Below are 72,089 nucleotides of genomic sequence, written 5' to 3' on the forward strand. Positions count from 1 at the left end.
TCATAATTAAGAGTTAACACTTGGAATCTTATTTGGCTATAATATGACATTCATGGGTCCACCATTTATCACTTCTGATTCATTTGGACCTCTTGCTAAAAATGCACGAGTGTATCGATACTCACCCTTGAGTATCGATACCATGGGTTAAAATAGGTTAAACGTGAGGGGTAATATCAATATTGTTGGACTAGAATTGATACTCCCAGGCTAATGTATTAATACTTGCTAGGTTATCGGTACCAAATTTTTTTTTTTATGTTTTAAAAATTACCTCAGTATCGATACCCCTATGGGAAGTATCGATACTCTACCCTTGGTATTGATACTCCCATGAGTATCGATACCAAAATGGCCTACTATAATCGACCAAGTATGCTCGGTATCGATACCACCCTATGAGTATTGATATCAAGCTATCAATATCGATACCCTTTGGATGGGTATCAATACTTCCCTTCTCAATAGGGTTGATGAACAATATATGTACTTTTTTTTAGTACCGATACTCGGGCCCAAAAATACCTTATTTAGACACGAATTTGGCTCATTAAACTACTTTAATATCCCTATTGAGGTTCCCAAGTTTTCTTAAAGTCTTATGTAAGTTATAAGGGGCTATAATAAGTCTTTAAGCATGCTAATAACACAATTTACATGAATCTACCATAAAAGCTTATTCATGATCAACAACTCAAATTTTCTAGCTAGATGCATTCTCATGACTCACAAATGGTATGAAAGAATTTTAAATGCATTACCTTGACATCCTAGCTGTTGTAAACTCTCCAAGGTCACCCAAGGTGCAATTTCTCATTCCTATTGACTTTAGAGCCTTCTCCCACTTCTTGCACTAATTAAGGGCAAAGTAAATGTGATACTAATCCATTAAAATGCTTAGGAAGGTGTTAAAAGGTTTCCTAAAACCTAAATCCCTCTAAAAACGAGTCAGAACTATTAAATCCTTAAACCTCACTAAACTCATTCATGGTTACAATGGTTTAAACCTTGTGTTTGGGGGCTTAAATTGAAGCTTAGGATGAAAGGATTACAACTCTTACCTTAGAATTTCGGAAATAAGTTTGCAAACTATAAAACTTCAACCTTTGTCTAGCTTGCTAAGGAAGAAGATAAAATCTTTTGGGAGAAGAAGAGACAAAGAAAATAAAGAAAAAGAGAAGGTGCAGGACGCGATATCGCCAAACCATTAAAGGTTTTAGATTTTATTTTGAACATGGTCTAATTTCTCTTTTAGTCCTTTACTTTCATGCCTTGGTTAAAAACACCTATTGTTTTATCACATAATGGGCCCAATCTCAAGCTCAAATCAAACTCTAAAAGGATTTGTCCAACTATCTCAGGTTAACCCAGAACTCCTAACCCATGATTTGGGGCGTTACACTGAGAGACTCTTACCTTGGAGAACTCAGAGTTTGTCTCACTAGAGTAAAGGAATCCACCGTTGTCAAAGGTGAGGCCATTGTTTTCTAGATTTAGGCATAGAGTTTTCGTTGGGGATTATTTAAAGGGGTTTGGTTTAGATCTGTTTAAGGTTTAAAGATCATAGAGAATGGGTTTTCCATTAGTTTTTGATGTTTCTAGAATTTTTAAGTCTTAGAAATAAAAAAAGGGGTTTAAGATTCGTAAAAAGTGTTTTAGGGTTTCTAAAAAATAGTGTTTAGGTTTCGTTGCCTCGCCGTGACCACCAATGAGAAAGTTGGTTCATCTTCATGGCGGAGAGAGGGATAGTTAAGAGAAACAAAAGTTTCTCTATTTGGAAAAAATAGAGAATTGGGCAAATAAAAGAAAAATGGCCATTTTGATCTGTTTTTGGGTTTTTATACTCGGGTTTGAACGACACCATTGGTTAACCCCATTCTCAGTAATTAGTACTTTGTAACATTCTGATTTGGTCATTGAATGAAGGTTACGATTATTTCAATTTTGAGCTTTAGATTTTAATGTGTTTACATTTTAGTCATTATACACGCTTTTATGTGTTTTGACCGAATGTATGATATGGTCCTTAAATTTTAGGTTCGATATCTTTTAGTCCTCAACTCATTATACCCTAGAAAATATAATATTCGTGTTTAGGATCCCGCTAGGCTTACTGAATATTTATTCTAGTCACTTTTCTAGTTTAGTTACCAAATGAAATAAAATGAACTTATTGCCGATAGGTCCATATAGTTCCACCTTAGTTATGATTTAGTCTATTAATTCTATTTACTTAGTATCCATGTTTTTTTTTATTTTTTAAGTATTAATATGATCCATGTGTTTTAAATATTTCATTAAAATGGTAAAGAACCATTAAAACTTGATAATAATAATAATAGTTAATTTTTATATATACTTGTATGAATTTTCAAGAACACATTTTGTAGAATGACGTGAAAAGTGAAATCTGTAGAGTTATCACGATTCAATATGGCATTCGAACGAAAACGAACTTGAAAATAATCGAGAATACTTTGATGAAAAATGAAATAATGATTAAATCATTAATAATGACAATATGTTGTTTTTTAACATGCTGTTTATTTTAATTTATATTAGATTAATGTTTAGTCTGAGGTTCCAAATAAACAATAAAGGAATATTCTTGTATAAGGAAGCGGTAGATGGGAAGCCTTCCAATTAGAGGACGTGTGAATCCTGTGATGTTGAGTTAATCAATCGATGAATCGACCAAGAGGGGGGTGAATTGGCAATAAAATTTTGGTGGAAGCTTTTACAGAAAATTGAAAATATTTGTACAACGATTTAGAGTGGTTCGACTTTCTCAACCAAAGTCTACGTCCACTACCTTAGCTATCCACACTAAGGATTTTCCAACAAATTCACTAATTTGTTCTTTCGTTTGAGACAAAGAGTAACCTTACAACTCCCTCAAGAATTATACCCCAAATTCTTGAGCACACTCTCTCCCAAAGAGAAATACACAAATTTTGCAAACTTGCAAGAAACCTCACAAGGTAGATTGTTTGCACAATTTAGAACAAAGAAAGAACACTCAAAGATAAATACAATAGAGCACAAATGGTTTTCTTGAAAGAAAAATGAATATTGAATGAAAAATAGGCTTGAAATGCTCAAACAATAAGTTTAAGGCTTTCTATTTGATTCTCTATTTTCTTGTTGTTTCTTCTTGTTGATCAATGGCTTCTAAGCTTGTTTAAATACTCATTGGATCATTTCTGAATGTTGGGGATCATTAGTGGAGTTAATAGAGTCGTTAGTATATGAAAACAATTGATAAAATCAGTTGGGAGCGTGTGTGCATCGATGCATAGTCAAGGTACATCGATGCATCAAGTGTAAAATTCAAATATTTTGACCGTTAGAACACTTAGTGTGTCGGTGCACTAAGGGTGTATCGATGCATAAAATGCATTCGATGTTTTAAACAAGCCTAGAGTGCATCTATGCATGGTCTTTGTATCGATGCATAAAATGCATTCGATGTTTCCATAAAATCCTGAGTGCATCGATGCATGGAAGTTCATCGATGCATAAAATGCATTCAAAATGGGGTGTGCATCGATGCATCAATGAGTGCATCGGTGCATCCCTTCACAAATTTTATTTTTGGCTCGTTTTTTGTTCGAAATACTTTGTGAAAATTGTTTCAAAAAATATTTTAAGTATAAAACATAATTTTACACTTTAGTAAGGATTGAAATTAAACTTTGAAATACTTGGAGTAATATTTTGATATTCAAATTATTGTATTGAATATACTTAGAAAATCATTTGTAAAATCTTAAAATCATTTAACTTACTTTGTTATATCGAAACATCAAAATGTTTTCAACAATCTCCCCCTTTTTTTATATAACAAAACATTTGAGTAAATTTTAGATTTTCTATGAAAATTATTTTTGAAATCAATTTTATTACTCCCACTTACTATAATACATCTTACTTCTCCCCCCTTTTTGTTAAATCAAAAAGACCCTATAAAACGTTTTTAAAGAAGATTTTTGAAAAATATAGCCAATTGATTTTTGTAAAGATAGCGTAAGTTGCTAAGATCACAATCAAGAGAAAGGTTAGCCATTAGTTTCATTCAATATTCATAAACAAATGTGAAATGAAAAAATTGGTCATAATGCAACTAATATGTAAATGATGCAAAAATTAATAAACATTAAGCTCAAAATTCAAACCAAACCAAATATATAACAAGTAAGTTCAAATATCATCAAACATCCAACAAACAAATTCAACCATCGAAATCAATCCAAAACATTTAAAATGTTTTAACAATAAGTTTGAAGTTCAATTCAAGCAAACTAAAGCAAGATAGGTCTAGTTATCCATAGGAGGATCGGGAGGAGGAGGATAATGTGCTTGCACTTCAAGTGTGAGAGCATCCATACGTTCACGCATCTCCCATTGAAACTTAATCAGTTGAGACTCCATGGAAGCAAACCTTAGATCAAATGACTCCATAAATGATCGAAAATATAGAGGCATTTGTTCCTCTTGCTGTGTCGGTTACGGTGCCAGAGAATCATCATCGGGTACGACATCGTCAATTTCTTGCATAAGCTATTGAAGCTCTAGATCGTCGTCAGCTGCCGGTGCCGGAGGAGGTGGAGCTCGTGAAGAGCTAACTCCCGGAGTTTGCTCATTGGGATGATAAACCCATTGACCCATTTCCTAATCCTTTTTCCATCCCGCTTTCTTTAAGGAGGTGAAATTGATTTGGTTTTGGAGAGGGATAGAATATCAAGAGATACCCTAAGACTGAGTTTAATAAACAATTTACTAAGGAGACAACCATAAACCAAGGTTTCTATATTCTTGGAATAAATAGTGTTTATGGTATCTACTAACTCACTAAAGATGATCTTTGGCAGATTAATCTTTCTATTATGTTGGATACAATGTATCCACCATATATCTATTTTCCTAAGGGAGGAGTACCTACCTCCGGATGGTTGAAACCACCAAGAGTCGATCGTGATGAGATGGTAAGGTACTAACGCTATCCTTAGACTTATAGGGTAATGCCACAGTCTCCTTTTCATTATATAAACCTAAGTTATCTAGTCCAAAATGGGTAGCGAATTTGTCGGAGTCACGAAAAATGAATTGACCTAAAAGATAGGATTGAATTCCTATGGTTTCGGTTCGGCGCTCGTTTTGGACACATACCGCATTGGAATAAAAGATGTGGTCTAATTGTTTATAAACAATATATTTGAGTTTAAAGATATTATCAAACTTCCAGGATTTAAGAGTGGGAAGATATTGAAAATCCATATTTTCCATAGCTTGGATCGAAGAAAACACTCTTCCCGATTTTGTATGACTCAAAACAAGTATGGTACCTATGGTAGAGATCTTGTCTACGACTAGGTACATTGAAACAAGAGTTCAAATAGTCATATTTGGGTCATTTGGATTTGGATTAGGTGGAGGAATAGGAGGTCGGTTTTGACTCGAGCGACTAGACGATGTCCTAGGTCGTTTGGGATTAGACAAGGTTTAAGAATCGAAAGGGATATAACCTTGAAAATTTGGAATTTGTGAGAATGAGATTTGTTGCACGATTTTAATGATAGAGGCATGATTAGGAGTTGAAGAGCAGTTGAATTTCGACTTTAAAAAGTTATTTTTGAAGAAATATAAGATTAGGGTGAGAGAAGGACGAACGATGTATGGTTGAGAGTGTTTGGGGTTTTGAAAGAATGAATAAAATAAGGATTTAAACCCAAAATCCCGACGGGTGAATCGATGCACTGCTGAGTGCATCGATGAAAATTCAAGGAGTGCATCGGTGCACCTTCATGGTTTATCGATGCACATTCATAGGGATGCATCGATGCACCTTATAGTGTATTGATGCATTATGCACAAAAATGTCAAAAATCCGTTTTAAACAATTAAAATGCTAAATTATTTAGCTCTAGTGGTATTGGAAACTCATATATTGAAAATTAATCATGTTCAATCAATCAATTTTATCCTTAAACTACATTTGAACATATAATTAATTTTCACCAAAGATCATAAACTCCCCCTAACTATTAGTATAGAATGAATTCAAAAATGTTATTTTATAAGCATTTTCAAATCTAATTTGAAAAGTGCTAAAATTATTTTAAACACTAAGTGAAGATAGGTTAGTTAAACCTAATTCTCTCCTAAGTGTCCAAAATCTTTCTTTGTCTAAAGGTTTTGTAAAGATATCCGCTAATTGGTGCAAAGTATCAAAAAATTCTAGAACTACATCTTCCTTAGCGACATGATCTCTAATGAAATGATGTCTAATTTCAATGTGCTTAGTTCTAGAGTATTGGATGGGATTTTTAGTGAGACAAATAGCACTAGTATTGTCACACTTGATAGGTATGGTACTAACCTCAATTCCATAATTTAAAAGTTATTGTTTCATCTATAAAACTTGTGCACAACAACTACCGGCTGAAATGTATTCCGCTTCAGTGGTAGATAATGCAACATAATTTTGTTTCTTTGAAAACCATGAAATCAGCATATTTCCTAGGAATTGGTAAGTACCGGAGGTGCTTTTCCTATCTATTTTGCATCCTCCATATCCGCATCAGAGAAGGCATGCAAGTAAAGCTAGAGTCTCTAAGGTACCATAATCCTAAACTAAGAGTGTTCTTAAGGTATCTAAAGATCCTCTTAAGGGCTAGTAAATGTGATTCCTTAGGGCATGATTGAAATCTAGCACATAAGCAAACACTAAACATAATGTCCGGTCTACTTGCGGTTAGATAAAGCAAAGAGCCAATCATTGACCTATACAATTTAACATCCACACATTTACCTCCTTTTTCTTGGAGTGACATGAGGTTTCCCATTTTCTAGTCCAAACTTCTTGAGCATATCTTTGACGTACTTAACTTGATTGATGAAGATGACATCTTTTCTTTGCTTAATTTGGAGTCCCAAGAAAAATGAGAACTCCCCCATCATGCTCATCTCAAATTCACTTTGCATTAGCTTAGAAAATTCTTGGCAAAGAGCATCATTAGTGGAGCCAAATATTATATCATCAATATAAATTTGAACTACTAATAAATCTTTACCTTTATGCTTTAAAAACAATGTAGTGTCAACCTTCCCTTTTGAAAAACCTTTTTCAATTAAAAAGTTTGACAGTCTTTATACCAAGCTCTAGGAGCTTGTTTTAAACCATAAAGTGCTTTTGTCAATTTAAAAACATGATCTGGAAATTTTGAATCTTCAAAACCAGGAGGTTGTTCCACATACACTTATTCTTTTATAAAACCATTTAAAAATGCACTTTTAACATCCATTTGATATAGTTTGAATTCATTGAAACATGCAAATGCTAATAACATTCTAATTGCTTCCATCCTAGCTACGGGAGCGTATGTTTCATCATAGTCTATGCCTTCTTCTTGAGTATACCCTTGAGAAACAAGTCTAGCCTTGTTCCTCACTATGTTACCACTTTCATCAAGCTTATTCCTAAATACCCATCTAGCACCTACAATAGATTTATTACTAGCCTTTCAACTAATGTTCATACTCTACTTCTCTCAAATTGATTTAATTCTTCTTGCATAGCCATTATCCAATTTTCATCATTTAATGCTTCTTTAATATTCTTAGGCTCTATGCATAAAATAAATGCAACATAATTATATATATTTCTAAGAGAAGATCGAATTGTTACCCCTTTGGATGGATCATCTATAATTTCACCATCCTTGACATAGTTGTACTCTCTTGGGAAAGATACTTCCCTTTCTTCAATGGTTGGATTCTCGAGGGATCGTAAGTTTCCTCATCTTTCATTTCTTCATTTGATGATGGTTCTCCAAAGTCATGTCTAACGTCATTTTAATTTACAATACCTACATCATCATTTACACAAGAATCTTCCTTGGAAGAGGATTATCATCGAAAACAACATGTATAGACTCTTCTATTACTAAATTTTTTATTAAATACCCGATAAGCCTTAGAATTTAAGGAATAACCAAGAAAAATTCCTTCATCACTTTTAGCATCAAATTTGCCAAGATTATCTTTACCGTTGTTTAAAACAAAACATTTAAATCCAAAAGGATGAAAATAGCTAATGTTAGGCTTTTTATTTTTGAAAATTTCATATGGAGTTTTCTTTAAAATTGGCCTAATCATTACTCGATTTATAACATAACAAACGATATTTGTGGCTTCCGCCCAAAAATATTTTGGCAAATTGTTTTCACAAAGCATAGTTCTAGCCATTTCTTCTAAAGTTTGATTTTTCCTCTCAACAACTCCATTTTTTTGAGAGGTTCTAGGTGTTGAAAAATTGTGACTAAAACCATTATAATTACAAAAATTGGTAAATCCAAGATTTTCAAATTCAGTGCCATGATCACTCCTAACACCAGTGATGGAGTAACCTTTTTCATTTTGGATTACTTTTGAAAACGTGATGAAATTTTCTAATGCTTCATCTTTAGTACTTAAGAATAGAACCCAAGTATATCTAGAATAGTCATCTACCAAGACAAATGCATATTTTTTCCACCCAAGCTAGTTGTTCTAGATGGCCCAAAAAGATCTATATGAATCAATTGTAATACTCTACTAGTGGATACATTATTAATGGATTTAAAAGAAACTCACTTTTGTTTTCCTTTAGCACATGCATCACAGATTTTATCATTATCAAATTTTAGTTTAGGCAACCCTCTTACTAAGTCTCCTTGAATTAACCGTTGCAAAACACTCATACTAGTATGTCCTAGTCTCCTATGCCATAACCAAATATCATGCTCATCCTTAGCTACTAGGCATAAATTAGTCATATCTATAGAATCTAAATGCACCATGTACATGTTTCCTATTCTATGACCAACAAGCATAATCAAAATAGATGCAATGTCAATTAATTTTGCAAACACTTAATTTAAAAATAAACATTGTATCTTTTGTCAAATTCATCTAATCGTATTGTGCTTTAATACATTCACATACAAAACATTATCCAATGTCGATTATAGAAATTAAGAGCATATGCATAAAATTTTTGAAAATGTTATGCATTAATTTAGAAAGATATCATGAATAATTTGAATTATACGTATAAACATTAAACATTTAAGGTCAAAATTTGTAAAATCAAAGTATTTGAAAAATTGATATCAATTGTTAGAAAGATATCATTTATATTTAAAAACAAGTTTTGACCAAGAATTATTATGATGAACTAAGGTTATAAAAACATTATTGAAAATTTAATTTGTTCATCATAAAACATTTTTCAACATACATGAGATAAATCATAATTATTTAAGATTAAAAAAACTCATGCATGGATATACAAAATGAGCAATCAAATAATTATAACATTAGATTTAGAGATTACCCATTCCTTCTTCATGTGTGGCTAGAGCATTTGAATATATTTACTTTCATCACAATTTGCTCCCACACACCTACAAGAGACATTTAAGTAGATTTTGGTATCCAAATTTCTTTGGATCCTTTAGTGTTAGTTTCAATGCCCCTTGTTCCCTTGGGAATCCATACTTGTCTAATTTTAAATAGTTTTCCTTTCTTTAAAAGACAAGTATCCTTATGACCATGATAATGACAATGTGAGCATATTGTCATTATTGAACTAGATGAATTATTTAAAATGATCTCTTTTTCTTTTGTTAAACATTCAAGCTTAACTTTCAAATCAAAATTTTCTTTTTCAATACTTTCAAATTTCATTTTTGAAAGCTCTAAATCCTTCTTCAAGATTTCATTTTGATTTTCAAAATCCATTTTCGTTTCTAGAAGAAGTTTGTTTAATTTGAAAATTTCTTTTCAAAGTTTTCATATTTTATTTTTGAAAGCATTAACTCATTTCTCAACATTTCATTTTGATTTTCCAAGTTTGTTTTAGATTTCAAAAGAAGATCATTTTTAGCTATAAATTTAGAAATCAATTTATTGTATTTGGAGTTCATGGTCTCAACCTCCGAAAATAATTCATCATAAGCATCTTGTAACTCATTAAAGGATTTTTAATTTAATCTATTTGAGTTAGAAGATACCTTTGGCTCTGTGAGAGTTAATAGAGACATCACCTTTATTGGTTCTTCTTCTTCTTGTCTCTATAGATCTCCTCAAGCTTATCCCACATCTCCTTGGCACTTGAACAAGAAGAAACTCCTTTATATACATTAGGATCAATTGCACAACACAACATGAGCATAGCCTTTGTGTTTTGTTGAGCTTTCTTCCGTTCTTGATTACTTCACTTCTTTGCCTTCTTCGTAGGAGAGGAATATCCTTTCTCGATTATCATCCAAGCTTCCATATCAAATGCTTGGATAAATAACATCATAAACCTCTTCCAACGACGATAATTTGTTCCATTGAAGTGTGGAGGCACGATAATTGGTCTAGATTCTTCCATAGAGAATGAACTTGAAGTGAACTCATCTTTATCGATTTAACTCTTTCCAAATCGACTCAAGAGGTGGTTAAACCTTCAAATAAGTGAGGCTCTGATACTAATTTTTGAGTTAATCGATCGACGAATCGGCCAATAGGGGGTGAATTGGCAATAAAAAATTTGGTGGAAGCTTTTGCAGAAAATTGAAAATATTTGCACAGCGATTTAGAGTGGTTTGAATTTCTCAACCAAAGTCTACGTCCACTACCTTACTATCCACACTAAGGATTTTCCAACAAATTCACTAATTTGTTCTTTCTTTTGAGGACAAAGAGTAACCTTACAACTCCCTCAAGAATTATACCCCAAATTCTTGAGCACACTCTCTCCAAAGAGAAATACACAAATTTCGCAAACTTACAAGAAAACCTCACAAGGTAGATTGTTTGCACAATTCTAGAACAAAGAAAGAACACTCAAAGATAAATACAATAGAGCACAAATGGTGTTCTTGAAAGCAAAATGAATATTGAATAAAAAATAGGCTTGAAATGCTCAAACAATAAGTTTAAGGCTTTCTCTTTAATTCTCTCTTTTCTTTGTTTCTTGTTGTTTCTTCTTGTTGATCAGTGGCTTCTAAGCTTGTTTAAATACTTCTTGGATCATTTTGAATGTTGGGGATCATTAGTGGAGTTAATAGAGCCGTTAGTGTGTGAAAACAATTGATAAAATCAGTTGGGAGCGTGTGTGCATCGATGCATAGTCAAGGTGCATCGATGCATCAAGTGTAAAATTCAAATATTTCGACCGTTGGAACACTTAGTGCATCGATGCATAAAATGCATTCGATGTTTTAAACAAGCCTGGAGTGCATCGATGCATGGTTTGTGCATCGAGTGCATAAAATGCATTCGATGTTTCCATGAAATCCTGAGTGCATCGATGCATGGAAGTGCATCGATGCATAAATGCATTCGAAATGGGGTGTGCATCGTGCATCCCTTCACAAATTTATTTTTTGGCTCGTTTTTTGTTCGAAATACTTTGTGAAATTGTTTCAAAAAATATTTTAAGTATAAACACATTTTTACACTTTAGTAAGGATTGAAATTAAACTTTGAAAAACTTGGAGTAATATTTTGATATTCGAATAATTGTATCGAATATACTTAGAAAATCATTTGTAAAATCTTAAAATTCATTTAACTTACTTTGTTATATCGAAACATCAAAATGTTTTCAACATGTGATCTCTTCTCAAAATAGAGAATATTCCTTATAGTTCGAAATGGATTAATTAATAAGCAATAAAATGAGATTCAAGATAATTTTTTATTTTAGAATTCTTTTAATTTTTATTGCCACGACAATGTAAAAGTGATTAGGTATCATTATTGGGCGTTGTGGAGGGGCTTCTCATTTCCCATGCGTAATCGAATCCCGATCTCTTAAAAATGAATTTCTAGTAAACATAGACCAACTTCTGTCTTTAAAATGATATTTCTTAAAATTGTTTTAAAAGATGTTTTTTAGCATGCAACCTACCTAACCCAAAATTCGATGGTGACTCCAAATTAAATGATTCTAAATAAATAATTTTTTCCCTAAACTAAAAAATCATTTTCATTTTAAAAACGTTACGACAATACCTAAACTTTTTATGTGATTTTTATTTTAATAATTTATTTAACTAAAGATGTTAGTAGTTTTTAATTTAATTAAAATAAAATAATGAAAATCACTTAGCAAGATATTAATTTTGAATTGAATTCAAAGTTGTTTCTATTTTTTTATGCAACATATCATGTCTATAGTTCTAATGAGATCCTTACTATAATAAATAATTTTATTTAACTAAATTGTTGTGGTTATTTTTCTAATTAAATAAAACTATTTATATCTCTATATATCTATATATATTAAAGTTTTGTTGTGAAATATTTTATGTATCCAAAGTATACTTAACTAGTAATCATATTTTCACATATAATCAAATAATTTAGGCACATAAAAATGTTCAAACAAAAAAAATTTAAAATTTTCACAAAAAAATTATGCACATAAAATGTTAAGGATTCTAACCTTTTTTATGAAAAAAAAGCTTTGAATTGATATATTTGGTACTGGTTTTCTTAATATTTACCAAACTAGAACTGAGTAAACATTACACGCGGAAATAAACATAAGGTAGTCCAGGGAAGATAGGTTTAGTACAATTTTGTCTTGAGAAGTTGCATAATTTCATTAAATAAAATCCGTACACTCACAAGCGGAAAATAACTGTTCAAATACATGATATACATTAAAAAAACCATGATTGCCAGATGTTTGTGAAATTGACTGATGTATATAACAAAAAAGAGTTTTAGTTTTAGTAACTTTTTCATTAAGTACTATTTATCGTGATTTATGAATATAATAAGTGTTATTGTAATTGTTGTAAATATTATTATCATATAATAATGATTTTAAATGATATTGTTATTAATTATATAACGGTCACTATTCCGATTATCTCGATAACTGACTGTCCAAATGTTGTGGTAGGACCAGCAAGGATATTACAGCCCAAGGAGGTGTGTCCAATTTTTGTTAATAGTACGCAGTGCCTGGCTGTCTTGCATGTGAAGAGGTTTGTGCCTTTCCCTTCTCTCTTTCTTTTTTCTCAGTTACAACCCACCCAACTGGCACTTTTTGATTCATTCACACTCTGAGGGAAGACGACGACGAAATCAGTCTAGGGTTTGGATCTGTGATTCTCTCAAGTCTTTTCCCACAATTCCTTTCCCTCCCTTTCTTATGTCTTACATGATCCAATACCCTCCTATTACATGGACACATATAACCTCTGTTACTATTACCAGTCCTTTTTAGGGTTCTCCTTTTACCAATTGGGGTTGCGGGGCTTACATAAGTTGATAATACAGGGTTACAAGAGAGTAGTGTCTTAGTTATTAACAACACATACGTTCTGTATATATAATTGTTTGAACTAAAAATTTATAAAGAGAACAATACTTCTTTTAAAATTGATTCTGATTATACGATCTAATAACATTAATATTATGTTATCATTTTAAAGGTTCGATAAATGATGAAGTTGCCATTTTAGACCTACTAATAACATTATTAAAGTAGAAGAATCAAAATATGTAGAAGTATTAAACCATAGTTTCAAAATAGTAGACACTAGAGTCATAATTAGACCACCCTACTTCTCTTCTCGATAAAAGGGAGCTCTAGGTAGAGGTGGGTAGGAAACACATTGAGTGTAGGGTTTTCTTTTGAAAAAAGAAAGTAAGATGAATTTCATAGCCTCTGAGTGTAGGAGTGGGAGTGAGTCCGGTTGGACTAATTACTTAGAACAATCTTTTCTATCTGCCAATCCATCAAAGAAAAAGAATGTTAAAAAGAGTGGGTTTAGAGAGAATAGAAGTAAAGAAAAGGTTGTTGATGAAGAAGATCTTTCCATGGTTTCTGATGCATCTTCAGGGCCTCCACATTTCTATGAAGATAATGGTAGTAACCAATTATATCATGAATATATGGTGCCCCAAGGTGTCACATTGAATAAAAATGGCGGTGGTAAAAGACACAGAAAACTGCAGATACATGAAGACGATGATACTGCAAGCTCTCCTTTCATCAATCACTTCAAGGTAATCCCTTAATGTTACAAATATCTTTCCTCAATAATCATGTTGTTTTCAATGATCTTACATTAAGTGTTCTTGATGATTTTTCCCAGAACAACAAGAAGAATCATGCTCCAGTTGGTTTATATGCAACACACTTTGAGGTACTTTGTTCAAAATCTTAGATTATATGTTGATCAAATTTTCAAGACCATTTTGGGTTTTTTGCAGACATCTTCTCCCCCTGCAAACCAGCTACAAACCCGGGAGGATCAGATTTACAGGTGGTTTTAAGTAAACAAAAAACCAAAGAAAATTTGGAGTTGGAAAATGAAATTAAAAGAAATGGAAGAGAATGATCTTTTTTTCTTTTTCATATATTTTAAATTTTTTATTTCATTTCCAGTCTTCCATTGTACTGGTGGCCATTGCAAAAACTTGGAAATAAATCTCTCCTTTTAATTTCTGTTCTGTCTTTGTTTTTTATTTATGGAACCCCATGCTCTGCTCTTTATATCTATCTGCAGTTCATCACTACTTCAATTCAACTAAATACAAAAATAGTTCAACATATATATACATGTATAATATTAACTGTTACAAAACAGTGTGGAACGTACTATATTTTATCCCACATTAAGTACTTAAAGCTTCAGCCTTAAAGCAAAAACTAAAACTGAGAAATGAGTATTTTATCAGAAAGCTACAAATTGGCATATAATTGGCTTTAGATAGCAAATGTTTCCTATGCAATGTAATAGATAAGATGTGAACATAGATTTAGATAGCAATCCGTAATTAAAATAACTGTTATATAATGATAAAAACATTGTCTGAAATTATTATTGTAAAATCTCAATACCTATAATAATCGTAATACACCCACTACCATCACAATTACAATAAACATAACACGATTGAAAACACTGTTGATTGTTGCATGCATGTGCAGGGATTTTTATTTTAATCTTCTGTTTGGTAAAATTTTGAACACAAAACCGGCCGACAACATTTATTGGTCTGAACAACGAGGTTGCTTAAAACATTCATCTTTTCAACAAAACAGGACAAATAGAGGTGTCATAATCTAGGTGGGTGTTGGATTTTCCATTTTCCACTAGTATTGTAATTCCAAACTCTATGATCAAATCATTGCTAAAATCTTAAGATGATTTGAACCAAATTATAATTCATATTTTATTAGGAAGCTAGTTTTTTTTTTTCTTGTATGAATCAAATCATGGGGAAAAAAATCTTGGTCATGAATGATGACAACCATGTCTCAAAGTGTCCAGACAAGGGTCCATATCCACCCTTGATAAGTTCCATTTCTCACATAACAAGTTTTAGCCCCCTAAATATGCATATGAGGCACAAAGGTGATGGGAAGTGTTAAATTGGTGATGGGCGTTCATTCTCTAACCTCTCACAGATGATGATGCTAAGTACATGACAAAAGTTAATGTTGATATATATATATATATATATATATTCTATCTTCATAAAGAGAAGGGGTTCGTGAAGAAAGGGTCCAAACACTTCTTTGGTATTAATTGAAAGATTTTATATAACTCTTAGTGATGTGAGGCGTAAGGATATTATGAGTACTCGTAGGTTAACAGACCTTGTAGATACAGTTGGCTGCCAATAGATTTAGTTTTGATAGGTCACGTGGACCTAACAAAGATCGTATTAAGAGGTTGTTGCTTACTAAGGAGTGTCAGCCTTTGAAATCATTCTTACAGAGATACTCGTAAGAGGTTTTAACAATGATGGTATCTCCAAAGGCCTTGTGTTGTGGAGATTAATCTTGCGGAGGAGCTTTGAAAGGGGTACAACAATATATATATATTACAAAAATATCAAATAAATTTCTAATACTTTTTAGTCTGATTAAATAAGGATATGACGTTTTTGAATATACTCAAAATGAGCGTCCTTGTTTAAAAACGTTTTCAAAAGATTAGACATGCTTGAACAAATTCGAAAATTTTATACCTTTATTTGAAATTTTATATCCTAAATTCCCCTCTTTGTGCATCATCCCAATTACCTTTTATTTTGCTTTTGAAAAACAACCTCTTGGAAGATCCTGTCTGTGATTTTCCTAACCCTAAAGAGCATGCCCCATTATATTGAATAATTTGATATTGTTTTTGGGATTATATTAATGCCACTTTGCCCTATCCAACCATGTCTGCTTTGTAGCTGTCATCGAAGTCGATGTCATCCACAATTATATGTCCCTTCCCATTTCATTTCTTTATTCATCAAACTATTCCATACTAAGATTTTATAATTTAAAAAGAGTCCATAAGATAAGAAAGCAAACTTTAGGGGAATTTAGGATGTCAAAAGTTATGATCTAATCTAAGACCCACATGTCCTATTTCCATTTATTTTATCATTCTTCAACATTTGGGAGTTCTTGATTTTAGTCAAATGCAGAAAAGATAGAGACAAATCAACCAAATATCATATTATATTAAGATTAGTTTTCAATAGTGAAAGATTTTGCCTACCGTCAATAAATTAATAATGAAATCGACATAAAGTTTTCAAATTAAATTAAATTAATTTTAATAATATATTAATATTTAATTTATTCAAAATATATGTTGATAGTTTGAATAAAAAGATGGTTGTCTTAGATGGTTCACTTTTTTTAGACTAGGCAGAAATATACAATCAGTGTGACTTAGTGATTTACAAAAAAGAGAAAAAAAGAACTACAAAAGATAATGAACAATGGGTACCTTGAAGAAGATCTCCTCTCTCAATCTTGCTTGTGCAGGAATACATGTCTCTAACACCAAGCATTAGGGTGATTGGTGTTAGTTCTAAACTAATAATAATTGATAGGCTGGTAGATGGGTCTATCAGATTGTCAGATAATAATTTAACTGGTGATGAGATCGACAACAATCATATTGAGGAACTATAGTCAAATGGAGGAAATAACGATATTATCTTCAAGTAAATCTTTGGACATCTTAAAAAATTCTGAAGGCGACGAATTTTTTCTACAAAGAAATGACAACAGAAACATGTGAAAGAAAAATTGCATATTTATTGATTTATGAAGAGATATAATAATATGTAAAATGATACACTATTATATAGGGTTATGATCTACTTACACCTAATGTAAAATTAAGAGTTTTACATTTTTAGGACCATTGGATTGAAGGAAATCAAAGGCTACGTTTAACTCCTTATTTTTTTAGTGAATATCTTCTCATTTCCTACTATTAATTTCAGCCTTTGATTTCTCTCATCAATGATCCTAGAAGGTGTAAAACTCTTAGCTTTACATTGTGTGTAAACGGATACAACCCCTATTAAATACACACACACACACATATACACATACATATGTATGAGAGAAATTAATGACTAAGATTAACAGTAAAACTGAGAAGATATTAACTCAAAAAAAGGAGTTAATCTCAGCCTTTGATTTCCCTAAATACAATAGTCCTAAAATGGTGTAAAACTTTTAGATTTACACTGGTGTAAATGAATCCTAACTAACTAACTATATATTGACAAGCATCAAATTTTTGAAATAAAAATAATTTATAATTCTCCAATAAATAAATAAAGTAGTATAGAGAAGTAGGATCGATCCACGTGGACTAAGGAAGTTTGATAATGTTGTTTCTCGGATTGAATCAACTGCAAGACAATAAAAGGGAATTTAAAATTAATGAAAATAAATAAATATTAAATAAAAATAATAATGAGAAAATAAATAATGTACAAGAATTCAATAAAGATGATATAGCCTAAGGTTTTGCTCAGCCTCAATTTCGACTGATAATCGAAATAACATTTTTCCTTTCGTAATGTATGTCGGTTACAGTCAATAGGGCCCAACCCCTGCAACTAACTCTTCTCTCCGATTAATAGAAATTTCCAAGTCTATCTCCGAAATCCGATCATTGTTGGTCTAGCCACGTCTATCGCCGTTAGATCCAAAATAACTTTAAATTCTAGAAAAAGCTTGACTCAAGTTACAGCGTCTCACTGAGAATCAAACTCAATCTTGATTCCCCTTAATGTGTTGCTGCTAAGTTTGTTCACAAGAAGTCGAATTATGACCAATTGATCCGACTTTTAAACTTCAAGCAAAACAATATTCAAATTAACGTGCACCTTCAGAGTTGAAGATGTAATAACTTTTAAGAGAATGATTGATTGTCACTTCCAGTTTCTAGAGAATCAAGAATACGATATGAAGATCAAGATTCAATTCTCAAGAATGGAATTGAGTTTCGCAAAACCTTTGGCTAAGTAGAAGTTTAGCCAAGCATGGATTAGATCATGCTTAACATTGTGAAAAGAAAGTAATGAAACAAAATAATGAAAGAAAGATGAATATGGAGATGAAAGAAAATTATAACTTCAATAAATAACCAAGATAAATAAATTACAATATGAGTTTCCTAAAATTACTAATTCCTAAAATAATCAAACTAAAAATCATAATAAGAGTTCTAAAAAAAAATAATTATTAAATAAAATTATAATAGAATAATCAAACTAAAAATCATAAATTAAAAGTTTTATCACAAAAGATAAATATTTAAGTTTTTTTGTTGAATTTTTCTTCATTTTTGGATAACCTTATCCCAAGTAAATTCCAAATTAAATATTCAAGGAAGTTATGCTTGTATTCTATAAGATTCTGAATGTGTAATACCCCAAATTTTGAATAGTGACTAAAATATAATTTTTGAAAGTTTAGTGGCTAAAGTATAAATTGGGAAAAGTTTAGGGACCTAAGTGGTAATTTTCCAAAAAATATTTCATAAATGGATAGTTTACTCTTGAAAGTGGGGTTTCATGGAAAACATATTTTTAATCCGGGATTTGTGTTAATAGTTATAAAGAAATAAAGTTCAGTATTGAAATCAGATAGTCGGATCGAATCATAATTTTAAGAAAATTTGAAGGATATTAGAAAATGATTGGGAATATTATTTTCATAATTTATATCAGATAAATTTAGCTTAGATCAACGTAATTTTTCATATTTGATTGAACAGTGGAATTTTAGTGACTAAAATGTAATTTTTGAAAATTGCATAGCCAAAATAGAAAGTCAAAGCCAAGTTGATTCATCTTTGACTAAGAAATATTTTAAAGGAAGATAATGCAATGAAATTTGGTAATTATCAAGGCTCGGTAAAAATAGAATTTCTTAAGAATTGAATTTTAAATTCAATTTAATTAGTCAAATGCCAAGTGTATTAATTAATAAATACTAGAATTATCAATAGATGAAGAATATTTTTCAGCTATATTCCTCCTCATGGCCGAAAATACCAAGCTTATTAAGGTAAGATTTTATTTTTGATTTTTGAAGCCGTATACTTTATTTTTGGATTAAGCTATTAGATATAAAATCAATGTAACATCCCAAAAACTAAGTAGTGACCAAATTGTAAGATTCTGGAATTTTGGGTTTAATTTTGAAAACTTTAGAAAGTTTAGGGATTTATTTGGAAAAAAATTGAGTATGATTTATTAGTAAATATTAGAAGTTGAAAGGGCATTATGGTTATTTAACAAGTAAATGAATTCAAAATTCATGTATGGTGTGTTATTATCTACGTGGATGTGAGGAGAAGGAAATATCATACAACTCTGGATTTTCTTCATCTTTCCCTTTCTTCTTCCTGTGAACTCCATAGCAAGGTAAGAATTTTCTAATGGATTGTTCCTTGCATTTTAGTAATGTTTTAGATTCTTGAGGTGTTAAGAAAGATTAATGAAAGCTTAAAGTGGTTTAAAGCTAAAAGATAGACAAGTTATGAGTGATTTAGTAAATGGAGTTTTTAAGTAAATTTGTGGGAAATGAGTTAGGAATTTTGAAGATATATTTGACTTGTCATAATTTGAGATAAGAAGTATCAAGTGTTAGAAATGAATTTAGAACATGTTAAAAGTTTAGTAAAATTCTTAATGCAAGAGTTATGGTAAGATATTAAGATGATGATGTGTCATGGTGTTAAAAGATAGTTTAAGTATGTATAGTTGAGTTTAATTCATGAAGGGATTTAAATAGAGTGAGTTTAAGTGAAGTATTGTTAAATTTTGGGTTTAAGAAATATATTCTGGGTTAGTAGTATCAGTACTGGTTGAGTGAGTACCGATACTACAAGGAAAATTATGGGTTAATTATGCGTAGGGTATCGATACTGCATGAACAATATCAATACCATAATGAAGAAAAGGGATAAATCTTCATGAGGTATCGATACTGAAGTGATAGTATCAATACCAGGGGTATCGATACCAATAAGGAGGTATCGATACCATTCTTGCAAGGAAATTATAGAATCAAGAATGGGTATCGATACTGTGGAAGGGTATCGATATTACCAGCATATAGGTATCGGTACTACCCTTGTAGTACTGATACTACTTAAGTTGGAAATTAGAAATTTATGCTTTATTTAGTTTGCATTGGCAAGAATTTTCTAGTAATTCGAATTTCTATATTCATTGGATTGTATATTCGTGTAGATATCGATCGAAAGAAAAGTTCGGACAGGCTGTCAGAGTAAGATTTACGAGAGAGAGAGATAACAATTTGTATTGGCAAGTGAGACCAAGGTGAGTACATGATATTAAGTATAAGTTATTTATGGAATTAAGGCTTGCGATGAGTCTAATTCCGATATTAGATTACATGAGTATGTGAATATAGGCATGTAGTGATATAATGTTTAGGTGAATATGAATATATGTATATGTCTAGATGTTAATGCATCTTTATACTTGATTTATATGAATGCATGCAAGTGTGATAAACTATATGACTATAATCTATGTGATAATAAATTATATGATTACATGATCATAAGAGATAAGGCTTGTGACAAGAGATATGTGATTTCATGAAAGTGATCTATATGAATATATGCTATGAAAAGACATAAGAACAAGATATAAGTTATGTGACATGTGAATGTGAATCATATGAAAATGTTCTACGTGTAAGGGAACTACATGCTTATATGAATATGTGAAATGACATAAATGATAATGTCCATGTTATGTGTTATGAGAGCTAGGGGTATAATTGGCATGCCAAGAGTTGAGTGTTCTACGTGGTCCTTCAGGATATATATGTAATCCTTTGGAACATATATGCAGTTCTTCAGGACACATATTTGGTCATTTGGAATATATATGTGATCCTTAAGGAGTGGTCCTTCGGGACATCTATGTGGTCCTTCGGGACATATATGTGGTCATTCGGGACATTTCTACATGGTCATTCGGGATAAATTCTATGTACCCTAGTGGGAATTTATACGAGCTATGGTGACATCATATGTGCACAACCTCAATATACTCACATATCTTTAGTTTTCAGAAGTATACATGGGCTAATAAAGAAAGATAAAAACAAGTGCATTGTATATAAGGTACATGCTTTGTGATTTAAAAAGTATTATCAGAATTATGTGATGTTGCGTGCATTGTTAGTTTTAAGAGTATATGATTATATGAATTAATGATAAGAATGTTAATAATGATAATAATGATATGTGTTATATAAGTCTTGTGTTGTATGAAATGTACATGCATTTGTTAAGTAGTTTAGTTTCAATTATTTGTTTACATGTCTCACTAAGTCTATGACTTAGCATGTGCGTGTTTAACACTTAGGATCCGAGAAGTTCCAAAGAGAATATAGGCAACGGAGACAGCGTAACTTCTGTAAATATCAGATTAGAAGAATTAACAATAGGTTTCCCTGTTGTATTATATAGTGTTGGCATGTATTTAAAGAATTAAATCGTATAAGCTCTGAACAGTTTTTGTAAACTTTTTGAGTTAATATATGTAAATTATTCAGTATGTTTAAATTTAATCTAGATTTTTCCTCTATTTTATATAAGAAATGATTTGAAAGGTTGATGTAACATCTCAGACTCATATTCGGGTCGGATACGGGTTGGGGTGTTATATTTAATGGTATCAAAGCTAAGGTTTAGTCGATTCTAGGCTTAAATCGAAGTCAAAAGTATTTTAAAAAAGTATACATGCCAACAAAAAGTGAAAGTTTTTAATCTGATAGAGTCATGAGTATATTGTCTTCTAATAAAGCTATATGGTTATGTCTTAGATGTCTGATCGTGAGAGTTCCCAAAGTGATAGGAGAAGTAATATACCTAAAGGTAGTAGCAATTCACCTGCCCTGGCCAGGCAGGGTGAAGAGCGAACACCTCTGGTAGTACCAGTACAAGATCAAGGGTTGTTTTTCATGACGTTAAACACTATTTTGTCGTGTTTTCAACCTCCTGCTCCCTCAACTTCTATAGTGAATATAGCTAAGGAATTGAAAGGTTTAGGAACACCCGAGTTCATGGGTGAAACTGAGGAAGGTCCTGTTACTGCGTACCTATGTTAAACGACATTAAGATAATGTTAGATGGACTCCACTGCTCTGAAATGGAGAAATTAGATGGAATAGTTTCACTGTTACGTGGTCAAGCTAGAGTATGGTGGACAAATGTCACCATGAGATTGAGAAGTGATCAAGTGACATGGTCATTCTTCTTAGAAGAACTCAAGAACAAGTACATTGGTGATCAGTTTATTAGGCAAATGAAGCAATAATTTCTGAATTTGAAATAAGAGGATTATACAGTGTATTAATATAATGTGAGTTTGACAAGTAGTTTTGTTGCTGAGCTTGTTCCGACTAAAAAGATGTATGTGATTGGTTCGTAGAAGGATTGAGCCCTAGACTAAAAGAGTTATTGCTAGCTTTGAATCTGTCATCGTTTCAAGAGGTGGTCAATTGAGCTAAAGCTCTAGAGAGAGCTCAGAATGAAAGATTTAAAGAGAAGAAAATTTATAAGTCTAAAAAATCTAAGCATATAAGGAACTCTATCTAGTTCCACTTGTACAATTTATAGCGAATTTTCAAAGTTGACTGACAGAAGCTGTTTTGGGTAGAATCTGCTACCCTGTTTTCTAACCTATCACCAATTAAAAATTCATAACTTTTTTTATACCCATCTAAATCGGTTTATGTTTGTTCTAAACAAAACTAGACTAATATACAAATCCAATGATATAAGATTCATTCTTCAATTATTTTTTTATAATTTCTGGTGATTTGTTCAGAACATAATTTCTAGGCAGATTTCACCAACTTGCATCCTTAACTTATTTACTAAATTAATACATAATATAAATTTTCATTGGTGCAAACAGAAAATTTTTCAGTATATAAATTAATACGGAATAATATTTGTTTGAAGGTAGTGCAAACTGCAAGAATATGGAATTTCGATAAATTGTGTATTGAAAGTAGTGGAAGGCAAAGGATTTAAATCTAAAGCTTAGTGAGACTTATATTTGATTAAAAAAATAAAGTGTTAAAGTGATTACAATTTATTTATTTGATTATTATAATTGAGGATGACTTGCGATAAGTCAACCTCATTTTATTTTCCAGTATGATTTATAATTTTTCAGCATTGAATATTTCTATTAAATTTTTCATCAAGTTTTATGAATGATTTTGGGTATGAACTGCCAAAGTATGATATTTATGATGATGAATTATAAATGTTTATAGTTATCAGATGATTTTCGGTTATCAGATATTTACAGATATCAGATGATTACATTTATTATATATTTACAGATATCAGATGATTACAGTTATCAAATATTTTTAGATATAAGATGTTTTACATTTATCAGACACAGATTAATAATTGATTCTATGATGATACATATAAGCCCATTGTATGTTGCATTAAGAGTCATAGGTACATTTAGCATGCCATTTAGTGAGTACTTTTCAGTTATCAGTTTAGATTTGGTACATTTGTATACTAATGTTCAGCACCGTTGGTGCTCAAGTTATGATTGCACTGAAGTGCATCATATCAAATTTTCAGTTATGATTCGGCACTGTGTTGTGACTAGTGCGCACCTTAAACTCACATACCTTATATTCTCTTACATATACATTAGGTTATAACAATAAATTTGAAAGTTATGACAATATATGAAAGAAATGAACATATAATTGAAAAGAAAGTTTTGAAATATGCTTGAATGAAAAGAACAAAAGTTATTTATGATATTCGATGTTGACTTACATGATTTTTGATAAAATCATGAGATGGTGATTTTTAGGTTTTCAAAAGGAAAAACGGCTTGACTAGCCCAGTTTGAAGTTTAATGTTTTTAGTTAAATTATAATTTATTTCTTATATTTTATGAAATTTATGGTTTTATATCACTTTAGTTATATTTCTGCCTCACTGAGTTTTACTTAGTGCGTGATGATTTTCATGTGTAGGTTCGAATAAAGTAGAGGACGTAAAGTGAGGAGCTTGTCAACATCTTATGAAAATTAAACTTACCGACGGTTTCAGAAAGATATCCTAACTTTGACTTATTAGTGGCATGTACATTATATAAGCTAGGTTGCTTTATTAGATTCATTTTTTAAAAGGGCCTATATTAATAACTAGGATTATTTTCTTTAATTTTGGCTAATTTTTAGTATTAATCATATTTATGAATGAATAGTAAGAATATTATATTTTAAATGTTTTAAAAATTAAGTAGTATTTAGGCAGTGATATATATATATATATATCGTTATGATCAGCTTTGAACTGCCTACCTACAGACTAAAATTGGATTTTTTTTCAGTGATTAATATTATTTTATGATTTTATACGAATAAGATAAAAGTTAAAAAAGTGAGTTTAAAAAGAAACGAGGTTTTAAATCTTTATGTATAGTAAATGTTTATCTAATTGATGTGACATTTGTGGCTTGTATTATGAGATATATATATGGACTATGGGTGTTATAGAATGGACTGTCGAAATCTATTAGTTTTTAGGCTAATTAATCCAATGAAGTTCTTGTCCAAAAATAAACTCAAAATAAAGATAAATCAATAATATCCAAGCGATAAATGAGAGGTAAATAATAATAAAAATATGTAATATTAAACACTCATCAAATTCTTCCTCACTTATTCAATGTTTGTCCTCAAGCATACATCAATTCCAATTTCCATCATTCATTAAAAAATCACTTGAAAGTTTATGTAAAATTCCAAATACATATATGGATTGAAGAAGTTAGACATGATAATCAAACAAAAGTGACAAGATAATCGAATAAACAACAATTAACCAAATGAATAAGAGGTAGATATGCTGAGCTTTTGTTATTTGTTTGTGAGACGAATTCAAACCAAGTTTAGTTTCCTCATTATAAGCGATTGGCGGAGTATGAGTTTTATTTTTTTTCAAGTGGTTATTTTTCCTCTCATTTTTTTATTTTTTCTTCTTTTTTAGTTTCTTTTCCTTTTTCTTGAAATTTCTTCCTTTTTGTGTTTCTCTATATTTTTTTAACTCCGTAGTCTCGACTCATCATCGAATCTTTAAACTAGAAAAGAGATGAAAACCCAAGCACGTCACCCGGTTCTCTAATCCGATCACATTCAAACGATCTGCCACTCACAATCGTCTCACAAAGTTACACACTTGACATAACATCAATCACTAGCAAAACAATCACAATCTCATATTTAAGCAACGATAACAATTATACCACAAGATTAAAAGCTTTCATCAAATTATTTTATCAACTCAAATCAACTATTCATGCATAACAAGATCAAATCAAGCTTGAAAACAAGAGATCATGACAAAACTAACAAGTCAACCAAGGCAATCAATAGTCATAAGAATCGAGGTATCCCATAAAACCAACATTAATAAATAAGGTGAAATTCTCACTCTTCCTGTCTCACTAAAAGAGTATTGTACTAATACGTAATAAATAAAGTAAATGAGAAGGGATATGAATACTCCTCATGGCTAGCGTCGATGGGTTGTTCGGTTGTATAAGAACATTGACCATTATTCGAATCAATGTCGTGTCCATAATTTTGATATCGATCAGAAAATACCTGGTGTACCTAAAAATTATAAAAAATAAATACCAAAAATAAAATAAATAAAATAAAATGTGTTGCCTCCCATTAGAGTTCCTTTGTTTAACATTGTTAGCTCGACGACATGATTCAGACTACAGGTACTTCTAGAGTGATTTCTTCGATCACACAAGCTTGATGATTCTCATAGAAAGGCTTCAACCAATGACCACTAACCTTGAAACAAGTTCCCGAATCATCTTGAATTTCAACTGTGCCATGTAGAAAAACTTGAGTCATGAAAAAAGGTACTAGCCACTTCATTCTTAATTTTCCTGCAAAATTTTTCAGCTTTTAATTAAAAAGCGACACTTTTTTCCCAATAGAAAAAGATTTAAAAGAAATTCATCGGTCATGGAATTCTTTTCTTATCTTGATAGATCTGAACACTATAATAGGCATTCCTTTGTATTTCTTCAAACTCTTGAATATGAAGTTTTCAAGTTTCGTCAACTTTATCCATCTCCATGCTGCATTCTTTAATTGCCCAGTAAGCTTTGTATTGTAATTCAACCGAAAATGAAACATTTTATCGAAGACTAAGCAATATGGGGACATGTCGATAGGACCTTTATAAGTGGTGCGATATGCCCATAAGACATCGTTTAATTTCAAGCTCCAATCATTTCAATTCAGTTTTATAATTTTATCAAGGATTGGATTGATTTCTCGATTCAAAACTTCCGCTTGTCCATTCGTTTACAGATGGTAAGCCATAACAATTCTTTGAGTTATGCCATATTTCTTCATGAGTGCTTCAATAATTCGGTTACCAAAATGTGTCCCACAATCATTGATTATGTCCCTCAGTGTGCCAAACCTAGAAAAAATAAAACCTAGAAAAAATAAAATCTTTTAGAAAATCGACAGTGATTTAGCATCATTATTACGAGTAGCCCTAGCTTCTACCCATTTAGACACATAATCAACAATGAGAACAATGTAACAATTCCCAATAGATGAAATGAAAAGTTCATATAATCAATTCCCCACACATAAAAAATTTCACAAACATGAATTGAGTTAAGGGGCATTTCATTTCTTCGGCTTAAATTACCTACAATTGACACTTTTCACAAAATTTACAAAAAAATATGTGTCACGAAAAATAGTCAGCCAGAAAAATCCACATTCCAATACCTTATGTGCAGTTCGCATTGGACTAAAATGGCCTCAACAGGAATAAGAATGAAAAAGTTAAATATAGAATTTACCTCACTTTTTGCTACACATCATCGAATTACCTAATCGACAATATTTCCATAGGTATGGATCACCCCATATATAGAATCGAAGTTCATGTTTAATTTGACTTACCTCGAAACGTGATAAATTTGAAGGTAATATTCTCGTGGCCAAGTAATTTACCATATCTACATACCATGGGAGTACTCCTTAGGCCAAATACAAATAATCTTTAGGGAATTCATCTTTTATCGTCACATCATATTCCATGATGGGTAATCGGCTAAGGTGATCAATAACTAAATTCTCGCAAGCCTTCTAGTCTTTAATTTCCAAATTAACTCTTAAAGAAGCAAAGTCCATCGAATTAAGCGTGGTTTTGCCTCCTTATTACTAAGGAAATATTTCAAAGTTGCATGATTAGAAAAACAATAATTTTAGTTCACAGAAGATAAGAGTGAAATTTTTCTAAAGCAAAAACAATAGCAAAAAGTTCTTTTTTCTAAAGGCGATGACGTGCAGTTCTTTTTTGATATTTTGTCCCAACGCAACTCTTATGCTCCCATCACTCGCATCATACATGATTTCGAAGGGGTAATCTCAGTTAGGTGGTTGAACTATGGGAGCTAACATAAACCTTTCTTTAAGAAAATTGAAGGCCTTTTTGCATTCTGGATCAAAGTCAAATATCTTATCATTTCTTTAATAAATTACAAAGAGGTTGTACTACTTTAGAAAAATACTTGATAAACCTCCAGTAGAAACCTACATGAGCAAGAAATAGACAAATCTCCCTCACAATTGTGGGTATGAATGTAAGAGAATAATGTTAGTTTTAGCTTTATCAACTACAATCCCATTAGAAGAAATGACATGGCCTAAAATTAATCCTTTATCAACCATAAAATGACATTTTTAATCATTTAAAATAGGACTGAATTTAAGGCATCGTTTCAGGATTTTCTTCAAATTTGACAAACACTAACCAAAATAATTATTGTAAACTATGAACCATCCATAAAACTTTGACCCCTTTTTCGATATAGTAAAAAAATATACTTACCATGCACCTTTAGAAAGTTATTTATGCATTACAAAGACTGAATGAAATCCGATGATAAGCAAAAGTGCCAAATGGACAAGTAAATGTGGTATTTTCTTAATCTTCTAGTGCCACAGGGATTTGAAAGAAACCTGAAAAGCCATCAAGACAACAATAGTGAGACTTTCCGGCTAAACGTTTAATCATTTGGTCAATAAATTGAAGTGAAAAATGATATTCTATAGTTAAAGAGTTCAACTTCCTGTAACCGATACAAACTCTCCGTCCATTTTAAACACGTGTGGGGACTAACTTGCCTTCTAAATTCTCAACTAATGTAACCCCAATTTTCTTAGAGATCACATGGACTGGACTTACCTAATTACTATCAGAAATAAGATAAATCATATTAGCGTTGAGAAACTTTTGGATCTCTTTTATAACCACCTCTATCATGAGAGAGTTTAGGCGCCTCTGACCTTCACGAGAAGGCTTTGTATTTTCTTCGATTTGATTTTATACATGCAAGTTGAAGGAATGATTCCTTTGATGTTAGCGATTATCTATATGATCACTTTTTTATACTATTTTAGGACTCGAAGAAAACCATCCTCTTCCTCTATAGAAAGTTTGTTTGAGATGATAACCGAAAAAGTTGCTCTTTATCCAAAAAATGCATGCATTAAATGATCTGATAATTATTTTAGCTCAATTTCTGGTGCTTGCAAAATAGAAGGCAACATCTTAGTTTTTGAGGGATTAAAACACAAATTAGAATAAAAAATGAAATATTTTTCAACTCCCTTATTTTATCATCGACTTCTTCTAAGTCCCTGCACAATTCATCACAAAAATTAGTCTCTATAAATTCATTGATGATAGGTTCTAAAACATCAACAAAACTAATATTACCCATTGAGTCGAGATATTTTATCGCATTATAAACATCAAATTTGACAACTTCACCATCAAATTTCATTATCTAAATCTCACTTCTAACGTCGATTTTAGTGTGAGTTGTGCTTAATAATGGTATATCGAGTAAGATTTTCAGATGAAGTACTTGAACAATCATTTTCCATGCCAATGAAATAAAAAATCTATAGGAAATACCAAGTCATTTACCTTAACCGATATATTCTCAAGGATTCATTCAGAATAAACTAGGGATCTATCGACGAGCTGAATTGTCACACATATTTCTTTCAAAGGCTCAACACCAAGCAAGTTGTAAATTGAAAGTGGCAAAACTTTAATTGATGCACTTAAATCACACATAACACATTTTATACCCACTTTACATATTTTTCAAGGAATAGCAAACAAACCTTGATTCTTGTACTTAAGTGGAATTTTACATCGAATGACGAAAGAAACATTTTCACATAAGTTTACCTTTTCATTCCTAGTAAGCTTTATTTTGTTCGTGCAAAGATCCTTAAAAAATTTGACATATCGTGGAACTTTGTTTATAACATCAAGGAGGGGTATATTAATCTTGACCTTCCGAAAAACATCAAATATATCTTTCTCCTTGGCTTGTTTGTTGCGTTTAACTAGTCTCGATGGAAAATGAGGTGGAACGATAAAGAGCGATGGTGCATAAGATAATGCAGGGGATGACGTAGGAGATGACACTGACATTTTTTAATCTTTCTTGTTCTCTCGGGTTCTTGTGTCAACTATTTAGGGTGGCTTAGTCTTAATGATATTTCCACTTCAAAGAGTCATAGAACTGGCGTTTTTCATCAGATTAGGTTCTGTCTGTAATGGTAACTTCCCTTGAGACTCTAATCACCCCACAGTTTGAGCCAATTGACTCATCTGTTTTCCCAACTCTTGTAAGTGTACTTCAGTTTGGTTCTGAAAATTTGCTCCACAATCGATTCTAATGATGAATTTTGTGGTTGGTTACTGAGATAGAGGTGGTCTCAGTTGATATGTTTGATTCAGTCTTAGATTATGTCCATATTTAAAATTCAGATGATCTCTCCACCTCGGATTATAGGTGTTGGCTTGAGTATCATGAGGTCTCTAAAGAGGTCCCGCAAAATTTCCCACAACATCCACATGAGCCGTAGTATCTTCTTGAAGTATTGACAATAGTCTTTGTGATGATCCGACATTGTGTAGATTCTACATAACCTTGTTGGTCCTGTTTTACATGCAATGAAAGATTAGACCACAATTGTTATCTTATCAATTTTATCCTCTATAAAAGGAACATTTATCTTGTGAACCCATCGTGAGGGTTCATTGGATGGACGAAACTGTTAAGAGTTGGCAGCCATAGTAGAAATCAGATTTCTAGCCATGATGAGAGTCATGTTGACGAGAACTCGTCCGCTTATTGTGTCAATCATCTTCATCTCCATAGGAAGTAAGCTTTCATAGAAGTACTTGAGAAGAGTTTTTACAATTAATTTGTTTGCGGGCAGCTAGTGAGAGGTTCTTGAACCGTTCCCAATAATCATATAGTGACTCGTTATCTTTATGATGAACTCCTAAGATGCTTCTCTTTAATTCACTTACTTTCTCCGTAGGAAAGAACCTGCTAGAATAATATCAGTCCACATAGTAAAAGAATTTGGTGGTAAATAAAATAACCAATCCTTAGCCAAATTGGCTAAGAAAAATGAGAAAACGTGAAGTTTAATATGTCCTCAAATGTACTTTGTGGTTTCATGCTAGATTAAACAATGTGAAATTCAGTGAGATGCTTATGCAAATTTTCACTTGGTAATCCGTGGAAGGTAGGGAGAAGAGTAATTAACCCCGTCTTGAGCTCAAATAGTGTTTCTCCTTGAGGGAATACGATGAATAACAGTGTTGATTTGGCAGATGCCATAGCTAATTCTCGGTTTATCTATTGATTCATTGGAATTGGTTCTTTGAATTCTTCATCAAAGTCAGAGAAGGTTTTTGTGTCGAAGGGTATCTCTGGATTAAGTTTGGATTATTATGATTGTTGTTATTGTCTCCTTTCTCATAGTGTATGTGTGAATATTCTTTGGGCTAGTGCTTCGATCTCAGGTATCTAATCTGCTAGCTCGCTTGGATTTTTCCTAGTAATAAATAAAAACAAGAAACAATATTAGTAAATTTGCCGAAGTCACAGATAACGACGCCAATTTGACAAGCGTCGAATTTGCCAAAAAAATAATTTCTAATTCTCAAATAAATAAATAAAGTACTATTGAGAAGTAGGGTCGATCTACAGGGACTAAGTAAGTTTGATAATGTTGTTTCCCGGATTGAATCATCTGCAAGAAAATAAAAAAGGGTATTTAAAATTAATAAAAATAAATGAATAAAATAAATAATATTGAATAAAAAATAATAATGCGAAAATAAATAAAATAGAAAGATTCAATAAAGATGATATAGCCTTAGGTTTCGCTTAGCCTCAATTACCATCGATCATTGAAATAAAATTTTTCTTTCATGATGTATGTCAGTTACAGTCAATAGGGCCCAACCCCTGTAACTAACTCTTCTCTCCAGTTAGTCCAAATTTCTATGCCTATCTTTGAAATCTGATCTTTGTTGGTCTAGCCACGTCTATCGCCATTAGATCCAAAATAGCTTTAAATTCTGAAAATCCCAACTCGAGTTATAGCGTCTCACCGAGAATCGAACTCAATCTTAATTTCCCTTAACGAACAACCACTAAGTTTGTTCATAGGAATTTGAATTACGACAACCGATCTGACTTCCAAACTTCAAGCAAAACAATCTTCAAATTAACGTGCACCTTTTGGTTGAATATGTAATAACTTTTAAGAGAATGATTGATTTCCACTCCAGTTTTTAGAGAATCAAGAATACGATCTAAAGGTATGAAGATCAAGATTCAATTCTCATGAATGAAATTGAGTTTCGCAAAAATCTTTGGCTAAGTAGAAGTTTAGCCAAGCATGGATTGGATCATGCTTAGCATTGTGAATAGAAAATAATGAAAGAAAATAAAGAAAGAATGAAAGATGGAGATGGAGATGAAAGAAAAGTAGAACTTCAATAAATAACCAAGGAAAATAAATTACAATTTGAGTTTCAACTGTTGAACCTAAGGGGTATTTATAACCCGCTAGTTTTAAGAAAATAAAATAAATAATTCCTAAAATAATCAAACTAAATATCCTAATAAGAGTTCCAATAAAAATAACTAATTCTTAAATAAAATAATAATAGAATAATCAAACTAAAAATACTAAATTAAAAAGATTTATCACAAAAAGATAAATATTTAAGTCTTCTAGTTGAATTCATCTTCATCTTCGGGATAACCTTGTCCCAGGTAAATTCCAAATTAAATATTCTAGGAAGTTATGCTTGTCTTCTATAAAATACTGAATGGACCGTCGAAATCTACTAGTTTTTAGGCTAATTAATCTAATGAAGTTCCTATTCAAAATAGACTTAAAATAAAGATAAATCAATAATATCCAATTGATAAATGAGAGGTAAATAATAATAAAAATATGTAATATTAAACTCTCATTATATATATATATATGATATAATTACATTGTGTAATTTTTTTAATTTTATGAAGATTTAAGATCTTTGGATGAATTGAAATGAATGACTGAGATTAATAATAGCAAATGAGAAGATATTCATCGGAAAAATAATGAGTTAATCTCAGCATCTAGTTTCACCTATCTAACTATTCTAAATTTGTGTAAAACCAAAAGAGTTTTACACAATATAAGTAAAATTATAACCATTAGATTGAAATAAATAAATGAATTACATTTAATTAAAATTTATAATTCATAAATAAAGATTTTTAACTCACGATAAAGCAATATCTATTTTTACCTCAATCTCAAATCCTGAATCCTAAACTCCAAAATCTCAAACCATAAAACATATATCCTAAACCTCAAACTACAAAGCCTAAACCATAAACCTCAGTCCTTAAATTATAAACCCTAAATTTCTAAATCTTAAATTCTAAACCCTAAAATTTAAACTTCAAATCTTAAATCTTAACCTTAAAAAAGAAAAATATATTTTTTACTATGAATTAAAAAATATTTATTTATGGATTATATATTTTTAATTTATAAAATTTGGGTTGTAACCTATATATAAATGATGGTAATGGTAAAAAGTCTTTGGCTTGTTGGGTTCCATCATATTGGATAAGGGATGTAAGAAGGAGGTATGGGGAAATAAAACATCAATTGTTGTTCCAACAACCACCAAAACCTTCAATCCTTCTGTTAAATTCCAATTGGCGGAATGCAGCTGTTGTTTGTGTTGGCTTTCTAATAAATTATCTGATTTCTGTTCATGTCTCCATTCCTGTCTTTTCATCAACACTTGTGTCTCCTATTCATTACCGATACTAAAATGAGATAATAAATATTCTCTCATCACTTTTGAAATGGCAATTACAATAAATAATTTAATAAAAGCTTCATATTTTTAAATTAGTAATTGATCAGTAAAAATAAATAATTGAATAAACACATATGAATATGAATGGTAAGTGGTTAAGTGGTTGTGCGTGCAAATTTTCTTCATGTCTCAAGTCTGAGTCCTCTAGTTTCTATCCTCATTTTCTTTCATTTTTTGAAAGTCTCGGTCTAAAGTAGCCTTAAATTGATAGAATCAAAATGATAAAAGGTGTCGTGTTATTATATAAATTTATTTGATCTTTATGTCAATAATTCTAAAGTTGGTGACTTGATTAATAAAACTTTTAATTCAATAATTAAAATAGAATTGAGTCAATAATTTAGTGATCTTGGGAGTAGTTTATCCTAGTTCAGAAGAATAAATCGTACTATTACATAATCAAAAGCAAATCCTTACTATTTTTTCTAACGAAAAAACTAATTTTATTTAAAATAGAAAATATATAAATTACAATACAAATTAATAATAAGAATCGTAAATTAAGGATATAATGAGAACAATTTCATATAATCATTCAAACAAAAACTAGCAACTTAAGATCATAAGGATCATACGAGGTAACATTAAAAATCTAACTAAGAAGCTTGAACAAAGATAGACACAGATAAATCTGATCGCATCGGCAAACAAACTACAAAACGAAATCAAGTTATTGAAAGACCACCGATAAAATCACAAACTAGACTCGAGTGATGTGAAAAGCTATCCACGAATACAAAACGGATATTCAAATCAACTCAGAGGGTCCAAATTAGGGAAAATCAATAAGATATCAGATAAACATCATCTTGATCAACCGTGACGATGTCAAATCAACCCTTAGTAAATGATAATAAAAAAAGCGACCAAACGACCGAAAAATATGTCAAAAGATAAAAGAAACATGTCACAAAGGCAAATGAAAGTGTGCCACAGAAGCATATGAAAACATATCATATAACTAGACTTATTGAAAAAAACAATAAGAAATAGAAATACGATATAAATAAGGAGAAAGACAATAAAATATATCGGTACTGACAACCAACATTAAAATTGATATCACCGTCGATCAACAAATACGAAAAAGACAAGAGATGAACTATGCACCAATAAGAAAACAAAGTCTTACTATTAAATGTAAACATTTACACCGTCTCATCTTTTCCTTTCCTTGACGCCATCTTTCAACCAAATGATCCGATTTCATTCATAGTTTATTTCATTTGACCAATCAAAAACATCTTGATCTGAACATTTCCCCAATAAATGTAATTATCTAAATCCTAAATAAATCCTTTACCTCATGCTTTAGGAAGGTATACGGATTTATCCCAAACTACCCTAACAACCAGTTGTGTTTACACCATGAAATAGCAATCACATAGAGGAATACTGCCCCAGCGGTACTACCGCCGATCGTCCAATGAAACTCTGGCATCCCTGCTTTATCATCGTCGAATAGTTCGATATGAATGTTCATGCCAAATATACCTGAGACCACGACAAAAGCACTGATCACAAGAGTCGCTGTCTATAGCATCACTCCCATTCGTAGAAGAAGGTTCTGTTTGTCATCCAGCATTATGTTTATGTAGTCCTCTGTGTCATCCACATATTCCCTCAGCTTCCATCAAAGAGAAAATATTCAATAATCTACACTTAGGTTCGAGTTCGAGTACTAAATATATATAATCTACACTTATATTCGAGTTCGAGTAAACAATGATGACACAAAAGGAGATAGTAATCATGTTGTAGATACAAGTGACATAGCGTGGAGAGCTTGTTGAGTGTACCATCAGATTGTACAAAGTAAGCTTCCAAGAGCATTTCTAACTCCTGTACATTAAGGTTTTTGCCGATAAAACTATGACCGGAACTCGATCGACTTCCATGGCTGTCTCTGCCAGTAGCAGCATCAAATGAATGGTCGAGGGGTTTGTCGGAATCTTGGGTGTAATCACCTTCGTGGCAGGGTGTCAAAGGGGCTTCAGCAGGTGTGCTGACATAAATACAGAAGATATTATAAGCAAATAATAAATGTGAAATCATTAATGAAAATTGTGGAAAGAAAAAGTTTGGTGCCTGTCATCATTGTCTGGTTCAACAACTTCGTCTTCTTCTTCTTGTTCATCTAATTCATCTCTTTCATTCAGAGAAGCAGTTGAAGAGTTCTCGATTTGTTGCTTCTCTGTTAAATACATATCAGCCATATCATCACCATCGTCTAGCAAGTGTTCTAACTCATCCCTAACCTGAAGATAAAGGCCAAATATTTCACTTGAATAGAATTTGAGGTTTAAATCACTCTACTCATTTGATTTTTTTATTAAAAAAATCCTATTTCACTCTTAACACCATTAGTATTGTAAATCACTCTACTCATTTGATTTTTTTATTAAAAAAATCCTATTTCATCTATGTTTACACGGTCAATTTGATAAAAAAATTGTAAATATATGAGACTAAAAATTACTTTTTTTATATATAGCTGTTAGGTCAGCACTTAACGAGTGTATGAAAATGGTTGTTTTCCAGGCTAAGGCGGAGATATAGTAAGTGCTCCGGGAACGGTGGTCCAAAGGTCTACCATCGCCTGAGGGAAGCTCAAGTTCGTGTAGTCATTATATAAGATAGCGTTCGCACCGAGAAAGCAACACAAATGCACTACCAAATTCGTTGAAAGTACCAAGATTGGGTTTGTGTTCAGTTAGAGTGAAAAGAGTAGTTATCGAAAGCCCACGAGGTCTAAATTGAACAAAAATTAACGAAAGGACCGAGATTTTTATATAAAAAATAGTACAAGGATTCAATATCAAAAAATTAAAAAAAATGAAGATTAAAATTTTAAATTTTGAAATATTATAGACTCTTGGCATATTTAAACCCAAACATTATCATCAATACACCATTGAATCATACTATTTTTTGGGATCAAATCATTATAAATTAACAAAATAAGTATTATTTTTTTTGAAAACACATAGGTATCAACTATTAGATTAAAGACAAAATGCAAATAAATACCCCTAACGTTTGACCGTATATGCAAATTTGTTTCTATTGTTTTTTTTGAAACATATGACCCCACAACGTTTTATTTTGATTCAAAAGTCACCCCCACAATTACGACTTTAATTTGGCAAAATTGGTGATTTGGAATTAATTTAGATTAAATATAAAAGGAGTAGCAATCGACCTTTGGGTTAGGTAGGTCGAATACCTAAAAACGTTTTTTAAAACAATTTTAAGAAAAATCGTTTTTAAGATAAAAGTGGTATGCGTACCAAAGATTCGATTTAAAACGGGTTTAGGAGTCGATTACGCGTGAGGAATGATTAACACCCCCACAGCGCCCAAAATTGGTACTGTGTTGCTTACACGTTGTCGTAATGGTGGAAATGATGAATCGAATATAAAGTTAAATTATGATCCATTTATTAAAATTGAATTAATTTGCTTTGAATTAATTATTGTTAGGGAAAATTCCTTAACTCGAAAAGAAACCTCGAAATAAGCAATCATCCGTAGGAAAAATTATTTCAACTATTTCTTATCAATAAAAGAATTTTCCATCATTAATAAATATACGAATCGAATATAAATGAAAATCGACGATTTGCATTCACATACAATGAAATAAATTGTGAATTAAAATAGCACACATTGTATCAGTAAAATAAATTAATTAGTAAAATAAAATTGATTTATTTCAAGTTCGTATTTGTTCTAATGACGTAATGGATTGTACCACTTCGATCAAGTGATACTTTCCACGCCCGTTCTACAAATTCGCATTCTCGAAACTATTCAAATAACATTAATATTTAAGGAAATATAATAGATACAAATGCGATGGGAAATAATAAACAAAATATTTACAACCTAAAACATAGCATTTATAACATGTTAAATATACACATTCGTAAAGGATTAAAACAACAACAAATAATTTAAGGAACCAACATATGATTAACAACAACTTGTATGACCAAAATAGCAAAAAACAAAACCCTAAAGGACTAAAATGGAAAAAATAGAAACTTAGGGACTAAAATAGTAAAAATAGAAAATTTTGGGACCAAAATGAATAAAACAGAAACTTGAAAAACTAAAATAGAAAAAATAAAAATTAGGTACAAAAATAGCAAAAAACAAAAATTTAAGGACAAAAATATAAATACAGAAAATTATAAGGCTAAAATAGAAGTTACAAATAAATTAGAGTCTAAATAGCAAATATTAAATAATATAGGTACAAAAAATGAAAATAGCCCAAAAATAACAACAAGGCCTAAAATGAAATAAATAGAAACATAAAGGGTCCCAAAAGTAATTAAACCAAAAGCAAACTAGTGATCAAAATGAAATGAATATAAATCTCATGACCAAATTCGAACCTTAACAAAAATATCATACACTATAATAGTAAGACTAAATTACAACATATATAAAACAAGAGATCAAAGTAAAAATAAACAAAAGTAACATTGATTACTAAAATTAGAAATTACAAAATACAAAGGACCTTTATTGTGAATATCCCAGGCGCGAATATGTTCACCAGGTCCTCCATGAAACGGCGCCGTTTCATCACATGTATATATACCCAAAGCTTAGCCCAAACTTAAGCCATTCTCCGTTTCATCACATGTTTATATACCCAAAGCTTAGCCCAAACTTAAGCCATTCTCCCATTTTTTCTTTTCACACGAGAGAGGAGAGAGAAAAAGATTAAGAGCTTTAGAGAGCTCTCGGGAGACGATGAGTCTCTGCCGTGCCAGTCACCCCTAACGGCGGCCATTGCCGTACTCCGGTACAGGAGATGAGAGAAAAAGAAACCATCATGAGCGTCTCTTGGCCCTAAGCACAAATCGAGGCCCCATTTGGCCTAAAAAACTGAAACGACGTAGATCTAAAGAAACCATTCGATTTCTTCTTCTCCGACGACCTCGAATTTCACGATGTTCGACGAGGTAAAACCCTTTCTCCCTCTCTCTCTTTTACTTTCTATTTTTCTTTTCGATTTAACCCTAAATCTCTCAGGATTTTTTCTCCTATTTTTCCTCTTCGAAACCGGGTTCTTCTTTTTTTCCCTTCTCTCTGTTTCTCTTTCTTCTTTTTACCGTTGCATGTGGAATTTTTGGAGACCGATAGTGGGTAGTGGGTAAGATTTTTTCCATGGTTTAGGCGAGATTTCGGGTTGTTGGTCGAAACTTAGGGATTTGTTAAAATTGTTTTTGACTTTGGTGGCAGGTTTCGGCGATGGTGATGACGATGGTGGCCTCGGCTTTAACGGCTTGGCGGTGGCTTGGCGGTAACGAGGACAGCTTGGCGGGTTGGAGTTGTTGGTGATGTAGAGTTAATAACTTTTAGGGTTTCAAAATCCTAAATGTCTGGATCGGTTCAGATCCAAGATCTGAACCGGGTCTCGGGTCTGGATCGGGTTGCATCTGGGTCTGGTTCGGGTTGCAACTAGGTCTGGTTCATTTCTTGTTAGGCTTAGGGTCTTTGGGTCTTCTAATTAGGCTCCAAAGCCTGCAACATGTAAAACAAATAATAATAATAATAATAATAATTAATAATTTTTTTAGGCCGAACAAAAATAGGTGTCTACAGTTGTCCCTCTTTGCACATTCTTGTGTTAACAAGAATAGGGCAAAGACGAAAAAGGCAATCAGTTTTTGTCTAGTTTTCTTTGTTTTTGAGATTTGTTGTTTGATTTGGGGGACGACACTGCTCATACTATGATGAATCTTAGCCATCTTTAGGAAGGGTGATAACACTACTCATACTATGATAAGTATTGGTTATTCAGGGTTGACACTGCTCATACTATGATGAATCTTGGTCAGATAAAAGTGATAACACTGCTCATACTATGATAAAGCTTGGTTATATAGGATTGACACGACTCCTACATGATGAGAAGATCTCGTCAAGTGATGACACTGCTCATCTATTCATGAGTCTTAGACATCTAAAGGTGATAACACGGTTCCACTCTACTGAGGACGACTGGTTATATGAGTTGACACAGCTCCTACATAACGAGGAGATCTGATTATATGATGACACTGCTCATCTGTTCATGAGTCTTGGCCATATAAGGGTGATAATACGATTCCACTCTGATAGGGACGACTGGTTATCTAAGTTCACACAGCTCCTACAAAATAACGAGATCTGGCCAGGTGATGACACTGCTCATCTGTTCATGAGTCTTGGCCAGGGGATTTTGGTTTCAAAAGAAACCGATTCAGAGATGATGCTTCAAAAGAAGCTGTCTCAAAAGAGATAAAATTTTGTTTCCTAAGAAACAAACTCAAAGATTCTTTATGTCTCAAATGAGACAAAATTTGTTTTGAAAGAAAATTGTCTTAAATGAGGTAACATTTTGTTTCAAGAGAAACAACATCAAATGATACTGATAGTCTTCATGTTCTTACTGGTGGAGGAAATGTCTTCAGAAGATCTGATAGTTCACATCAGGATGTTAAATCCCCAAAGATGCCCCAATATTCGATATTGAATCTCCAAAGATGCCCCCAACATTTTTTGTTGAATCTTTAAAGATGCCCTCATTATTTCTAATTGCTTACTTCAGCACTGATTCTAAGCATGAGTTTTGTGTCTGAAAAGTATTTTTTTCTTCTTATTTTATTTTCAAAATCTGAAAATATCCATTACAAGAGTTTTGAAAAATGTTTAATCAAAGATTTTGAAAATATTACCCTTCTAGGTTTTATAATTTAGAAATCATAAAACTAGAGCTCATTGGATATCAAAGAATTAATTACACTGTTAATCCTTCAATAATTATAGCATTTTACAAGTGTCAAGATCAAAGTTATCTTTGGGGAATGGTTAAGTAAGGAAAGGATAAAATGTCTCAGGTTATTGTGTTTGGTCAAAGGTTTGGCATTCTTGTTTATTTGATGCTCACTGATTTGATGGGGTAGCTTGTATGCTCCTCTACTGGAAGTGATCTCCGACTCACAACTCTCATGGTCACACTCGAGTTGTGCAATGGCTTATCAAGGAATTTATATGATTGCCTCAGCTGCACAATTTTTTTATTCGAGCTGCCTTTTCAGGTTTTTAACTCGAATCCTCCTTTGGTTTCAATACGTCATTTAGAATTTACATCTTGAACCCCCTTTGTTATTTTTCTCTATCATGCATTAAAGATTTTACAAAATCTTTTGCAAATAAAGATTAATCCTGATGTGCAGGATGAAATCCGAAGATAGTCTCTTCTGTTTAGAAATCCATGTATGATTAGAAGGGACTTTTCAGGCACGTAATGTAGGTCATGGTTCACGGTTATGAAAGAAAGGAATAAAAGGCCCAAACAAGTGTTTAAGGCTAATTTGAACCAAGGATCAATTCCTTATGATGCTTTCAATCCTGTATTGCTCAATTTAAATCTGCTTGTATGTGTCTTTATCTTGATTTTATCTGGATCTCCATGATCTTCGAGTGAAGTGATTCAATGATTCTAGAATAATTGTGCTAGATCAATCTCATAGTTTGAAGTTTGATGCACCATTAGACTTGAGGGAATCTTTACATGTTCTTCTTGTCCCTTTTTTTGTTTATTTTTTCTTTTTGCTCTTTGCTTCTTTTTTTTGCTCTTTCTTTGCTTATTTTCTCTTCGTTTTGATTGGATCTTTGCACCTGGAATTTGGTTCACCTTTCGGTATCTTTCTGGATTGATGTCTTCACTTATGTAAGCATATTTCTTCCACCTTGCCCCCCAGCATGAAGGGTGATCCTTGGTTAGGGTTGAATCATAAGAAAAATACTATAGGCTCAAAAGGGGACAACAAGGGATATATATATATATATGGATAAATGAAACAAAGCCGTTCATCATCTCAATCACAAAATTCCTCGCAGAAGAGGTATCCCAGGGGGATAGATTTTTAGGATTAATTTTATTCACATGAAAAATGTAATTAATGCATGATAGAATTATTATAAATTAATTCTATTTTCTTCTTCTTTCTCCCAGTATGTCTCAATGTTCAGATCAACTTCAGAAAATTAATGTGAGATGCCCCAAGTTATGTCTTCTGGTAGGAAGGTTCATGTTCAAGTGAACATCTTGTACTCAATGTCTTAGGTTTTATTGGTAAAAATGTTGGTTTTGCGTCTAAAAAAACAATGGTGTGACTTTATTGACTCAAAGAAAGGTATGGGTATGACTCTTTGTGTATCGAAAATATAAAGGCAATGTTCAAAAGTTTCAATAATAGGAAATGTCAAATTTTGGTCATTTAGTATTGACCATGAATTATTTTGGGTAAAGAATCAATGTATTTTATTTTTGGGGTTTTAGGCAGGATAAGAAATGTATGATCTTGTCATATGTCAAAAATATAATTCTTGAAGAATTAAAAGAATCCTTAATTCATTTGATACTCTAAGAACTAAATATTTAAAACTCGTTCAATTATTCCACCTTAGAAGGTAGAATAAGTTAAGTCATTTAAAAGATTAAACAAATATAAAAGACAAAACAAAAACGATTTCAAACAAAACAATGCTCTCAATGCAATGTGGTAGATGTCATGCTCTCATTCTCCTTCGATTGTCCATACCCCTGAATCTATCAGGTTATGGATCTTGCACTTCAGTGCTTTACAATTCTCAGCGGAATGTCTAGAGCTTCCTATGTGGTAGTTGTACACGAGATCAACATCGTAGCCCTCGGACTATGGGGACTCTTTTCTCATATCACTCTAGAAGGCTCAGTCCTACAACCAGCTGAACAAGCTCAACTATACTGATTTTAGCTTCTTGCTTCCATGTGGTGTCACGTGGTTAAGACCACTTCATCGAATCCTCCATGAATTAACTCCATGTTTTTATGACTACACTTTTGTCACTCATATTCATATGGCAATCATTTTGGACTGAAGCGTACCGCTCATAAAATATTAGAATGTGGTTTCTTTTGGCATACGATTTTTTGTGATGCTTTCTCGTTTTGTAAGACTTGTAAAAGGTGTTAACGTGTAGGAAATTTAAGCCGAAGGAAAAAAATGCCTCAGAATCTGATTCACATATGTGAAATTGTTTATGTGTGAGGAATTAACTATATGGGCCCTTTTACTTCGTCATTTGGAAATACTTACATTATATTAGCTATTGATTATGTTTCTAAATGGGTAGAAGCTAAGGCTACACAGAATAATAATGTTAGAACAACTATTAACTTTTTGAAAATTTTTATTTTTTCCAAGTTTGGCACACCACGGGAAATAATAAACAATCAAGGAACTCATTTCATCAATTGGATAATCAAAACATTAATGAAGAAGTTTGGAGTAACCCAAAAATCGCCACTGCCTACCATCCGCAAATAAATCGGCAAGCGGAAGTGTCAAATTGTGAAATCAAGGCGATTCTTGAAAAACTTTTCAAATATGATAAGAAGGATTGGAGTATTAAGCTACCTGATGCATTTAAGGCGTATCAGACTGGTTATAAAGGTCCAATCGAAATGTCTCCATACCACCTTGTTTTCAGTAAACAATGTCATTTACCGTTTGAGTTGGAATATCGAGCTTATTAGGCGGTCAAACAGTGCAACATGGAAATGAAAGCTATGACGAAGCGCGAAAGTTACATATTCAAGAATTTGAGGAGGTCCGACGAAACACTTATGACAGAGCCTGGATATTTAAAGAAAAAAGTGAAAGAATTCCATGATCGCAAGATTTCTTTTAAATCATTTGTTGTTGGTCAAAAAGTTTTATTGTTCAATTCTAAACTTAAACTTTTTTCAGGTAAACTAAGATCAAAATGGATCGAACCATTCATGGTGGTTTAAATATATTCTTATGGCGCGATCTAGATTGGAGATGGTTCAGTAGCTCAATTTAAAGTTAACAACCAAAGATTGAAGTCATATTATGATAACGCTCCATTCGGATTAGTCGAGGAAAATGAATTAGAAGAACTTGTTATCTAAAAACAGGTCATCAAGCTAATGACGTTAAAAATAACACTTTATGGGAGGCAATCCATATTTAATATAATTAGTTTTTTATTTCAATTTTTCATTTTTATTTAATTTCTTTCGATATTTTACTTGTTTTTAACTTTTAATTTAAATTTTTTAGGTACCTTGTCATTCCTAATTAAATTCGGATTTAACATCATTGAATGGTGAGTATTTCCTACCACCTCTCTTATGCATTAATTTTCATTTTGGGACAAAATGAGTAAAGTAAGGGTGTCACATTTGCATGAATTTTCACTTTGCTTATTCAATTGTTTAGAATTTGGTTTTTCTTGATTTAATTTGTTGAAGTTGCTTATTTTCTATCTTTTGTTTCCTTTAATTTTATTGTATTTCCATGTTAATTTTTATCTTGCTTTTGTTGGAATTTAGGATACATAATAGCATGGTATGACTACTTCTTATAAATTTTTGAAGCATTTCATTTATTTGTTAGTTGAATCGATTGCATGACTTAGCATAATTAAAATCTTTCATTTGAGGTTTGAACCTAATGAGCATATATTTACATTCTTGCTCTTTTGTTTTATTTGAGTGTGTCGACTAATCATTTGCATTCTAAAACTTGTAGCTTTATACTTTTCGATACTACATGATTGAATGCGATGTTTCAATGTGATATGGGCATTAGGATTAAATCTTTTTCTCTTCCCAAATAAATGGCCTACCATTCGTTTATTTTTCCCATAGATAGCCAATTTTGAGCCTTATAACCTTTCTTTGTTTTACCACAATATTAAACCAATACTGTTTTTATTTTTACCCTATCTTGTCACCCGTTTTCAAGTAAAGACAAGGTTGTTCAAATAGTGCAATTTGGTTTGAACGGTGCAAAAAAACATAGTGCAGTTTGGTTAGAACTATGCAGAAAAATACAGTGCAATTTGGTTCGAAATATGTAGAAAAAATTCACAGTGCAGAATAAAAAACAATATACTCGAATTGAAAAAAATAGAAAAGTTTGAAAGAAATAAAGAAAAAAAAGAGTTAGTTGTTTTTATTCGCTTGCTTTCTTTAGAATAAATTTTGGAATGATATTCTCTTTATCCTAAAACTAAAACCCGATTTTTGGCCTTTATCCTACCCGAACCTTAGCCCTGTTACAACCCTTTGAAAGACCCCTTGATTATTTCTCATGTTCTTACTTAGTAGTGAAGATCAAGCTTATGGAAATGTGATGATTAGTTTAGGCTTGAGCAATTCTTGTTACCCGAAACACTTGAATGGAATGAGCGAACCATTGTGAGGTGCTAAGTTTTGTATCTTTGAAATTAACATTTAATTGGGATGTCAAGATTTGTTTACATTGAGTTTTTATGTCTTTTCTTGATTTTTTCTTTAATTTTGACATTTGCCTTGATTTTGATTTTCTTGGAAATTTGGAAATGTGAAATTGGAGATGGTAATTTGTGACTTTTGGCATGTTAATTAGGAAATGCTTGATGACACGCATCGAATAAGTGAGGGAGAATTTGATTAGTATTTTAAATATTTAATATTTTATAGTTAATTTCTCATTGTTCATTAGGTTTTGTTATTTATTTGGGCATTTTTACTTGTTTTCTATGCATGACCATGAATTCTGGAAATTGAACTTAAAAGACGAAGTTCTGCATTTTTTTTTTTCTTTTCTAGAATCATAGGTGACCCAGTGGCCATGGAACCGCTGACGTGGAATCCAGTCAGCATCTTCTAAAAGATCTAGCTAGCATTTTCGTGAAGACATAATATTCAGCCGCTAATTCCGACTCAAATTTCAAAATTATCTTTATTTTTGGGATTTTATTTAAACAATTAAGGGAATTGTCTTTTATTGTATTTATTAGGAATTATCTTTAGAGAGCTATAAATACCCCTTGGGGTAAGCTTTAAGATTTCTCAAATTATGTGCATTTCTTTTTTCTTGTTTTCTTTTATAAAGTTTTACTTTTCTTTTCAAGTTTTTACTTTTTAAGTTTTATTTATTTTCTTTTAAAATGCTAAGTATTATTTCTATCATACTTATCTAAGTTTTTCATAGCTAAAGGCTGAAGCGATGACTCAATTTCGATCATGAAAATTGAAAAGCACTAAATACCCTTCGGATTACATTCTTAGTTTTTTGGAATCAATGATAGGTAATCGACCATCCTTTTATAATAAAAAACATTTTCTTTTAAAAAAAGTGCATGTTGGATTGATAGTGTTTTCGATTTATAGTTGGGAGGAAGGATCGTCTTATAGCATATTCGACTTCATATGAACACGCTTAGCGACGGTCTGTAAGGGAAACTGAGATCAGATTCGATTATCAACGAGACACTAGTCGAGTTAGGTTTTTCCAAAGCTTTAAAATCGAGTTGGCGCTAATAATGATTTTTGTGATTGGTCCACATAAGCACTAGCAATCAATGATTGTTTTGGATTGATGGTTCAATTAGGAGAAAAATAGGTTATAGGGGTTAGGCCTTATAGAGTATAACTGACATGAATATGAAGCTAATATATATTTCGATGATCGACGTGATTTAAGGGAAAGCGAAAGATTGAGGCTGATTTTTACAATTAGATTTTATTTCAAATTTACATTCTTTCAATTTTTAGTTTCTGTTACATTTCAATCAACACCCTTTTTATTACTTTGCAATACGCCTAGCATAGAAGCAAGATCAAGTTATTGGCAATTTCTATATTCTTTGCGGATCGACCCTTACTCTCTATATTCTACTTATTTCTATTTAATTTTTATTAGGATTAAGGCATATTTATTTGGCAATTAAAACAACTCGTTGTCAAATGGAGTTTAGAGAAAGAGAATGAATGTTTTGGGGTCTCTTTGGTTAGGTCTAAGATGGTCCAGCCACCGCTGGTGGTGGTTGACAACATGGTTTAGTGGCATCGAGGAGCTCGAAGAAAATGGTTATTGGAGTAAGGAAGAGAGCAGAGAGGAAAGTTTGGGAGAAACAAAATAGGCGGATGGGTTAGGGTTTTAGGGTTAGGGTTTGACTACAATGTTATGTTTGTACTAAAACTTTCGTGTTATTTGCTCTTGTACCCTTCTATTTTTAGCACAAATTTACATAATGGTCACTGATCTCATGCTTGTTTTATTTTATTTCAGATTTTATGTCTTGATTATGTAAATTTACCTTTTTTATTTGTTCTATAGTCTATTCAGAATTTTAGGAAGAATTTCTTTTTAATCCATGTACCTTTAGCATATTTTTGTAAATAAGTCCCTCATCTTCTTAATTTTTTTTGAATTACTCGAAAGGTGTAAACCTCAATTACATGGTTTCCAAACTTATGTTAGCTTAAAAAAGAAAACTTTTCTTTAGGTCCATTTATTTTACGTGTGTTTTACATTTTAGTCACTAATTTTCTATTTTGTTCTCATTTCAAATCTTGTGCTGTGATTTTGTTTTTATTTTATTTTAGATTTTAGTCACTTTTTTTAAAAACAATTTCGAATGCATGTGTACTATTAGGGTTATTTTCCATTTTTTTGTTAATTTATTAGGTTAATAAAAGATAATCTAGTTTTTAGTCCTAAAGTTTCCATTTTTTTTGCCATTGTATCCTTATGCTTTTGATTTCATTTTATTTAAGTCTATTGTTTATTTATTTCTATTTAAGCTTTTATCATACCATGATTAGTTCGATTTAAATCTATTTTAGTTTTATTAGATCTTAGCATGTTGGTACAATTAGGTTTAGATCTTTTTAATTTAGTCCTAAATTGATACATTTTTTAGATCTAGTCCTTGAATTTAGATTTAGTCCTTGAACTTTCTTTTAATTTAGGAAATAATTTGATTTGGCCTTCGCATTAAATGTCTGAGGGTCCATTTTAATTATTCGATTCGATAATTGATATAATTAATTAGGATTAACAAAAAGAGCCTTTAATTTAAAATTTTCACCCTTTTATCCTTTAATTTAGGGAATATTTTGATTTGTCCCTCGCATTAAAATGTATGAGGGTTCATGTTGATTATCTGACTCAATAATTGGCCAAAATAAATTAGTTAATACTAGAGCCTACATTTTTAGGTTTAGCCCCTTAGGTTCTCTAAATTTCATAATTTGACACTAGGTTAGAGAAAACCTTAATTAATTCACCTAGTATAATTAGGTTCATAAATAATTTTGATTGCATTTTGATTTAAAAAATAATAAAGCAATGTTCATTTATGAAGGAATTAATAGTGTATCCATTCATTATGCTCAGGGGGTGACCACTGGTAATTCACAAAGTAAATCGACATCCTTTTCAAAACCCTACATCACATTTTCTTAATTATCAAGGCAATGTCTGTTTATTGGGATCGATAACAAAGATTTCGCATAAAATGCCCGAGGGTGATCGTTATTGGTCTTTAAAACTGATAACATTTTCAAAATGTACATACGTAATGGATTTTAAATTAAATAAAACCTCGAACTCAAAATTTTCAATTTTCTAAATATAGGGTATTTGACTAGTTACCAATTCTATATATTATTTTTTCCAATTAAGTCATTGTTTCTATCGAAAAAAATAATATTTTTTATTATTTCGGGTCTGGTTTTTAAGTTATATATCGAGTTCGAATTGGGTGAAATCTTGTTTTGGTCGGATCTCGGGTGGAGGATTCCTTATTCTCGGGTTAGGTCAGGTGGATCAAAAATTCGACCCAACCCATGCCCATCCCTAAACCTATCCCACAAGAACATGTGTTATGCATAAATTATTGATTTAATATTTTTTTTGGATAATCCATTTTCATTACCCAAGAAAACAGGAAGCCTGCTACAAGAAACCAGTTTATTACATAAAACAACAAATAACGGCTAAGCTATATAACCAGCAACCTAACGACTAACTATACAAGGAGTCATCAAATGAAAGAATAAAGCAAATAGTCATCAAAACTCACGAGATACCCCAACTTACACAGAGGGCATCGTTCCTCGAGTCAATTCTATTGAGAGGCTAGTCGTTTAATCGAATCCAGATAGCTTCTCTAATATCCTCTAGAACGTCATCCATCAGCCTAGCCTTCCCCCCAAACATTCTGTTATTTCTCTCCTTCTAGATGACATACACGTAGCCAGCCAAAGCGAGCTTAAACACTCTCGCAATGAGAGACTTACCCTTTAAACAATGTATAGCCCATGCTAGTTCTCTGTCCCAGTGGCTTACTCTATGATTGACACCACATAGAGAAAGTATGGCCATCCATAAAACTTTTGCATAACCACACTCAAAGAAGATATGATTTCTATTTTCAGGCTCAATGTCACAAAACAGACACTTGTCATTCTCAATGACTAATCCCATCCGAAGAAGCCTTACCCGAGTAGGAAGCCTATCTAAGATAGCCATCCATAAGATTATGTTATGCTTTGGGATACCCCCAGGGAACCAAACCAAGTGGTTCCACAAGACCTTTGAAGACGTGGTGCACATGTCTTCCCAGATCTGTCTCGTACTGAGCTCTCTGACCGGACCAACAATTAAGTGAGAAACAAAAGGCCTCATTTTCAATAAATTCTTAAAACTCCAGCTGGCATTTGTAGGGGAATTCATATGCCAGAAATCAGAATTCTTAATCACATAAGAATAAATCCAAGCTACTCATAAGAAGCCTTCCTCTGCCAGTAAGTTCTTTATCAGTTTCACGATGCAAGCCTTGTTCCAACCACCTATATCAATTAATCCAAGACCCCATTTAGACTTCAACTAACCGATCTGCCTCCAACTCACTCAAGCGCCCTTAGCAGGCAAATCGACTCTCTTCCAAAAGAATCGAGAGCATAGTTGCTCAACTTTCTTGATCACCGCAGGAGGAAGTATAATTTGTCTGCACCAGTAATTTGTTATGCTAAATAAGAAAGCACACACCAATTGTAATCTGCCAATAAAACTCAGATGTCTGTTAACCTATAAATTCAGCTTAGCCCTTACTTTATCAATAAGGATTTGACAATCCTTTTCTGCAAGGTTTTTAGTCACCAAAGGAATTCCCAAGTATCTTACAGGGAGTTTCCCTATTTTGAAACATATAATCTTGCTTATATCATTATACTACACAGTAGATATCCCAACTGCATATATCTCACATTTGCTGATATTAGCTTCAAACCCGACATAGAGTAAAACAAATCCAAAACAGATTGAACACCAATAATAGAATCAATAGAGGCTTTGCAGAATATGAGTAAATCATCAGCAAATAGAAGTGGGTTAGGCCAATCCTTCTACATTTGGGGTAGAAGTTAAAGATTCCTTTTAAAGCTGCATTCAAGAGGCTAGACAAAACATTCATGGCAAGGACAAAAAGATAAGTGAAAGTGGGTCACCTTGCCTTACACCTTGAGAACCCCTAAAAAGCCAACTAAGCTACCATTAAACATAATAGATTAGCTAGGCTTTGTAAAACATGCCCATATCCAGCCAATAAACTTTTCAGGCATGCCTAAAGCATACAGAAAAACAACAATAAACTCTCAATTTAAGGAATCAAAAGCTTTTTCTAAGTCAATTTTCACAGCACACCTTGGGGAGATATTCTTTCTATTATAGCCCTAACAAACTCTTGAGCAAGGAGTGTGTTGTCTACAATGCTTCTCCCCTTTACAAAAGCATTTTGATTCTTAGAAATCATACAGGGGAATATAGCAGACAGGTGCCTAACTAAGATTCTTGTAACTGTCTTATAAATCACAATGCAGTAGTGTTGGGATTTTTGAAACTCGAATCGACAATAGAAACGGTTTGCAAATAGGGGTCGAAACGGTTTTGTGTTTATGGAGTAAGGAGATTGAAAGATAGAGAATTGCACAGTAATTTATAGTGGTTCGAATTTCTCAACCAAAGTCTACGTCCATTACCTTAGCTCCTCACTAAGGATTTTCCAAAAAATTCACTAATTTGTTCTTTCTTTTGAGGATAAAGAGTAACCTTACAAACTCCCTAGTTTTTTCGGGCTAAACTAGAACCTTTCCCTAGCTTTTACAAGGGCTAAGCTAGAACCTTTCCCTTTTACAAAAGGATAAAAGATGTAAACAAGAAAACCTCTCTAAGGTAGGTGTTTACAAGATTGAGCTCACAAGAACAAAATATTTACAAGAGAAAGATAAAATAAGATTGAAAAACCCTTCTCTTGTGTTTGATTGCTTGGATAATTGTTCTCTTGCTTCTTCAAGTGTCCTTAGTTTGTATTTATAGATTGGAATGTGTTTGAAGTTGTATATAGCCGTTGGGGATGTTTTGGAGCCGTTTGGAGATGAGAATCCATTAACAGAACAGCTTGGAACGTGGGGGGAATTGGTACCCCCTCATAGGGAATTGGTTCCCTAAGTACAATCTGATTTCGACCGTTAGACAGGGGGAATCGGTACCCCCTGGGGGGAATCTGTACCCCCTGGACATTCTGTTTTCTCGGAGCCAAAAACCTACAGGGGGAATATGTACCCTCGGGGGGGGGGGAGAATCTGTACCCCCTAGACAATCTGATTTTTCTTGGCTTTAAAACGGTTTGAAATACTTTGTAAAATTGTTTTAAAAATAGTTTAAGTATAAGACACAATTTTACACTTTAGTAAGGATTAAAATGAACTTTGAAAGACTTGGAGTAATATTTTGATATTCAAATAATTACATCGAATATACTTAGAAAATATTTTGTAAAATCTTAAAATTCATTTAACTTAATTTGTTATATCGAAACATCAAAATGTTTTCAACAATCTCCCCCTTTTTGATATAACAAAACATTTGAGTAATTTTAAGATTTTGAAATCAAGTTTGAAATTACTCCCCCTTACTTTAACACTTCTCCCCTTTGACACCTTAACACTTCTCCCCCTTTTTGTTAAATCAAAAAGACTATAATCTTTGAAGTTCAAAATAACTTTGAAGAGTAAGTGGTAAATTTGACATTTTAAAAATCATTTAAAAAAAATCAAAGCTCCCCCTCAATAAATGCATTCCAAATAAAATTATGCTTTTAGGATCTTGACACTTAAACAAAATTGAATTTCAATAAAGAATAACAAACATGTTAGTAGCACATGAAATTCAATACATCCAAGTCTAAAAATATGTTATGCAATATCAATTATTGAAATTAAGTGCATATTCATAAAGTTTTCCAAAAATGTTATGCATTTGAAAATTTTGATATCAATTGTTAGAGAGATATCATTTTATTTAAACACATGCATAAACATTTAAATTTCGGTCAAAAATTTTAAAATTTATAAAATCAAAACATTTGAAAAGTTGATATCAATTGTTAGAGAGATATCATTTGCATTAAAGCCAATTTTGACCAAAATTCCTTATGATGAACTAAAAATTCTAAAAATCATTGAAACTTTAAAATGTTCATCATAAAACCTTTTTAACATACATGAGATTAAAACAATAATGTATAATTATTTAAAAACAAAACTCATGCATGCTTAAAATCAAATGAGCAACCAAATAACTAAAATTAAAAACATTAAGCTTAGAGGTTACACATTCCTTTTCATGTGTGGCTAGAGAATCTTGAATATCATCATTTTCATCACAATTGCTTCCACACACCTACAAGAGACATTTAAGTAGATTTTGGTATCCAAATTGCTTTGGATCCTTGAACGTTAGTTTCATGCCTCTTGTTCCTTTAGGAATCCACACTTGTCTAATTTTAAAACGTTTTCCTTTCTTCAAATGACAAGTATGTTCCATATGACCATGATAATGGCAATGTGAGCATATTGTCATTATTGAACTAAATGAATTATTTAAAATGATTTCTTTTTCTTTTGTTAAGCATTCAAGCTTAACTTTTCAATCAAGATTTTCTTTTTCAAAACTTTCAATTTTTATTTTTGAAAACTCTAAATCCTTTTTCAAAATTTCATTTTGGCTTTCAAAATATATTTTTGTTTTCAAAAGAAAATTGTTTTCGATTTTAAATTTTGAAATCATTTTCTTATATTTGGAATTCATGGTCTCAAATCCCAAATACAACTTATTATAAGCTTCTTGTAACTCATCAAAAGAATAAGAATTTAATTTATTTGAGCTAGAAGATACCTCGGGCTCTTCACGAGCCATTAGAGACACCACCTTTGTTGGTTCTTCTTTCTTGTTTCCATGGATTTCATCTAGCTTATTCCAAAGATCCTTGGCACTTAAACATGGAGAAACTCCTTCAAAGATTTCAGGACCAAATGCACACAACACCATGTGCATGGCCTTAGCATTAAGTTGAGCTTTCTTCTGTTCTTTGTCACTCCGCTTTTTCTCCTTCTTCTTTGGAGAAGAGTAGTCTTCTCGATTATATCCCATGCATCAAGATCATTGGATTGGATGAATACCCTCATTAATTTCTTCCAATGATGATAGTTGACTCCATTGAAGTTTGGAGGCTTGTCTGTTGGTAGGGAGTTTTTTATGTGGAACGAGCCGGAGGTGGAAGCCATCTTCTTGGTTGTGTCAGGAATTGGTAGAGCTTCTTTGAGGATTGTTGGTTAAACCTTCTTAACGAGTTAGGCTCTGATGCCAGTTGTTGGGATTTTTGGAAGCTTGAATCGATAACCGGAACGGTTTGCAAATAGGGGTCGAAACGGTTTTTTGTTTAGGGAGTAAGGAGATTGAAAGATAGAGAATTGCACAACGATTTATAGTGGTTCGAATTTCTCAACCAAAGTCTACGTCCACTACCTTAGCTCCTCACCAAGGATTTTCCAACAAATTCACTAATTTGTTCTTTCTTTTGAGGATAAAGAGTAACCTTACAAACTCCCTAGTTTTTTCGAGCTAAACTAGAACCTTTCCCTAGCTTTTACACGGGCTAAGCTAGAACCTTTCCCTTTTACAAAACAATAAAAGATGTAAACAAGAAAACCTCTCTAAGGTAGGTATTTATAAGATTTAGCTCACAAGAACAAAATATTTACAAGAGAAAGATGAAATAAGATTGAAAAACTTTTCTCTTGTGTTTGATTGCTTGGATAGTTGTTCTCTTGCTTCTTCAAGTGTCCTTAGCTTGTATTTATAGCTTGGAATGTGTTTGAAGTCGTATATAGCCGTTGGGGATGTTTTGGAGCCGTTTGGAGATGAGAATCCATTAACAAAACAGCTTGGAGCGTGGGGGGAATCGGTACCCCCTCATAGGGAATCGGTTCCCTAAGTACAATCTGATTTCGACCGTTAGACAGGGGGAATCGGTACCCCCTGGGGGGAATTTGTACCCCCTGGACATTTTGTTTTCTCGGAGCCAAAAACATACAGGGGGAATCTGTACCTTGGGGGGGGATATGTACCCCCTGGATAATCTGATTTTTCTTGGCTTTGAAACGGTTTGAAATACTTTGTAAAATTATTTTAAAAATAGTTTAAGTATAAAACACAATTTTACACTTTAGTAAGGATTAAAATGAACTTTGAAAGACTTGGAGTAATATTTTGATATTCGAATAATTACATCGAATATACTTAGAAAATCTTTTGTAAAATCTTAAAATTCATTTAACTTAATTTGTTATATCGAAACATCAAAATGTTTTCAACAAGTAGGATATAGGTCTAAAATCTTTGACTTTATTAGGATTAGGCACCTTTGGCACAAGGACAATAGCTACAACATTAAAAGCAGGAAGAATAAAGGATATGTCAAAATAATACCTAATGGAAGATTTGAAATCCTCACCAACAATGGGTCAAACTTTCTTGAAGAAGTAAGGGTTATAGTCATCAGGTCCAGGGGATTTATCATTACCTTGCCCCCAAATGGCTTCTTTTATCTCCACATCAGACACATCCCTGCATAAATCATTAGCAACACCCAAAGGAAGAGAATAATCAAGAAGATCCTTAATTGTTGCAACATTGCTGCCCTTGACATTCGTGTCAATCACCCCCAATTGATTTTGAAAAACATTAACCACCTCATTGGACATATCTTCAAAAGTGTCCAGTCTAGCTCTAGATTGATCATAGAGGACCCTGCTTATGATGCTTTTCCTCCTGCTAGCCATCATCAAGTGGAAGAAACGAGTCCCTTGATCTCTTTCTTTAATCCAATTGACTTTAGATTTTTTCTTGTAGAAAAGCAGCTCAGCCTCTTCAATATTTTTCAGCTCCTTTTTAACTTGCAATTCAGAATTAACATTGCTGCCAGCAGAGTCAGAATTTAAGTTTGCAAGCTAAATACTCAAAAATTCCTCTCTCTTTTGCTTCACCTGGTTTGAGATGTCATTAGAACAAGCTCTATTGAGATTCTTAAGAGAACATTTCAACCTTTTAAGCTTTTGAAAAAGAATCTGAGCTGGGTTTCCTACAATCGGGAGCTACCAAGACTTTTTGAAAATGGCCAAAAATTCAGGATGCAATGCCCAAAATTTAAAAAATTTGAATGGTTTAGGTCTAGCTACAGGGGTAACCTTGTGTAGCCAAACCAAAGCTGGGCAATGGTCTGAGTCACCAGGGGTATGGAATTCCACATCTGAGTTAGGAAATATTTCAATCTAGATTGAGTTCACTAGCATACGTCTAATTTGCGGGCCAGGTAAGTATCTTGCTGCTTATTCGACCAAGTAAACAGAGGTCCAGAAAAAGGATGGTCGAAAATCCCCAACTCCTCTACACAGTTTCAAAAATCAGAAATATCTACAATAGTTGTTGCATTAACATAAACCAAGCTTGAAATCACCTCCTATCAGCCAAGGCATATTCCCTGCAGTACATCCCAATAAGTTCAATTGATTCCACAGCTGCCTTCGATCATTGCCATCGTTTGAACCATATACTGCAGTTATGCAAAAACTTTTTCCTCCAAATGCACCTTTAATATAAATGCTTTGATCAAACACAGAAAAGACATAACAACTCAAATTTCTATGCCAAATCACCCAGATACATCCATTAATAGCGTGACTGTAATTACAACAATATTTTCAATCACTAAATCCCTGATTCAAAATATTCACAGAATTTCTGTCTTTACCTCTTGTTTCAAGCAGGCATAAAACACTTATTTGGCAATTAACAACCCATCTCAACACTTTCTTTTGCTTATGAGGATTATTTAATCCTCTTATGTTCCAAAAACATACTAACATGAGATAATGGAGGAGGAGGAAGTACTACCTCTGTCCTCCACTTTATTAACTTTATCAACATGCTCCTTCTTCTTTAACTTTAAGTCATGTACAATTTTTTCCACTCCAAAAGAAACAACTCTCTGCTTCTTACCAGAGTCCTCAACAGGCAATAAGCTTTCAGGATTAATAGAATTAAGGACCTCGAATTTATTCCTAGATCCTCCCATAGTAGCTTTACTCTCTTTAGCTGGCCTACCTCATCCTCTCTTAATTAGAGGATTGCTTCCATGCTCAGAGTTTGATATCCCCTCATGAGCAATCTGGTTTTTCCCCTTGTAACCTCTTTACCAGAACCAATTCGAGCTCTATCAGGGCAAATCTCATCAACCACTTCTTCATTGCTAATAACAATCTGATCAGTAGGGATATTACCATCAATAGCATTTCCAATATTCTTTTCTTACTTGCAGCTTCACTACTATTGCCAATATTATTCTACTTTACCTCTTGCACAACACCTTTTACCCTCTATACTTGTTCACCTTTTTCCCTTGAGGGCAGTATTTCACAGAATAACCAAATCTACTACACTCAACACAAGAAACAGGTCTCCAAGGTACAATGACCTTAATCCGAGCTACTGACTCATCACACAATAACACATCAACATAGTCTGGAATCTTTGAATCTATAGCAATCTCAATACACACTCTAGCATACTCAAGTCTCTCCCTAAAAGCTGTAATAGAGTCCATGTGTAGAGGCTTACCAATTGCAGTTGTGATGTAACTAAGTCCCTTCTTTGAAAATAGCTCCAATGGAACATTGTACAATTAGATCCAGATTGGCATTCGATTCAAATCGAAGTGTAGCTCCTTCAAGTTTGGTTCCCATTTTCTGAGGAAGATAGGCTTATGCTGGACATGCCAAGGACCATTCTCTGAAACCCTGTCCCTAGCAGAAGAATTGACAAAAGAAAAACAAACAAATTCGGTTCAGCCATACTCACCTTCGCCAGAGCAGCTTTACCCCACATCAATTCGACTATCTTTTGCAATGATCCAAAATTCGGAGTTGAGCCGATGAATTACCCAACCAGAGCATATCTCCACTCCAGAATCCCTTCCACAAACACATATTTCGAAGGCTTTACAACATACGAACCCTTAACCTCCATCAGGGAAAGAAATCTAATTTATGGTCATTCCCCACAGTGAATAGTTTCCTCAAATCTGCAACTGCTTCAGCAGACATAGCCTAGCAGAACCACCCAAAAAACAACCAGTATCAGTAAGAAAGAATTAACTAATCAAGAAAGGGATGGTCTCGTCTTCAATCGTTGTTAGTCCTGCTAACATGCACCGAGAGATAAGGCTTAACGTGCGCCATCCGTGATCCATTACTTGTATTTTAATATTTGTATTTTAATATAATTAATTTTTTAAATTTTATACTTTTCAAAATTTAAATCTTAATATTAATTAAATAATACATAAATAATAATTAAATCACATTACTTGAATTTATCAAATTAAAGAACATAAATTAAATTTACAGATAACGTATAATATATTAATTACTTAATTAATTACAGAAAATTTTCATTTACCAAATTTTACAGATACTCTCTAAACTAAGATTGAAATTGTAAAAATAAAAAAAATATGAAGCTAAAACTATAATTTATTAATAGTATAATAACTATTTATAAAATTTCACCGGTAAATATACTCTTTTTTTCTTTCAGATTTGACCTTGACGTTAGACGCATTAATTAGTCAAGGAAACCGATTTGGTTCTCACCTGTCAACTTTATTAATAAATGATATTTTCACAAAATCAAAGCTATCACAGCTGCTGCCTATTATTGAATAACGAAGTGAGTTTGATTTTGCCTTTTCTATCTTTTTCTTTTCGAACTAATCGAGCTCATATAAAGTATACGTTCAATTCATTTTAGTTTATAAATAACTATTTACAATTCTTTTATTGTTCATTTACGATTATACTTGTTTAAGGGCAACTATACAAATAGTCTTTAAATTATGTCTCTGTTGATTTAAATTACTTAAAAGTATATTTAATTAAGAATTATCATCTTATAGTTATATCAAATTTAAAATTTTAATTTTTTATATAAAATTATATAATCATTTTAAAATTTTGAAATTTTTTATTTTGTTAGTTAATATTATATTAAATAAATTAATATAGAATATAAGCCCAACATATGATTAATAATTGCTATGTTGTGTTTTTAAAAAAATACGAGGTAATTATAACTTATTATTTATTTATAACTTCTTTTAGCACAATGTGTAAATATCCCATAGACGACGTATTTAAAAAATACGAGATATTTATAACATATTATTTATTCAAAACTTCTTTTAGCTATTGATAATGTGTACACACCCCATAGATGATGTAATTGTATAAAAATCTCAAATAAAAATAACACTTTCTTTTATTGTTTAAACTACTTGATAAGGTCATTAATAATTAATATAGAAAATTAAACAAATGATAAAGATACCCATCATACTTTCTAATAAATGAAATACACAAATTATTATCAACAAATTGAATCAGTTGGTAAATAATTTGATGTTTTAGGTTTGTGTAAACAAAATTATTTTTATTAAGAGACTCACTTGTCAAAATCATGTGTACGAAATATATTTTGAAACAAAAAAATACAAAAGCTATTAACGGCATGTATTTCTACAAATTCCACAATAAATTTTACTTGTATATATCTATAAATTGTTATAGATTGATGGTTTCTTTTTCTGAAATTAATCACTAAATGAGAAATTCATAAGGGCCAAAATAATGATTCACTGGTTCATTTTTTAAAAGATTATAAATGTTAACCGACTTCAATTTATAATGAAAGCAATAACATAATCGATCATCAATTAATAACATAAACAGTAACATTTACGATTAACATCAAAGTATACAAGAGAAAAGAAGAAGCATATTTGGATATTTCTTCTGGTTTGCCAATCCGAAACGGTTCCGACGTTATATTTCGTAACGTCCCAAAACGCACACAGAATCGAAACGACGTGGTGGTGGTCATGAAAGGGTGCGTTTGCCGGGCCGATCAGCGGCCTTCAAGGTGTTGTCGATGAGCTTCCTGGCCTTTCTGCTGCGAATCTCAACCTTAACGCTGGAGCTCTTATCCATCTTAATGTAGGGCTTATTCTTTGACTTCTTTAGAGCCCTTACCTTTGACTTTATTAATTCCACCAAGCTCTCCAACTGGTTCGCCATTTTCGATCAACCCCCCAAAATAAAGCTAAAAAAATGAAGATTTTGTTACAGTTTTTGCATCTTTGCTTTTGGTTGGGAGTGCTACTGCGTTTGATAATCTGCTCCCTTTTTTTTCTAAGCTTCTGATTTGTTCAACTTAATTAGTGTTGCGGGTTTTTATGATGATCTTTGTAGATAAATGGGCTTGTTGGCGAATACAATTACCAATTTGCCATTAGCTCTATGTTTCTTACTAACCTTTTTTGTAAGTTAATTATTAGTATGATTGCAATAGAGTCATTCAATTTTTAAAAGTCATAAACAAATCACTTAAGTAATTGATTGCTACAAATAAGACATTAGATCATTAAATATCAGACGACTTTATGGAGTGGATTATTGCATTCACTAAAAATTTAAATTTTGTAGAGTTATAATTAAGTTATTCAATTAACTGATTATGTGCTATAGTACTAGTCGTTGTTAATCTTCATAGAAAGTGATCAATAAACCCTAAATTTATCATTTGTCCATGTTTAGTTTGTTTGATTAGATGTTAAAAGATATCACCCAAAGACCATGAAATCAACTCAAGATTTTCAACCTTGTTAAACCTTGATCTATGTTATTCGCCTTCAGTTTGTCTCCATCTCAAAATATTTCTTATTTGTCACAAACGACAACCTCCCCACCATACTACTTATACTATAATTACTAAAATCAAAATAGACCAAGTCTACCACCTAAATAAAGTATAAGGACTTTACCTAAATTTAACCAGAAAACTAATATATGTTTGCCCTGAGCAGCGGCAGCAGGCGGTGAATTTCGTCACCCGATTAGTGAATTGTGTTGGTTACGTAACTTCACTTTTTATGTAAATAAAATAATTTCATATTCTCATTTGGATGAAATTCATGATATACGTTTCCACAAAATTCTAAACAACTAAAACTATTACTTTTATAGTCAAAATTTTATATTTTACAAAAAAAATATATATATAATTCGCAGAACTGAAAATATCTCGACTGGTGGAGGTGGTGTCAATGATTATGAAATTGAGTCGGTATAAAATGCGTGTAATTAAAGATAAACACAAAATTTTATATTAAAAGGACAAATATTAATAAGAAGATTAAATGAAAAACAACTTTGCATATAGAGGTAGAAATTCAAACGACCATAAACTTATAAGTATAATATAACTTGAATCATTTTTATTTTATGAGATATCATATGATTGACTGTATGATGAATTGACGGATGACATTTATAAATTTCTCTAAAAAGAATCAACCCTTAACAGTTTGTTATTTATAGGATAAAGAATTAATTAATCACACGGCTTCTTATTTTCATTGTTTGAATTGTGAAGCCTGGACGTTAACAACTGAAAATATGAGATCCATAGGTAGGGTGAATGAAAAGTTCGAATATTGACTTTAATGCCAGTGCTCAATTCATGTAGCAAGGAATAGTAGGATCACGAAAGGAAATTCATTGACTATTGAGAGATTACGAATCTTTTACTTTTTCTCAGTCCACACTTTTGTAAGTTCATATTAATTAATTCATCAATGGGCATGGATTATGATTTTTTTAATGCCATATTTGTTACTACTACTATTATTATTAGTGTAAACTACGTGTTTAGATTTTATTTTATTTTAGAGCCCTGCTCAAATTTAACATTAAAGAAAAATTTAAAATTTAGATACTAAAACAAATCAAAATTGATAGTTTAGATATTAAACTCGTTAAGTTTTTAACAATGAAGTACTAAACGAAACAAAAACTAAACAATATGTATGATTTTAAAAAAAATTAGAAGTTTACGTATGGACCAAAACTGATAGTTTAGTTACTAAATAGATAGCTTATTATCCTTATTACTATTATTATAACCACTCTAGTTGAAGTCGAATATGAAATCGATCGAAAGGTTTAAATTGAATATTTTTAATTTTTAATTTTATAAAAAGGATAAATGTTATCAAGAAAAATAGGAAAAAGCAGGCATTCATGTTTGATATTTATTGGTTAATTGATAATAGAAGTCAATCCTTTTAATTCCTCGTCGTTTAAGATTCCAACGGAATTAAAAGGATTTCAATTTCCAATATGAAGTAATGGTAAGTATCCTTGGAATATTTTTTAATAATTTTAAATAAATTTTTAAAAATTATATTGAATTTCAAATTTTATTTTTTTAAATTATAAATATATTTTTAAATTATATTTAAATTTACTAAAAAAAATTAAATAATTGAATCACATCCACATTACTTAAGAAAAAAAAATTGATTTCGCTTTCAGATAATTGAAATGTTTAAATCTCGAAAATTATATATTATAAGTTTTACATGTTTAATCATAACAAAATTACAGTATCTATTTTATAAAAAAAATTAAAGTTTAATATTAATCATATAACGTTTGAAAGTTTAATATCTAAAATATTATTTTAGCATAATTTAGTGACTTCAAAAAATTTACCCTATAAAATTAGTGGATTAATCATGGATTGATTCCTGAATTCTTTAATATTACTTAATAAGGACAATTTAATTAATAATGTATTTCAATATTGCGTTAGTAGTATATTTCGATATGCAAGGTACATTATAGAATCAATATCATTCCACTAATAACTTTATTCCACTTCAAATTTTTCTTAACATTTTTTATCTTCATATGCAAGGGATCTATTATTCAAACAAAATAAATTTATCTAACATAATAGAACACTTTGAATAGCCTATCCTAAAAACCTTAAACCTTAAAATAGAAATTCTTACCTTAATATACAAAGATTCTATGATATTTAAACAACATAAATTCATCTTTAAACCTAAATCTCTAACCCTAAATCATTATTCTCTAATACAATAAAACATCTTAAACACTTCTATTCTAAATAAATCACAAAATAAAACCCTAAAAATAAAAAAATTAAACAACCATTTAAAACCCTTAACCCAAAATCATAAAACCACCGAGCATAAAATCTTACACGATGACTTAAATAGAAAATAAAAATGATAAAATGCAAGAAATCGTATTTTTTTCGGATTGATTATGTCACGTAAAATAAAAACGAATCATATACCATAAAACCACCGAGCATAAAATCTTACACCGATGACTTAAATAGAAAATAAAAAAAATGATAAAATGCAAGAAATCATAATTTTTTTTTCTAATTAATTATGTCACATAAAATAAAAACGTATCATATAGATCACGTTTTATTAAATATTTTGATAAAACATATATCGATCCTATATTATATAAAATATGTCATTTTCATAAATAATCTTTGAAAGATTTTATAATCATAAATAAAAAATTGTTATATTCAGATAATAAAGCCAAAATGTTGTCTACCCATAATTTAATTACTTGTTGCCTTAATCTTGAAACCCGTTGACAGCTACTATTCGATAATTTAGGGCTAACAGTCAATGCTAGACGAATTATATAAGGTCATCTTGAAGGTTATGGTTCAAAATTATGACATTCTATGGCCAAGCTCATCTCACCCAGCGAGCACAACTGTATACTGAGAAAGCAGATTACGGATAATGCAATTAAAAGGATGGTTGTACTCTATAGAAATCTTCAAGGGGAGGGTTGGATGCTTGGATCTATGGTTTTGAAGTTCGGCATAGAATTAATTATACCAAAATAAGGTTCAAACCTTCTGGCGATGATGCACGGTAAGTGTTAACTAAAATGACACAATCAAGTTACTTAGTAGCCTAGCATATCAGAATTCAAAGAATAACATATAGAAAATCATTTAGAAAACATCAATCCCTTGCTTAATTCCACCGCCAACGAAGAAAACATGGTATTTAAACAATGATTAAGCACATTTCTTTTCAACTTTAACAAAACCAAATCACAAAACCCAACGAATGGGACTTGTATGCTAGCAACAATGGCGTTTCGTTTTACTAAAACAACCCATCCTTGTTTTAAACCTCTGCATCATCCTTCCCGATGTCAAAGCCATCCCCTTGGAACGCATTTCCCAATTCACAAACCATCTCCCACACCTTCTCCGACACCGGCAAGACCGACAACCTTGACCGCATAAACATGACAAACCCTTTCAGTTCCCCATCCTGTTTGATGTCCTTTAAGTACACTTGCTTCCTCGTCTCTTCAACCGCTTTCACTGTTAAAATCAATTAACATATAAGGATCTTGATAGGGTAATTAAATCAACCAAATCAAGCTCATGACATAATTACTAAAAATTACTGTAAACGAAATGAAAACTTGATGATTACATTATGATAGTTGAATATCCCAAAAGCAAGAAATAATAAATGTAATGTGATCCCAATACTGTATAATCCTCAATTCTTCTTGTGATGATATCAAAACTTGTTTGATTCTTAATGAAAGAATCAGAACCCAAAACAGAGAGTGTTCTTGTTTTCTTTTTAAGAGATAAAAGAGAGAGCCTTGAGGGAAAAAATATCAGTTATATGAGTTTTTTTTTAATAAAAAAACTCATTCCACTATGTTTTTTAAATAACAAAATAACCAAAAGCCCAAAATAACTAAAAGGCCGCTCTATTTTTCAGTTACACATAACACCACTCAAACATATATTTTTTCTGTATGGGACAAAGAGATTTACACCCGATAATTGCTTCCTCAATACTATACTAATCATCACCGTGTGTACAACAACAACAATTATCAATTACTTAAATTGTATGAATCAATATTAGAAATCAAAATTTCTAACATTCTCACACTTTTATCTCGATAATGTTTTTATGGATTGACACAATTAGTTAATGGTCTTTATATTTTAGATCAAGAAAACACCATGTATAACATAAATACTAAAAGATCAAAAACAAATGACTCAAATCAAACTTATCTTTGGCATTTTCGTTTAGGCCATGCAAGTGAGAAACACATATCAAAGTTCCATAAAGATGGTTTTTTAGATTCATTTGTTTTCGAACAATTAGATGTATGTGAAACTTGCTTATTAGAAAAAATGACTAAGAGTCCTTTTAATAATAAAGGTGAACGAGCAAGTGGTTTATAGGGATTATACATAGTAACGTATGTGGGCCAATGAATACAAAAGCCAAAAGTGGATTCCAATAATTCATTACTTTCATTAATGACTTAACTCAGTAGGGTATATTTACCTTCTGCGCCATAAATCTGAAGATCTTGAAAAGTTTAAGGAATTCAAAAATGAAGTATAAAATCAAATAGGCAAGAGTATTAAGGTGCTTTAATCAGATCAAGGTGGAGAATACTTAAGCATAATACTTAAGGAGTTTCTGGGGATATGCACTTGAAACAATTACTTTCACACTAAATCATGTTCCATCTAAATCTGTTCAAAAGACATCGTATGAGATATGGATCGAGAAACATCCTAGTATGTCTTTTATGAAGATTTGGGGTTGTGAAGAATATGCCAAACATTAGATGTCTACAAAGCTTGAACCCAAATCTCATAAGTGTATTTTTGTTGGATATCCTAAAGAAACTAAGAGATATTATTTCTTTAACCCTAAAGAGAATAAAGTGTTTGTTGCTTAAATAAGAGTTTTTCTCGAAAGAGAGTTTATCTCAAAGAAATGAAATGGTGGAAATATTGAACTTGGATAAGTTCAAGAACAACAGTTCATTGAACCTGAGGTTGAGCATGTTCCACTAATTGTTGAGGAACAATCAATAGATTTAGAGACACAACCACTACGTAGATCCACAAGAGAACACCATGTGCCTAGGAGATATGGATTTCTCGTTACCACATATGGAGACATTCTTTTTATAGATCAAGATGAGCTTAGAACTTATCAAGAGGCAATGTCGAGCCCAAACTCTGAGAAATGTCTTGAAGCCATGAGATCTGAGATGGATTCCATGTCAGTAAACCAAGTATGAATTTTGTTGAACCACCTGAAAGGGTCAACCTATAGGGTGTAAATGGATTTTTAAGAAGAAAACGATATGAATAACGTACAAACATACAAGAGGAAATTAGTCACTAAAGGTTTTCAACAAGTTCATGGTATATACTATGACGACACCTTTTCCCCTGTTACTATGTTTAAATCCATCCAGATTTGCTTGCAATAGTTGCATTCCATGATTATGAAATCTGGAAAATGGACGTCAAAACCAGCTTCCTTAATGGAAATTTTAAAAAGGATGTGATATAACACAAGTAGAAGGTTTTGTCGCTCCAAGAAATCCTGGAAAGGTTTACAAGCTACAAAGTTCTATTTATGGACTAAAAAAGCTTCTGGTAGCTGGAATCTTCATTTCAATGATGCAATCAAAAGTTTTTTTTTATCATAAATGAAGATGGGTCTTGTGTTTATAAGAAGGCTAGTGGGAGCATTGTTATTTCCTAATCTTGTATGTAGACGACATGCTCATCATCGGAAATGATATACTATTTTATAGTCTATAAGACTCGGTTGGGTAGTTTTTTCTATAAAGATTTGTGCGAGACATCATATATCATAGTAAGATCTACAGAGATAGATCTAGATGACTTCTAGGTATTTGTCAAGTACATATATTGACAAAGTGTTGAAAAGGTTCAGTATGGAAGAATCCAAGAAAGGATCCTTGCATATGAGACATGGTATTTCTCTTTTAAAGGAAATTTCTCATTCGACACCACAAGAAAGATAACGAATAAGAAAATTCCATATGCTTTGGTATCATGTATGCCATGATATGTACTCGACCAGATTATCATATGCTTTAAGCATGAGGAATTAGTATCAAGAAATCCTGGTGAAAAACACTAGGTTACAGTTAAGAATATCCTTAAGTACTTAAGAAAAACTAAGGATGCTTTTCTTGTCTATGGAGGCGAAGAAGAGCTTAGTGTAAAAGGTTATACTGATGTTAGCTTCCAAATTGACAATGATGACTCAAAATCATAATCAGGTTTTTTGTTTTGTCTTAACGGAGGTGTTGTGAACTGGAAAAGTTCAAAGCAAGACACAATAGCTGACTCTACAATAGAGCCTGAGTATATTGCAACCAGTGAAGCAACAAAAGAGATTGTTTGAATCAAGAAGTTCATATCAGAACTAGGGTTGTTCCTAACATGTCAGATATTGTATAACTTCGTTAAGATAACAATGGAGTCATTTCACAAGCAAAGGAACCCATATCTCATGAACAGTCCAAACATATTCTTAGGTGCTTCCAACTCATTTGAGAGATCATAGATTGAGGAGATATAGAAATATACAGAGTACACATAGATGAAAACATTGATGATCCTTTAACAATGCGTTTTACACGGCAGAAACATGATTGTCACACTGAGTCACTCGGTATTAGATATGTGAGTGATTGGTCTTAGTGCTAGTGGAAGATTGTTAGAGTATGCCCAAAGACCAATCATATGATGATTGTAATGATACATTTTATTTACTGATTTTATAGTAAAGACATTAACACTAATATTTTCAATAATATATATATATATATATATATATATATATATATATATATATTGTGTGTGTGTGTGCGTGTTTAACATAAACTGAAAGATAATAAAGTCCATATATTAATGTAATTATTATTATTAAAAGATCCTTAGTCAAGTATTATTATGGGCATGGACAATAATATACACTTAAGACTAACATGTTATTGATTGATGACAATGTTGTCATTGACATAAATATGTAATTGATACGTGATTATATTGTTAGAGAACAATGTATTGGATTGACCCACTATGAGCATATGTCTTGGATTATTATGTAACGGTCACAACATTACTAATGGTGATTATATATGTATGATCCTCAGAATTAAGATCATTACTATCTCAACATATATTGTTGTATGTTTTGATACAATTAAACATGCTTGTAACATGTTGCACTATAAAGATTGTTATTTAATATATCTTGATATATGTAGTGGGGTGTATAAGATTAAGATAAATTTTCTTTCCTACATAATAGGAAATATATCACATGCCACTTGATTGAGTGAGACTAGAAATGCATGGCCATGCTCAAATAAGTTGATATGAGATATCACAAATTATTCGTTAATTATAGTACTATAGATATCAAGAAACAATAGATGGGCTATACAAGTGTGAATATTCCAAGACTTGTGCCTATTCTAGATATAAAGAACAAAAGGATGTAATACATAAAAGAGTTAAACATAAAGATGATATGTCGAATCATAATTTCTTGTAACTTAGATGACAATGATATTGCTAAATGTCACTCATTGTTTGTTATTAGAATTGTTTTAATAATTACTACTAAAGTTACAAGAACCTACAGGGTCATACCCTAGAGTTGAAATGAGCAGAGATGTACAATTTGTTGTACGTTACTAAAATATATCTAGAGTTAATATGTGTATATTTGATATACATATGATTTTAATTATCCCAATATAGTAAAAAACAATAAAAAAATGTAATTTTGATCACAACGCTTTTAATGGATATTTAATTTGGAATAACTAATAAGAGTTTAAAAAACATTAAAGAGTGTAATTCAGATTATAAGTCTTTAATTGATATTTAATTTGAATTAATTAAATAAGAGTTTAATTAATTCAAATAAAAAAACACTAATATGTTAGGGTAACTCAGATATTTAAAGATAAGTGAGATCTAGCAGTCGCACTTAATCTTCAGCCATTTTCTCAAAACGTTTTTGGAAAAAGTTAAATTTTGCTCTCAACCGGTGAACTGAGTATAGGCTGAGACATTTTTTGTGGAGGTTATGATTCAAACCATTCGTGATCATCAATAGTCACTGCTGTCTTTGTTGATTTTACAATGAACCTAATGTAAGTAATCACATCCCTTCTTTCCGGTTTCAGATTTAACGTACTTTAATCGCTGGTGAGACTGTCGCACTTTGTTTCCGCTGCGCCATGGGGTGCATCAATGGTCCAAGTTCTGCTCATTAAACTTGATACTATTGGCAGTCATATTTGACATAGTAGAGACCACTGCAAAATTTACATCTTACATATTAATTGCTTTGAATTTGAACCACAATTCATACTATAACATATACCAAAACATTACATTTAAATTCACATTTGGGATAAATCTATACACACCAACAATCATCAACATGCATTATTATAACATATATAAGGTCATCATTAAGTTAACTTTAACATACAAGTCATCTTTGGATGTAACTATATATTAATTAAACAAAGTTCATAACCTTTTCAATTGTTATTAACCATGAGTAAGATCTACATGTTAATAACTATAAATGTTTATTATTCTTAAATGTCATTTATGATGTTACATTAAATAAACATTTATAAACAATATAAATCATTTAATGAATTTCGAGTGGGCCACTTTGGTGACTAACGCATTCACTAAATATTAAATTTAAATCATGATCCAAAATTGTTTAATGTGATCCTACACTTGCCACGACATGTCATTAAGTCTACTTGACCTGGCAACTTCACTTGCCATGATAACCTCATTAACTCTACTTGCCACAACAACGTCATTAACCATCAAATGGGATCATATCATTGTTTCTTATCATTAACAATCATCTAACATAAATCATAATTATATTCATTTGCAACTTTAATTAATCTTCAATAAGAAAATACCCAAATTTCTTATGAAAACTTTGATAACTCTGTAAAAAAACTATATTTTAGGTATTTTTACTCAAGTTATTGATTTCTAAAAACCATTAACATAGCTTTTAGTTGCATTTCAAACATTTCAACATGTGGTGGATACTTTTACCTCGACAAAGTTTATTTGATTAAATTGATCCTGCTGATGGGAATGTTGTGTGTTAGCTGTGATGATGCAAGTGATAGGAAACGACTGAGGAAAAATTTATTTTCTGAGACAAATTATGTACCAAGGCCAAAGCAACTGGAGCCGATGACCGTGAGGAATAACTTCTGTCGTGGCAATTTGTATCATGCAAACCTGACGCAGTACGAGATAAAATTGCTGACGTCGCGTGCCCAACTGTCCAATGCACCTTACGTGAATCTTGTCCTGCTAAGGATTTAGGACCACTGCCAGCTGCCATTTTATTCACACAATGAGTATACATTTAGGGGTAGTTGGGGAAATTTCAAGGACACTAAACACTAGAAATTTCCCACTATAAATAGGACATGATGCCCACCATTTGAGACACTCTCTACCACATACCCAAAAAGGTTGGATAAAGGAGGTCGCAGTGTCCTCTTTTCCACCGTCCCCGTCTTATCTGTCCTTGGTTCCCTCTATAGTCATGTTTCATCGGAGCAACGACTAGGCCCTTGAGAGAGGCTAGCGTGCTAGAGTAGTCTTGGTGGTAGTCTGACGTCATAACAAAACTCTGTTCTGGGAGTTTTTCTTCTCCTTGTTCTTCATTTCTTATTTTTTTAAAGACTTGTACTTAACGAATTTTTTTGATGTGTTAGCCACACCCTAAACTATTTTATTTAGTGTTGAAAATGCTTGAATGATATTTTATTTTACGGTTAATGGATGATTAAGTATGTTTTGTTAAATGTTGTTTTGTTCATTGTTTTAATCTTTTGCCTTAGCACTAAGAGCTCTTGAAAGATTGCCTAGTGCCTTGGCAAAATATTCCTAGTCATTGTAAGCGCTTTTAAAAGATAACCATTTTTCTAGGAGTTGATACCTAATATCAAGAAGGTAGGTTAGATCTACGTGAACAAGGGAACTAATCCATGATGGTGAGGTTCTAATCTGCCTTAGAGATAAGGAGAGGGTTTATTCGACTAATAAGATAAATGCTCGAGTAGATAAGGTAGCACTGCAGTTTATGCTGAGGGGCATTGCTGTAACAACAATTTGACAAACCAAGGGTTGCAGTTCACGCTGAATAGTATTGTCGTTGCAATAGTTTATCAGGTTCCGTGCTAGAGATACTCTTGGAACACTTTAGTAAATCCTATCGGGTATCATAGGCATAGTGTACCTAGGTCATCCTATCCATAGAATAATTTCTCGTCGTAGAAAATCAAACCCAAGTGCTCCGTTAAAAGTCTTATTGTGTGAGGTTGCTAGTCATATTTCCATTTCTTGACAAATTTTAGCTTTAGAAACTTTTGTTTGTTTACTAGTGCTATTTTTCTAGCCACGAAAAAATTTATATGCTTCACTTCACATTTTTCTTGCCACGATAAACGTTTTCCATCTATTCATACCATTTGCCATTGTATTTTCCTTGTTATATCATTAGACTTAGATAGGATTAATTAGTGACCTATTCCTAGTTGTAGCAATCTTTTAAAAGCCTTCCAATCCCTGTGGAGACGATACTCACTCACTACTATATTACTTGCATCGATTGTGTATACTTGCAAAGGTTTGCATGCCACAACATTATATATTTACACACGATCAAGTTTTTGGTGTCGTCATCGGGGATTGGCAATTGGTGTTTTTACAAGTTTTGTTATAGCATTAACTCGTTTCTTTATTATTTTTTCTTTATGAATTTATTCGCTATTTTGTTTACCCTTTTCAAGTGTCGTGTTGTTGCATGACTTGTAGAAGTCCCAAGGAACCATTATCTCATTTTGAACCCGAGATAAAAAATTCTGTTAAAGAAGATGTGTTCAAGGAGCTCAAAGAACTATATATAATTTCAAAATGAGTGGAGGAACCTAAAGAATTAAATGTTGCGACAATAAAATGCAGGAATGTTGCAAGACCACAAACTATTAGAGATCACTTAGCTTCCACCTTGGACGACCTAAAACATGCTATTGTAGCTCCCGAGATTGAGGCAGCTCATATCGAACTCAAATCGGTGATGTTTTACATGTTGAACTCTATTGGGTAATTTGGTGGTATGCCTCATGAGGATGTAAGATAGTATATTCAAGCATTTTTGGATGTGTAGCTCATTTTGACAACAAGGCATGCATTAAGATATGTTGAAATTGAAGTTATTTCCATATTCTTTGAAAGATCACGACAAGGCATGGCTTAATAGAGTACCTTCCGGCTCGATAAGGTCCTGGGTAGACTTGTGCAAAAAATGTTGCCATGGTATAATCCACCCATATGAACGACCATATAAGGAATGTCATAGCATCTTTTTGCCAAGCGCTGAAGAGTATGTACGGTGTTGGGACCGATACAAAAGTTTCTTCGCAAGTGCACCAATCATGGATTCCACGAATGGACTCAAGTTGTGATGTTCTACAATGGAGTCAACGCCCCCGCTCGCATGATGCTGGATGCCTCAACGAATGGTACTCTGCTAGATAAATCACCTGATAAAGCCTTTGATATCCTTGATAGGATAGACAACAACGATTATCCATTCCTGTCTACAAGGCTTGGACTGAAAGAAAAGTTAGGGCATTTGAACTTGACGCCAAAGATTTAGTGTCTGCCCAATTTTCTTCCATAACAAATATGTTGAAAATTCACAGCGTTCAAGCAGGTGGAGGAAGTCAAGGTAACCAGCTTAACATGTATTTTGCCACGACAACCATTATGAAAGTGAATGCCCAAAAACCAGGGTCTATCAATTTCGTGGGAAATTTCAATAGAAGTAACAACAACCCCTACTCTCTACCTACAACCCTGGATGACGACATCATCCAAATTTTTCTTTGGGGAATCAAGGAGCCAATAATGCCAGCGGTCGAATCGGCAACAAATTTGATTGAACCCCTAGGTTTTCAAAAAAATATATCATGGCAAATATTTACAAAGGTTTAGCATATTCTTCAAATGCTAACTCCCTTGAAGCTTCTTTGCATGAATTTATGGCATCGACAAAGATTTCACAGCTTCAACTAAGGCTTCCTGCATGAACATCTTCATTAACTAAAAGCCAAGTCACACTGTTGTAAAGTCAAACAACCTTATTTCAAAGTAAAACTCATCTTTGAGAGCATTGGAGAACCAAGTTTACAAAGGTTTAGCATATTCTTCAAATGCTAACTCCCTTGAAGCTTCTTTGCATGAATTTATGGCATCGACAAAAGATTTCACAGCTTCAACTAAGGCCTTCCTGCAT

The 72,089-nt window shown here is 32.0% G+C and overlaps 3 protein-coding genes and 1 pseudogene across 3 annotated transcripts; 1 reads left to right on the forward strand and 3 right to left on the reverse strand.

The window, feature by feature from the left end:
* Positions 1-13,701: 13,701 nt before the first annotated feature.
* Positions 13,702-14,328, forward strand: LOC120202199 (protein SOB FIVE-LIKE 6-like). The gene is made up of 3 exons (XM_039202667.1): positions 13,702-14,058; positions 14,148-14,198; positions 14,266-14,328. The coding sequence occupies exons 1-3, from the start codon at positions 13,702-13,704 to the stop codon at positions 14,326-14,328; spliced, it is 471 nt and encodes a 156-aa protein (XP_039058598.1).
* A 20,685-nt stretch (positions 14,329-35,013) lies between these two features.
* On the reverse strand, positions 35,014-49,213 carry LOC120202200 (annotated as a pseudogene).
* A 9,533-nt stretch (positions 49,214-58,746) lies between these two features.
* On the reverse strand, positions 58,747-59,164 carry LOC120202197. The gene has a single exon (XM_039202665.1). It carries the CDS (start codon positions 59,053-59,055, stop codon positions 58,858-58,860), a length of 198 nt encoding a protein of 65 aa, XP_039058596.1. The 5' UTR covers positions 59,056-59,164; the 3' UTR covers positions 58,747-58,857.
* Positions 59,165-63,017: 3,853 nt separating this feature from the next.
* On the reverse strand, positions 63,018-69,125 carry LOC120202201. The gene is made up of 2 exons (XM_039202668.1): positions 69,020-69,125; positions 63,018-63,220 (listed from the first exon to the last, which is right to left on the reverse strand). The coding sequence occupies exons 1-2, from the start codon at positions 69,123-69,125 to the stop codon at positions 63,018-63,020; spliced, it is 309 nt and encodes a 102-aa protein (XP_039058599.1).
* Between the last annotated feature and the right edge of the window lie 2,964 nt (positions 69,126-72,089).

Source organism: Hibiscus syriacus, unplaced genomic scaffold (genome assembly GCF_006381635.1).
Source record: "Hibiscus syriacus cultivar Baekdansim isolate YM2019G1 unplaced genomic scaffold, ASM638163v2 tig00008289_pilon, whole genome shotgun sequence".
Classification (NCBI taxonomy): Eukaryota; Viridiplantae; Streptophyta; class Magnoliopsida; order Malvales; family Malvaceae; genus Hibiscus; species Hibiscus syriacus.

Coding starts and splice junctions, on each gene's coding strand:
- LOC120202199 (XM_039202667.1), top strand. CDS start 13,702: ATGAATTTCATAGCCTCTGAGTGTAGGAGTGGGAGTGAGTCCGGTTGG. Junction 14,059..14,147: donor CTTTCATCAATCACTTCAAG/GTAATCCCTTAA, acceptor GATTTTTCCCAG/AACAACAAGAAGAATCATGC. Junction 14,199..14,265: donor TATATGCAACACACTTTGAG/GTACTTTGTTCA, acceptor GGTTTTTTGCAG/ACATCTTCTCCCCCTGCAAA.
- LOC120202197 (XM_039202665.1), bottom strand. CDS start 59,055: ATGGCGAACCAGTTGGAGAGCTTGGTGGAATTAATAAAGTCAAAGGTA.
- LOC120202201 (XM_039202668.1), bottom strand. CDS start 69,125: ATGGCAGCTGGCAGTGGTCCTAAATCCTTAGCAGGACAAGATTCACGT. Junction 63,221..69,019: donor TTTATCTCGTACTGCGTCAG/GTTTGCATGATA, acceptor TGATTTTAACAG/TGAAAGCGGTTGAAGAGACG.